This window comes from Idiotropiscis lumnitzeri, chromosome 10 (genome assembly GCF_059441095.1).
Source record: "Idiotropiscis lumnitzeri isolate Australia: NSW breed Sydney's pygmy pipehorse chromosome 10, RoL_Ilum_1.0, whole genome shotgun sequence".
Lineage (NCBI taxonomy): Eukaryota > Metazoa > Chordata > Actinopteri > Syngnathiformes > Syngnathidae > Idiotropiscis > Idiotropiscis lumnitzeri.
In genome coordinates, this window is record NC_142400.1 from 20448658 (window position 1) to 20520746 (window position 72089).

Below are 72089 nucleotides of genomic sequence, written 5' to 3' on the forward strand. Positions count from 1 at the left end.
TAGAAATATACACAGGCTATAAAAGTTCATTGGTGAGCAGAGATGTTTGTGTCCTGAAAAAGTTTCCTTCATTTTATCTATCTTCTTATAAATGGATTGACTTTTCTGTCGTGGCTCATCTAAATCTCCAGAATATTCTTGCATTTTCTCTGAGTCCATCTGTCTCCTGTGAGTTAGTCATGAAGTCGTCCAGTTATTTACTCTCCCTGCTCAAAATTGTTACATTTCTTATCAGAAGAGACTTTATTCATTTAATGAGAGAAAATAAATCAATGTCATACATAATGTCAAAATAAAAATGATGTCCAAATATAAAGAATGTTCCTTGAAAAAATATAAAAAGACATCTTGGAAGATTCAAGGAGCCAGACTGAGGGATAAGAGGAGCTCTGCTCGCCTTTTTTCGGAGGCCAAGCTTCACAAGCTCTTTTCTCTGGCTTGCTTATTTACACACGCTCAGCTTTTTGGACCAGCTGCCACACTGCCTCGATGTGGAAGTATACAAACACTGCACGAGTACAAACTGATCCTGAAGTTCTTTTTGGTTATGTGGCATGACGGTGGACATTTATGCAAAGATGATTTTTGCTGACCTTTGGTGGACAGTTGGAACATAGAGTACTTGTTTTTGTTGTAAGTAACAGTGAGTGATTAAAAAGACACAAGATAGAATCAAGACATGCCAGAACTTAATGTAGTCATCAGGTAGGTTCGGAGTTCAAATCATAGCTCAGTATGTATCGGAGCGAGCATGTTTCCTTAGGCAAGCTTCATAAATTGATAATACAAATCAGTGGTCTTCAATCCTATTCTTCGAGCACCGGTGTGCTGCCTGTTTTCCATCTCCCCCTGCAGCAACACACCTGATTCAAATGATCAGGGTCGTTATTCAGCTTCCGCAGCCCTTGCCGGTTATCTGATTATTTGAATCAGGTGTGCTGCAGCAGGGAGTGACGGAAAACAGGCAGGAAACTGGCCCTCTAGGAACAGGTGTGAGGACCCCTGTTGTACATTGTGCAAAGGTGTGGTGACCAGTCCAGGGTGTACCGCGCCTCTCGCCAAAAGTCAGCTGCCTTATTGGCTCCAGCTCACGACAGAGGGATGGTTGGAAGATAAATACATAACCCGTTAAAACATTTTAATTTAAATCTAACAATAAATGGTACACAGTTTTACCAGTTAGCCTATTAATGGTGTCTGGACAAAAAAATGTGGTTCTAAGGCGAAATCACTAGAATATTTTACAATACATTGACTACATGTGTGAAGCAAAAATAGAACTTTAATCAGACACTGCACCCGCATAGCCCAAAATAGGGATTAATGCAAAATTTTTCTTACATCCAACAATAATGAAAACACTCTCTATACTTTTCCAAAGAAAGTAGACATCTTTTGTACTTCACTCTTTTATTTATTGATTTTAATCCAGAGTACAGTTCTGTAAAATAGAACACTCTGTCCCTGAAAATAGTTAGCTCTTAAATATATAGGAACTCCTTTATATGTATATATATTTTTTGTTTAAGTTAACATGAATAGATGAATACATTCAGAAAAGCACACAGACGTACCTTTTTAAACATTGTTCCCTAATATGTTGTAACTTTAAAATGGGAAAGTGACAGACTACATTTGCCATAACAACAGACTGCAAACTTCAAAATAAAAAAACACTGCCAATGTGACATTTAGAAGGACGTACTATGAAACAGACAGAACTCATATCATTTTGGATTCAGTCAATACAAGATTCCGTTTTGAGCATTTATGCATCAGATCGGGAGTCCTTGAAAAGAGAGCGACAACTGCACCTCTTTGCAACACATTTTTCACCTTTTGAAAGGGGGAAAAACATTTTCCCCGAGCTATTGGACATTTGCTGTTTTTACCCTTAGCTACTCGCATCCTCATTTTCTGTCATAGCATCGAAATGTTTTGCAAGTAAATGTAGTATGCCTTGGATGAATTGTTTTTTGTCCATTTCAGACAGACTGTAGAATTCACATGAACACATTTCAAAACTGAAGAATTGGCTTCATCACACATACTACATTTGAGGCATAAAAGAAAACAAACAAAAAGCAAAGACAACAGCTATAGTTGTAACACACCAAATCATATTCATCAGATGTCGTTCCCACCAATCATGTTTTAGAACAAGCAGAGATTGCGATTGGTGCACATTCAGCTTTAATGGAACAATTTGCATTCATTAGGGCAGTTGTCTTCTAGCTTTTTAATTATTCAGAATTATTTTTTTTATGGAAAACACAAGACAATCAATTATTAAAACTAGGTAACATGTTTTAGGCACATAAGAACATTCCATCATAGCAAAGCCCCCAAAATAAAAGAGCCTACCTGCATGTTTTCAAAACATCACAGAATTCCAATTGTTTTTCTCCGCTAATAGCAAAGAAATGTTTGTCTGTATACTTGTACAGTAGTGTGACATCAATTTTATGCACACACCTACCACATTGGCCCGAATATAAAAATGTCATGATTTCATGTTTTGCAGAATAGGTACGATTGTGCACATAAATCAGGGAGAGGCTCATTGCAAACAAATCTATTTCAACGCCTTTCTGTCATATTTACAGCGAAGTGAGACTGAAGCTTCAAAATTCAATCAAACTGCATTTATTTATTTGGTGCTCGATCTGCTGGAGTGTTTGTACACTTGAACGAGAGAAAAACTTTTTCGGTTCATAAACAACTCCAAACTTGGCACTTTAAAATTAGCTGTGCTCCACATCATTCCTATTCAGGCCAGTATGAAAAATTTCAATCTTTCATTTCAGTGCAAGTGCAATTGATCAAGTTGAGCAGGTAAATGAGAGACTTGTCACTTTTTTGTTGTGTGCAAGGCCAGCTTATGTCTTTAATCAAAAACAATTTGTATTTAATAGTATATTCCCCATATTATGTGCGGTAGGTATGCACACGGGAAGGAAACATCTTTATTACGAACAGCACAAAACAGGAAATGCCCCACATGAGTTCACTTGCCACAATTTCATTTGGTTGATATTAATTGTTAGGGAAATTAGCTATATGGGTGGTGGAGGCTTCCCATCTCCATTTCATAGGGATTGTAGTAAGGTATACTGGTTTTGGAACTGCAATATGTAAGTATATAATATGTTTATGCAATCGTTTTATCAGGACTGTCCACTGCCATTTGAGTCTTGCAGCGTTTTGCTCAATGTGGTTTGTCTCTGGTTTGTGGTTAGTGATGAGACATCATCCGGTGTCTTTGTGAAGACGGTGTGATTCATTTGTGTTTGTTTTATGTCATGTACATGTACTGCTGGTTGTGTTTGTGGCCTTTGCATTGAATGTGGAATGAGGATGTCAGCATCATGGGGACCTCCTGGATCTTTCATGGCCATACTGGCTCCTACCATGGCAGGATAGCTTCTATTCCTCCTCAGTCCTGTGCTCAGACCCAACCCAGCGCTCCCAAGCCCAGTGGAGCAGAACGGGGCTAATAAAGTACTTGCAGGTGCGATGGAAGCGGTGTGAGGCGGAAGGGTGCGGAAGCTTTTCAATTTTTCCACGAGTCTCAGGTTCAACATCTCTGCTTGTCCTTCATCATCCATCTGATCACGCTCCCTCTCTGCCTCACCCAGCACTTCCCTCAGAATGATGCGTGCCGGTTTAGAGGCCAGGAAAGTGTCAAAATATGGCGGGTCATCGTCGGATGGGCTGAACTGAAAATCTGGGCAGGCAGTAGCAGATTTGCCACAAGAACGAGGGGAATTTGGTGGAGTGGAAGGCTGGAGGAGTTGGAGGCTGTTGGGGCGTTTCTTCATCAGTCTGTCGTCATTTCCCTCCGCAGTGACGCTAGACGTGGGCGGCTCTCCTCTTGCAGACCCTCGGTCCCAGTTGCTCGGGTCGTACGTCGATGCGGAGATCCCGTGCTCCAGCAGGAGGCGTCCGAGCCCTAGCGAGGTGCTAGTGGTCTTGGTGGCATCTCGAAGGTTGGTGGAGGATTCAGCCAGGGAGAGGGACAAGGACAGGCGGCGCGGCGTGCAGCAAGGCGTATAGGAGGGTGTACGCGGAGCAGAGAAGACAACCGGAGTAGATGTACTGCTCTGACAAGAAGACAGAGCTGAGCTGTAAATAGATGGGTGAAAAATGATGGTAGAAGGGGGACAGGTGTATGGGTGTATAGAAGTATGGGTACAGGGACAGAAACAAACAGTCATTAAAGCAATATTTGGAGTTGAAATCTAGGAAATATATCTCAACGTGGAATTAGTAATCAGGGTATTAATCACATGCAAACACTTCAACCTTCGATCTTTCAATACATTACTGTTATGTGGTTGACTTGAAACAAGTGTCAGAAGATCACTATTGCAAGGAGCTTCTCTTTATTCAAAACAATACCTCTATTTCGAAACAGAACACTGGAAATGTTCGGGGACAAACATAGAACATCACCATAGCATGCCCAAGGTGGACGAACAAACGGTCTATTTATGCATCAAGAATGAAAAAAAAAACTTTCTAGTAGAAATTACAGCACACTTAAATGTGATCAGCGACTGGGCTCACAACCTTGAAACGCAAAAGCTTTGTTAGTTATCAACTGTAACTGCTGCTGACAGCTCTTGAGGCAAATTTAGATGTGCTGTTGTAAGACAGTTGAAGTTTTTTTGGTGATTTCAAGACCTTTGGAGTTTTTGGTCAGCCTTCCATCTCGATTTGCCTCAAAAACATACAATGAAATAGCAACACACTCCCATGCCTTCCCTCACCCACATGCAACCCAGTGGGCACACTCATTGGGTCTGCTCTACGCCAGCCATGACAACCATATGATATAACTCCACTTCCTCTTCCTCAACACATGATCTGCCAAGGCCAATAAAATCACAGAGACAAGGTAAGCTAGGTGGTACGCCTTTGGAAATTAGGCAGAGAGGCGCCAGTATTAGATGAATCATAACACACGTTGGAGTAAGCGTGTTACTTTTGTTTACCTTGAGGTGAGCTGATCAGAGGGGTGGAGAATCCTGCAGGTGGTGAACGTGTAGGTGGAGCTAGTGTGGGACAGACACTTCCCTGGGAAGTTAACTAAATGAGAGGAAAGAGGAAAGCAGTGGTTGTGGTTAAATAGATGATCAAGGCGTTAGCTTCCAAATGGATCGACATAAGTAGTGCAATCAACAAGCAAGATAGTACACAAACTTGAGAAGAAGGCCCAACATTCCCAATAGAAACCCAAAGCAAAAGCTGCAGCATTTATGTTATCAAGGTCGGATTTTTTAACACTATTTAGCTTTTGGAATTGTGTCGTCCATATTTGTCCTGTACTAAACAAGAATGAGGTCAGATTAACGACAGGATACTACCATTAATCAATGCATAAATGAAAATCTTCATGGAGATAAAAGACATACACTAATTTGGCGATGGGTTAAGAGAGACCAATCAATATTTAGACTATTGAATATTTTCTGTTCAGGACAAAACATAGTTGCCACTGCATTTAGATTAACAACAAGCACTGCGCTTGCATTGAGAGGGAATCCACAGAGCAAAGTCACAAGGTCAACTCCAATATTATCCAGTGGAGAGTGTCATGCCTTCATGTGACATGGACAGCTGCTCTAAAATAACACCTGATACATGAGCTCACATGACCCTCAGCAGTGTGCTGAGAGCGTTCAACTATGCCGTTCAAAAGAGAGTTGCTTTGACAATAGTACGAACAAAGGATACCTTGGAGTTTCAGATGAGAGAACATTTGTTTTCCAGCACGGAAAAAGATGGAAACCTACATTCACTGGTCACGTCATTCTGTATACCTACACAAACTAATGAGATAACAAGATGGCCATTATTGTATTTGCAGAGATATTCAATTGAATCCATCTCAATTCAAATATTTTAAGCAGTGATGAAGTGCACCGCAACAATAACAAAAATCCTTAAAATGTTCTCTAACCATGTCAATCATGGGAATTATCTTTTCAGAAGGCACATTTGCTATGCAGCGTTTGTGTATTTTAACAGTAGACCCAATGAGGAAAGAAAGAGGCGTGTGCTTGAAATAAAAATAAAGCATTGCAATGGGAAGGGAAATATGAAAAGACTGAGGTTTTTTAAGTGAATATAGAATTTAAAAAATCAAAGTACTGTTTTGCTGGTGTTCGACGTCAGCACACACTGGGAATGCAGGTGGAATGGACGTTTGTGCCGATGTGTGCAGATGAGAGTGACCATGCAAGATGGGGTGTCACACTGGGATGTTGAGGTGTCCGCTGTTTCCTGAATGCTCCCTTCCCACCCATTAGACAACCCCCCCCCCACGCCCTGACAACCTTATGCTCCAGGGTGGGGATGGGGGAAGATGCTGCAACGCCAGCTAAGAGGCCTCCTCACCAGGCATGCGCTCCATTGTGTCGAGTTCCGTCAAGTCCGCATGCCCATTCATCTCAGCGGAAGATTGTGTTGAGGAAGAGGGGGGTGGGCTTGGAATAGCTTCTTTTGATTCAATTGTCGGTACTGTCCCTGCTTTTTCACAATGCAGTGCTTCAGATTGGCTACTGGCATCAATGTTGCTAATTCTACTACAGCAAAGTGACGAGCTGGAATATAAAGGGTCCAAAAGGCTCTCTCCCGACAAGCCTGCACATGATTCACTTGAGACATCGTCCTCCTCGGGCTGGTCCAGTTGCCAATTGTCCGCCTCGTCCTGATCATGCGATAACTTGCGGAAGCCCTTTGTGACCACGCCGGGCCGATCGTCCAGCAGAGCACCCATGTGAGGTTGAGCCAACTGCTGCCATGCATAAAGTGTCGCAGAACCTGGTGGTTAGAAAAAAACAAGAAGTTAGATTTGTCATGTCATTTTGAAAATTGCTTATCTTGTACTTTGGCCTATCCCAGCCGAATTTAGGCGTAAGTGGAACTACACTCTGAACTGGATGGATCCCAACCAGTTGCAGGGCACACAGAGACACCGTCACTGAGTGCTGCTCTCACTCAAGTCATGCGAGAGTACCACGACACAATCAGCGTCATGTTAGATCCGTCATTTGCTAAATTTCTTTGTAAACATTATTTAGCAATGACTTACTTCGCATGATCACACCTTTTTGTGCTTGGCATATAAGTTTTGAGAACTTGCGCTCATTTAAAAAAATTAAACATTAAAAGAAAAAAAAAATCCAGCATCCAGTGAAACATCAAATCAACCAAAGTGTTCTTCAAAGTAATGACAATCAAACAATCACAGGTATTGGTTTAGAAAAATACAGGCTTATACTTCAAATTTAAGTGCATATAGGAATGGACATTAGCTTTGCATATATAATATATGCAGACGTTTACATTTCGGCTGCACTAAATGTCATGCTATATTTGCATGTGTCAATGTACTTTTAAATACACATGCACACATACATACATCGCGTGAAGGACAAGCTCCATGCCAGCAGAATGGCAGAGTAAAATATATTTTTAGAGTATATACAGTATGGACGCATTTGTACCTGTGGCACGGACACATGCACTTTGAAGAGATTTCAGTATACAAAAGGAGGAAAGGAAGGTGACAAAATGAGGAGAATTTTATTTAAGTCGTTCACAAAGAAAGTAGAATGACAAAACAGAAAAGGGAGTGTAAAAAAAAAAACTTAAAGAAAAGAAATGAGCAGAGGTGGAGTGAAAATGACAGAGTGGAAAAACAGGCAAATATTAATGTAAGATTTTTCAAACACTTGCGCACCTAAGGCTAAAATCACACACAACTATTTGGACTGTTAATACAAAGAAAAACAAGTGCAAATAATGTCAATTAACCTTATATTGTAAAGAAAGTACTAGATAAATCTGCACCACTCAGTGTGCTCTGCTTATTTTTTGTATTTCTTTGTCAGTGCAGTTCAAACTAGGTGCTTGTATTGGTTGCACATGTTGAGAAATAAATTAAATCAAACACTAGATGGCGCCACATAACTGACGATGCACACGACGGCAATATGAAAAGTGGTTTCGAATGTGAAAACAACCATTTGAAACCATTTTCTATTCAAGTATATTTATATAATATACTAGATAATAAGGTATCCTAGCATATTTGGTTATCTGTATGTAGTTTGATATAGAAAATAAAAACAAATAGCCTTTAGCGTTCTTAAAATAATCCATTGAATGCTAAAATTCAGATTGCATGCTCACATTTCAAACCAACAGTGCGGTTGTGTGTCCCTAAAGTAAAAGGAATGCTGCAGATTCAAACTGCCTTGGTGTGCTTCCAACACCTCCAGCATACTTGTGACTGGAGCCGAAGGAGGTCGGGGATGAGACTGTAAGTCTGGCTGGAGGCTGAGCTCCATCACACTCAAGCTCCGTTGCAAGCTTGGGACACTTAGAAACATTTGGGAATGCCGATGGGTATGTAAAATCAGATATTGACCGTCTAAACAATTCTGATTTTGGCTTTGATTTTGTGGCTGTGTCTCACTGTTACTTGTTTCCATGGGATCCTGTGGGGATTTTGGAGAATTTTTATTGCGTAAGGAAATCGAATTGTCATTGTGTGGGGGATTAAAGGTATCGTGGCTTTGTGAATAATAATCACCTTCTAGCGGCTTTACAATCTGCAGCTTCTCCGGGAGGTAGGATCTGGCTGTAAACGAATATCCTGACCACATGCTCCCCAATGACGGATGCGAGCAGAGCGAGAACAGACTTTCAGTTGGTGTCCCAGGGCCACCACTACATTCGCTGCCTCCCTTTTCCTCCTCGTTGGCCAGGTAGGCCAACTTCCTCTCCCTCTCCTCTTCAAAGAAACGCTTTTCTGAGAGGTAGTTGTCACGTCGTAGAGACAGACGCCGCAGTGCTGTCTCTAGGTCCCGACTTCCTGGGGTGCCTGGGGTGCCAGGGGGTCGCTTGTTTGAGTCCTCTGACCTGGACCGACAGACATCAATAAAGCTCGTCATCACAATGACATAGATAGGGACATTTTTATTACAAAAATTGCAGTGCATAATCACATAGATAATTAATCAGACTATTTTTTTTACCAGAGTTTCTCATAACTCAGTACACTGAAATGAAATATTTTTTTAGTTTCACAATTTCTTTTCCTTTTACACAATTCTATCTTGACCCGATTTTAGGAACATTGTAACATTAACAGACACATGGCCGACATTTTCTGGATGAGAGTAACTGACACATTTTCTATGTATGAAATTTTTAGTACCCATTATCTGGTGTCTCCAGTATGCAGCTACTTCTGTTGTCCAGCATTATTCCACTTCCTGTTTCGCTGCCATACATGGAGTTGGAGCGAGGTGTGCCCACCCTGCTGGAGCGGCCCGAAGTGATGCATGATGACTGATTGGAGCCGGGGATGTTGAGGGGGGAGGGGGCAAGCGACGAACGCTGCTGACGCATGAGGTTGAGGTTTTTCACAGTCTGGAACACACGTTTGGGCTGCAGTCTAATGCAAAAATCACAAGGGGGGGGGTGTAGGATGAAACTACAAATTACGGCCAGCCTTTGAGGCAAGCCAGGTTTTTAATTGTACCTTAGCTCCTCAACATCTGGGTCATCCATCTGAAGTTCTTTCCTCATGGTGCCCTCTATTTCTGCTGCCAGAGAGTCCTAGAAAAAAAACAAATTGTTCATGTGTTAATACAAGACATGCGCAGCTCATATTGTGCTATGACTTCAAAGCTCGCATTAACGTTAAGTAAGTTATGCAGACCCATTAACGGCATTTTCTTCACACTATTCTAATTGACTTCTCACCATTGGGAACAAGCCCAGAGAATGGAAACGCCTCTGTGTGTTTGATGAGACGGCTTTATTTCTTAGGTTTTTCAGCTCCTCTTGAGCCTCGTGTAGCATCTCCATGCACTCTGCATACTTGTCCTGCAACTCACGCAACTAGTAGAAAAGCACAGAAAAGTCAAGTGAAATGTAAAGCCACGGAAGCCAAAAACACATCTAAGACAAAGGAACTTCTGATAAGAAATGTGTTTATTTCCTGCACTGTATTCTAAAGGCAAGTAGGGGGCAACTAAAGGCGTACTCAGCAGACATTTCAATGGGCACACCGGCACAATCGTGTAATATTTGTATCAAAAGTCTATGCAGATTATAAAGTGTTATTCATCTAACATGTTTATTGCTGAGATTGAAGTTTATAGTGTTAAACTAGCAATGTGGTAAGATTTCCTCAAAACGACTGGCTGTCAAAATAATGAATGTGGTTGAAATGGCTACTTCAATCTGATTAAAATACACCAAGAATTTTGAAAATTGGTTGTGGAGAAATTCAGAGTTTTTGGGTGATGTGACATCGCCTATTAAAAAAATAAAAAAATTAAAAATAAACTGAAAAAAACAAATATGGGCAAAACAGCATAACTTGATTATGTTAAGATAACTCCTGGTCTCTTTCGTTTGGTCTGCTATTCAGGCCCATTTAATAAATTCCACTAATAAACTAGTACAGGTCAAAATTGTAAGGGGTTATCCAAACTGACGCATCCAATTTATTGCATCTAAAATGGCATCACTTGCCTAAACACTCCCCTTAAAGGCTTAGTCAAGTGAACCATTTTCTTTCCAAGAATATGTTCTATGTGGCCCAACTAGTCTAGTCTTCTGATTAATATTGCGTTTGTGGAATATGAATTAAACAGCAAAATCCACCTGTTTTTATCCATCTCAGGAGCGTTAATTGTTTTTCATTCCTTTTTAAAATTCCAATTAATCTCCAAAATTAATGCTTTAACTTTGACAGCTTTAATTTTAAATCACTGCAAAAAAGTTTACAAAAATGAAAATTGATATTTTCGCAATGATTATTGTATCGATCAGCGATTTTAGTTAGTTCTGGGAACAGACAATGTCATTTGAGTTATCGTTTTTTTAAAAAAACTATTTAATTTTTATTTCACTTTGTAAATGAAAATGTGTTTTTAATTTTACCTTTCATTATTTTGTTAATTTTCGTTTACAAAAATAACTTCACAGATGCTTGGAGCTCAAGTAATGACCAATCACAGCTCATCCTGCGAATGTTTTGAATGAATGTTCCTTGATTGGTCCTTACTTGAGCCCTGGGCAACTGTGATGTCATTTTCAGTCAACAGCAAGTGCCAAAAAGAGGCCGCCCCCTCTGATGGATAAAAAAAAAACAACTAGGGATTTTGCTGCTAAATTCATATTCCACAAATGCAGTATTAGTTTTTCCTAAATGTATTTGTTATGGAGTTATATAAAAAATACTACCAAGATGGCAGCCATTTGTCACAAAGCTTTGAACAACTTAACTCTGTCATAGTGAGAATTACTTTCCCTTAACTTTTTAGGTATCTTGATTATCTAATTGAGATGATCTTATATTATTGATGATTTACTTACTCAAACCACATTTTCATCTTAACATTCATATTTATGAAAATCCGACTTACCTCAGCAGTGAGTTGTCGCTGAGCATCTTTGGCAGCTCCGAGGTGTTGTGTGAGTTCCTCATTCTCTACAGCGTACTGCAAAAACCGACAAAAAAAAACCCTGCTCAATAAAATGTATAGTTGATATCAATACTAATATCATACATTGAAAATAAACAAAAAAAAAATGACACCATCTTGGCCTTTTTCTGGAGGTCTACTATTTGGGAGAGAAGATGAGTAATCTCCTCCTGCTGTCTGGAAGCATCCTCAGACTTCCTCGCCAGCTCTTCCGCCAGAGAGGATATTTGCAGATTGGCAACACCTGGGAACATCGGAAGGTGTTCATCAAAAGGAATTCGCTGCAGTCAAACTAGCAAAGTGGTTAGCAGTGCTAACTTAGCACTACTTTCACAAAACAGCACACAACATGATACGCACTCAAAGTGCTTAAATACTCACGAAGTTCTTTGACACAGTCACTGACCAACTGTTGCTCTTTTTCTTCATAGCAGAGGGTTTCTGTCTCCAAGTGACTGGCCTAGAATAGACATTCAAACAAATAACTTAATACTTATTACTAGAGGGCAGCTGTCTTAAGGAAAACATGCAAAGAGCAAATACAAGGAGCAAACCTAAGGCTTCTGCCTGACTTTCTGTATCTTTATAGATTAGTGGTCCACATACATTCATTCAAGGCACACAAACAATACTGTGCATGACCTACTTCGAGTGTAAAAGGTGACACAACTATTGATAGGATTACATATCAGCTCTATCGAGTGTGTGTGTGTGCGCAAGTGTGTGTATGAACCTCAGAGCGCAGAGATTTATTTTCTTCTTCTAGATCTTTCAGTTTCTTCTGCAAGGTGTCCAGGGGGAAACAAGTTGGTGTTGACACGTTGTTCTCACTGGGTCGCACGCTATTTAAACACATGCATGCACGTAATTAGTAAAAGTGGAACTATCATAGAGTAAGAGACCAGTTAGGTACAAATAGATCATTTAATGTGAAACAAAATGAGACATATCAATAATTCCACCACTGAAAATTTTTGTACATTTAAAATACAATTTAGACAGTATACTTTATCATATTTATTATAATAAAATTTTGGAAGGAGGTTTGACCTGGATATTTCCAAACGGAAAACACCTGGCATAAATTTGGTTGTATGGAAGATGAGCAGAGAAAAGGCACTAAAATGAAATGAGCCTCACGGTGTGGAAATTATTGACTCCCCCTCGCTTTCCTCAGCCGCGTTGGTATAGAACTGCAACAGCTCATCTTTCATGGACACGTCATGGCGTAACTGGGATACCTAGTAGTGTAAAAGTCAGAAAAAAAAACATTGAAACAATGCTTGACTGTTGTAACATCCCACCATTGGTATCTGCTGCTGAAGAATATCCTTCAATCTAAAAACAATCTTCATAGTTTGAGGGCATTGTATGGAATTGAATTTAAGAATGACAAGTATGCTGATAACAAAAAAGAGGCTTAACGCAATGTAACACACTCCCACCTCCTCTCGTATGTGCTCAACTTGCTCTTCCAGCAGTTCATTTCTCTCACTCAGGGCCTTGTTTTTCTTGAGTAGTGACTGACCAATCCGAGCTGCCAATTCCAAGTCACGCTCTTTCTGCACAAAATTCATAAAAGACAACAAAGAGTTATAGAGTTTAAGCCACCAAAGAAATCATGCTTGGTCAAAAGGATATTGTTTTCATTCATTTATTCTAACAAGGTTCGCGGGCATGTTGGAGGCTAACCCAGCTGTTTTTGGCTGGGATGTAGGGTACACACTGAACTGTTTGCCAGCCAATTGTAGGGCACACAGACGAACAACCATTGATACAATCTCATCTATGGACAATTTAGAGTGTTCAATTCACCTACCATGCATGTTTTTGGAATGTGTGGGGAAAACGGACAACCCCGAGAAAACCTACGCAGCCATGGGCTGAACATGCAAAACTCCATGCAGGAAAGCCGTAACACCCAGATTTAAACCCTGGACCTCTGCACTGCGAGGCGCACGCGCTAACCAGTCGGAGACCATTCCGCCTTACGATGATTGATTTAAATAAATTTATAAATAAAAAATAATAAATGACAAGAACAGCTGATAATGTCAACACTATTGACACTCTGATTATGTAGTTATGCAACACACCGTGGCTTAATCATTAATATGACTGCAAAATGGATTATAAAACTATGAGACAAAGCAATAACCTCTTGTACCAACCCTTCAGTCAAAGTAAACTTTTTGCTGACATCTGAGCATTGAAAGACTTTTTCTTTTTTTTAAATATAAATGCACATCAAGCCGTCTGAGTGCTCATACTTTTCAACCTGTTGATCACAGAGTTGCTGGATCAATTTGAGTTGAATATCAAGCGAATGAGATTATTTTACCTCTTCCAGCAGTCGAGTGACGGCGTCAATGTCACTGTAGGTCTTTGTCATCTGTCCAACTCTATCAGCACACAGCACTGCACAAACAAGACAAGGTTTACTTGCAATTTAAATGCAAACCACTCCCAACCTCTAAAGATATCACTGCAAATAACACATTAATAAAAAATTTCAACTATAAAATCACTGCAATTATGACTAACCGCTACCTCATCTTATGTCCAGCAACATACGGAAGAATAAAACTTTTCATATAACTTTTCACAGTATAAATGTATTTTAATAATACCACACAGCACAAAGAGGCATGCACATATTTCATTTACTTAAGAGGGACTTCCAATGCAGTATACTGTATATTGTATACTAGATAAGCAGAAGAAAATGGATGGATGTAAAGTTGGTGACCTTCCAAAATGCAAAACAGAGGTGGACAATGCAAACTAAATATTTACATTTCCAACACTGAAGAGATCAAATGGGGAAAAAAAAAACACAAGGCAGCAGCCACCCTCACCAAAATACCTTGCCACCCTACTTGAGGGTGACCACAGACAGTCCAGTCAGCAATAATTTATTTGTGTTTGCTCTGTTTAATATGTTGAAATGGTCTGCCGAGTGTGACGACTTATGTGAAATGTAGTTAGCTATTCAATGTTTAATGACGTGCTCTGGCAGGGGTAACTTTGTCTAGTTTACATCAAGGTTTGTGGCCTGGCTATACTAAACAATATTTTAAAAACATTACATTGTAACGTCTTCCAAGGATAACGGTTGACGTAAAACATGAGCTTTCTGACTAACAAAATACAACTACTGTATGGCCATAGTGATGCCGCATCTCTCTCACACTCTGACTCTCACTCTCAAGCTGACAACACAGGTGCTAAACTCCAGTCCTCGAGGGCCACTGTGTCATGACCCGTGTCGGTTATGTCAGGTTTTTGTTATTTTGTCACCTTCCATGCCATGTCCTTGTTTTGTTTGTTGGGTCAGCTGAGTGGGGCGTTCCCCTCAGCACTCGTCCCCACCAGCCACGCACCTGTTCCCCGTTAACCGTCACACACCTGATTCCCATCTGCTCCCCTAATGACTGGACTATTTAAACACCCGTGCCGACAACTCAGTGTCGGTACATTGCTCCATTAAGGACTGTCACAGCCGCTCCCCGATCTCGTTCTTGCGCTCGTTCACGTTCATGTCCCTCAGTATTTGTCACTATCTTTGTTCCTCGTCCTTGATCCAGTTTAGTCACGTTTTAGTTTGCCTTTGTTATTTTTTGCACCCTGCCACGTTGTTTGTCTTTGTTTGATTGAGTTAATAAATTCCCTTTAAGTTACCCCTTTTCCCTGCTTCCTCGCATTTTGGGTCCTGCCCCTCCTCGCCGACCGGCACACCTGACACACTGTCTGTATGTTGTAGATATTTTCCTCCTCCACACCTGCTTTCAATATTCAGGATCCTTAACAGTAATGTAAAAAATAATGTGTAATATGACATTAAGGTTCAATGTTTAGGCCATAAACAGAAACGCTTTAGTTGTTTACTACAAGAGGAATAACAATATAACTATTGAGCAATATGGAAAGCATTTTCCGCCATCACTGGTTTACCCTATTTTAAGACAAGAAGTAAACTGGTGTTACACTTTACTTGAGGACACCTGTGACCTCAATTATGTAGCTGAATGTAATGCAATATGTACAGTGATGGGTGTTTTCTTGGTGTTTTACACACAACATATATTGCAGACTTCAGTAAGTTGGCCATTTCTCCCAGGTCAGTCACAACATGAAGAAGACATGGGATAATGTTTAACATAGTTGAGTCTATCAAAAATGCAATGAAAACTTTTTGTGTTACTACATAATTCAGACCTAAAGTAAACTATTCAGCTCGACTTACTGCTTTACAGGAACAGGCCTGATAGAAGGAAAGGTGTCGGGCTGACTCAATTTAGAAATACGACTACTAGGCAACAGACAGTAGTGTACCGTGGGTAAACTGAAAGTGACCAAACACAAAGACAACCAACACAATGGTGCACAGACCCACAAAGCAAATCATAAAAAAAAAAAAATGCAATATATAGTCATACATATCAATTTACAGATTGGCCGTGAATGGTAACATACATTCATTATAGTATGCAGTATGGCTCAGGGAAAGAGTGGTCATCTCCCAACAAAGCAGTTGTGGGTTTGACACCCTGTCCTTGTCACCATGTCAAGTGTCCTTGAGCAAGATATTGAACCCCAGTTGCTCCTGATACATCTTCAGGAGGTCAGTGCAAAGCATATTGAGTACCTTAATACAAATTAAAGACCATTTAAGCAGGGTTCGAAGTGAACTTTAAAAACTGCTTGCCCATAGGGCAAGTGCCACTAAAATGTGCCTTGCCCGAGTGGCCAAATTACTTGCCCAACTTGGGCAAGTAACAATTTTTTTTCTCTTGCCCGAAGATTAAATTACCTTGCCCCGAGTGACTTTTTGTATGACAAAGTGTCTAATTACAAATTGCATGAATTTTTTGTTCGGACAGTTCCTGCCTAGAAAGAATTAAAAATACGTTACAATCATAAGGGTTGCTTATATAAAAATGTATCATGTATTAACACATTAATTAGGTGTTCATCATATTGTTTATTGATTTCAGAAGATGTTTTCTTTTTTTTCAAGATCACATTCACAGCTTTGCTTTTTTGAGTAGTCTTTACTAGTCCTAATTTGTTCGTTTTTCGTACCGGAGAGTCCACATGCTGCTTTTTCTTGGGAGATGTAGGCCTATCGGAATCACTGGAGATTACTGCAGCATCCAGTCGAATGACAGAAGATGCAGCACTGTTGAGTTTGGAAGACGTTGAGGTGGCCTCTGTATCGTCACCGGAAGATGTACTCGTAACTGTACTAGTAGCGTCACAACGTTGCTTAAATAGTGCTGGGATTTTGGATTTTCCCTTCGTCCTTCGTTTAACTCCCGATGTTGATGGCTGAGGCTCTTTATCCGTTTGTTTTGGAGGGCTTGGCCTTGGAATTCTCGAAAAAAACTTTGTAATAGTCGCACGTTTCTCCATATTCGGTAATAAACGGAAACGGAAATAACAATTCCAAACATGCGCATTTCCAACGTAAGATGCGCAGAAGGTAAGAAAACCTCCGGCTGTCAATTTTCGGCCGAAATATCATAGGTTTTCGTCGAAATTAAAGATATTTGGCTGCTTTAAAAATGCTTGCCTGGTCGGGTAAGTTGCCCATAATTTTACCTTGCCCGTGGCCAAATTTCACTTGCCCCGGGGCAATCGGGAAGCGGTTAACCGCGAACGATGATTTAACGTATGCCTACAAAATACAGATACTGCTTTTTTAACAAAATTTCCCATTACTGCTTTAAGGTTATACTGAACAATACGAAGAAATACCATTAACTCATTCACTGCCATTGATGGATATAAAACTCAGAAAGTGCATTCTTTTCACCTGGGCTTGTAGTGATTGAGTTAATATGCTTATTCATCATTTTGTGAGCTGAAGTTGGATTTACTGCTCATGACGTTCTTAGCACTGTACTGTACTTGAAGGGGAAGTCAACCCAAAAATATTATATTCAATAATATGTTTTATGTGCCTTCACTAGTGTAATATTGTGTTTAATTTAAATTACGCAGTAAAATCCATCCATTTTTTTGTACATCTCAGAGGACCATTTGGTTACTTGCTCAACTGTTTTCTGAAGCTGAGCCATGATTGGTCATTATCTGAGCCATGAGCAACTATGATGTCATTTCTAGTTGTCAGCAAGTGACAAAATGGCTGCCTCCTGAGATTTTGCTGCTTAACTCATATTCCACAAACACAATAGTAATCAGAATGTCCTGCAAGCGGGGGCGGCATAGAACATTGTTAGGATATTTTGGGGGGTTGACCTTCTCTTTAAAATAACAAGTCAGAAAACAAATCTTGTTTCAAACCACTTTTTGTGTCACTTCAAAATTTTTGAAGTGACACAAATTATGGCATTCTGGCGAACGGGTTGATATTCCACAAACATGTTTGAACCAAACTAGAACCAAAATAGACGTATAGCGGATACATACACTTTGCACATTGCGGTCACAAAAGACACAGACATTAAAAAGTCTCTGCAAAATCACAGTAAAATCAGCATCCCTTCTTAGATACAAACATCCCAGGTCAGACGGACTAAACGATCTAAAAAGCAGCAGGAACCATGAGGAACTGGGAGTACAGTCATTTTGAGCACAAACAACAAAAGACTACCTTCAGAAAGAACTCGTTGCTCTTCATCCAGCTCATCCTCTTCCACCTGTTCTCGCTCCCTCTGATTTGCAAGATGAACAGAGTCCCTTTCCTCCTCTTGTCCATGGCTTTGTTGGCCAGGCAGATGAACACATTCTGTATTGTTCTCTTGCCACCACTCTGCTCCATCATTGGAACCATTAAATGCAGCATGTGCCATACTCCATTTAAATGAAGAAGCTAACTGCTAAACCACAATGGCTGCAGGTGCAATTCCATGGCACCTTCCTGTGTTGCAGCCATTCTACTTCTTGATACACAAAATGTGCCCAGTCTATAACAACCCCAGGGTTAGTATAAAAAAATCAATTAATTAAAAATCCTAATTTCCCAAAATGTGGTCATTATGACTCGCCATGGAGAATGGTTGGAAAAGTTGGTCCGCCAAGTACATAAAAAAAAAAAAAAAACAGCAGTTACGTGAGCTTTTAAGCCTGTCTGATGTCATTTGTGCTCTATAGTGTGTGCGTGTGGGTGTGTGTGAGTGTGTTTGTGCGACGATCAGACAATGCGACTCCTCCCCTTGTCTGCGATTGGTCAATCAACGGCCATGCTATTATCTGATGCGGGTAAACTGGCACACATAAGCAGTATTTTTTCAGTCCACCGTCAGATGTTAAAGGTTAAAATAAATAATTCACTAAGCTATCTTTATGCACATCGGTGTTCAACAGAGAGAAAAGAAAAAAAAAAAACAATTGAGGATAAAATGATGATAACCCCCCTCGAGATAAAAGGATAACATCAGAATACAAAGTTTCTGAGGTGTGAGAAATATAAGAAAGGCTGATCTTTAACCACCCTGAAGTGAAAGTAACTTGGTACAGTCCTGTTCAGTCTCTCTGGTGACAATAGTGCCAACAAACAATAACAGTCATGCACCTGTTTCCAGGGTGTGGCCACAGTTTGGTTGAGGTTTTGTCGCATTTCAAAGCACAAACTGTACCCTATAAATGAATGTGGGTCACATCCAAGGAGCTCAACTTTCTGCTCATTAGTGCCTGGTCATTACTGAAACTGCACTACAAAACTGACGCCAACTTAATGAGCTGCCCCTCGCTTGAGTAACTCAACTCAATGGCAGTATCGACATTATGGTGCAGGCCACAAAAAAGTGCTGCACAATTTGCACAGTGATTCACCTTGCCAGTTGTCGGTTTACGTTTACTTTTATTTTTAATCCAAAAGCCTTTATCTTTTCTAATGTTCATAGAGACTACTATTTCATTTGCATAACCTACTTCATCAAAACACTTTTCGTTTTAATTTGGTTATTCACACAGACAAAATTGTTGGTACTACTCGAATAATGAAAGGTGGTCACAGAAATAACTTACATACATTTTAATAAATTAAATTTAAAAATGAGAATGAAAATTTACCAGTGAAAATCAGACATTGCTTTTGAATTTACCCTCAACAGAATCATTTTAAAAAACAAACTCATGAAACAAGCCTGGACCAAATTGATGATTCCCCTTGATACGTTTTAGAATAATTTGAACATGGAGACATGGTAAACTCAGACTGTCCAGGAATTAGCATCACAGGTGCTTCAGTGAGTCAGTGAGTAGTCACAATTAGTCACTGTGATATTTGGTCGAATTTTTTTCAAAACGATGGAATGAGCATTTCAAACGCTTCTAAAATCTGCCATAAAACAAATTAATTTATATTGATTAATATTTAGGTGTTTCTTACCTTATTAAATCATTGTTGGTCATTGTGAGAAATCCTTAACATGATCATTTATTCAGATAATGATTATCATTGATTATTAATAACATAATTAAAGATAATTTGAGGAATTTTAGGATGTTAATTATGCAACTGTGATACACACTCAAATATACTACATATGCAAAATCGCCCTCTGGCAGCTTGTATAATTTGCGTCTTCCCCAAAATTGCTGGTATCCATGCTAGAAAAAAAATAGCAACTTATCATTTTGATATGTTTATAGGCAGACTGATGGATTACAAGTTTGAGGACGCTTGTGATTCTAATTAGAGGATACACATTCATTTAAAATGCCCCTATGGTCATCTTTTCAATGGGTATCGTTTTTGTGCCGTGATGTTTCATTCAGTTCTCTTGGCTTTTTTATTGTGATTATGTTGAACCGGCACGGTGGAAGACTGGTTAGCACGATGGCCTCACAGTGAGAGACAGCATCGGGCGTGGGTTCGATCCCGACTCCGGCCATCCTGTGTGGAGTTTGCATGTTCTCCCCGTGCTTGTGTGGGTTTCCTCCGGGTACTCCGGTTTCCTTCCACATTCCAAAAACATGCATTGTAGGCCGATTGAACACTCTAAATTGCCCCTAGGTATGAGTGTGAGTGCGGATGGTTGTTCGTCTTTGTGTGCCCTGCAATTGGCTGGCAACCAGTTCAGGGTGTCCCCCGCCTACTGCCCGAAGATAGCTGGGATAGGCTCCAGCACCCCCCGCGACCCTAGTGAGGAGAAGCGGTACAGATGATGGATGGATGGATGGATTATGTTAAACCAAAATTCTAATTTCATTGGTTAATTCAGTAAATGTTGTAGCTATTTATTTATTATTACTTTCAGTAATTTCAAATTTAATTTCCAAGTTATTCTTTAAAAAGTGGTAGATGTAGCGTGGGTATGCATAAAAAATAAAATTACTAAAATAATGAGTGTGTTCTTGTCACTAGTTCATTCCAGTATTTTTGGTTTGTCAGTCACTGCCCTAAGTTTCAGTAAAGAGATGACTTCATGATGAATATGTTCACTGTGTACCCCAAAAATGCCAATGTGCAAGAGAAGAATTAAACACACCCTCAAAACATTAACACGTCAATGCAACATAATTTGTTTTGATGCAGATTTTGTTTGTTTTGTAAAGGAATTTTGTAAACAGATATTAGCAGGAAAAAAAAAACAACAACACTAAAAAGATGTCAGGATTGTAACTGTACTAGTATCAAATGCTGAGACTTTTTATTAAAGAAGCAGCCCGACATAAAAGACAATACATATAAGCTGTTACTATGCAGAGTGAAGACATAAAGAAAAAATGTTTTCGGTGTTTGGATATAAAAATTGGGCCACTTTTTTTTACCTACACAGCAATCTGCATGACCCCACTCTTTTCCAGTCAAAACCCAATCTTTCAAATCCGGTTGAACGCCGTCAATATGTCATTCATTTGAGTTGAGAATCAGGAACCATACAACCGTTGGCCGGGTGGTGCCGTGTAGCTCAGTTTAGTATGCAAATCATCAGGCTAAATAAAAGCCAACCTGCTTATACAGCCCTCGCAGACTAACACCAAGCTGGCAGCTTTCTAGTCCTGACACTGTATTTTGCAAAACAAACAAAAAAAACTGTAAAATATTTTGGTGTTCATTAACATTTTCAGAATGTGAAATTGTCTGTTCAAGTAACATTGCCATGAAATAACCACATCAACTGAATAATATTAAGCAGCTCACATTGTGAGACGGGGGCGGGGCTGTGTGGTGTGTGTGTGTGTGTTGGGGGATTTCAATACATCCAGTTGTTATGCAACATATTTCTACACAGACATATATGCAATGATTTGATTGTCCATAACTGAGATTTTCAAATAAAAAAAATCTAAATCATTGCATGGATCAAGAAATTAATAAAAATATATTCCTGTTAATAAAAAAAAAGTTTAAAAAAAAATCCGAATTACATTAAATGAAATTGATTACATAACGGAAGCAAATGAAACAATATACCTAGTAAGAAGAGATGTGAAACACAAGAGTAGGACTATGAAGACAGGAGGACCAGAGATAATTGTTCAACCATTACTATAACCAACCCACAACATTAAGTCGGTCATACGGGTCAGATGACCAGGTACAATCAATCAAGCACGTGGTTGTTTCTGTGTGTCAATTTGTCAAATGATTAGAACTAGATTAAGTATAGTTTTTCAAGTACTCGACTACACTTAATTATAACTGTAGAATGTCTCAATGCAGGCGTTGGCACTTGGTACATGTTTACATGTGGTACATGTTTGGATGCCAAACAGTACAGTACACCCAGAGTGTCAAGAGTTGCCCACAATAGCACACAGTGACGTAGCTGCCTCTATTAAAAAAAACAACAGTTGCCAGTCACATTATCCAGTAAATAATCCAGTTTTCGCAATCATCTTTTAAATACTTTTTCCATAGAAAACAAGTACTGTAGTTTAACAGATAAACATTAATCCATGCTCTATGACCTCTTATCTCTAAAATGCATATATAAAACCAGAGGATATGGAGTGATCAAACAGCATTATAACACACATGCAGAAGGGGTTACACTCAGGTCATCCCTACTGAATTAATCCTCTCTAAGTATGAGATTGCAAAATAACCCAAAGGCAGCTGTCAACTATTCTTTAGTTTACTATGGAACTCTTGTGCATTATCTGACACCAGTATTAGATCATTTGTCGCCTTGCCACCTGTGAATTTACCCCCAAAAATCTGTCCTGTTTACAGTTCTGACAAGATGCCACATAAAATACATGAGACTGTCTTACCATCAGTACACTCTTCATAGTACCAGTCCAAATCATAGTAGTCTGCCTTCACAAACCTCTGGCTGCGTTTCTTCATCCTCACTGCTATGAGGCACAGTTGTATTGTGCTGTCTCCAATAGCTTTGGTCAGTCCAAAGCCCCAGCATACTCCGAGATGACCAGCTGTCACTGGGTCCTATATACTCTAATTGTATCCGTCCATCAATAAAAGGTCCAGTTCTGTTCTATCCCAGAATAGTGTGTGGTAACTAATTGGCACAGAGTATTGCCCCACAAAAGAATGGCTCCAATTTTACGCAGGTCCTTTCTCTCCCACACTCAGTAGCAGCTTGCTGTGAGGGTAGCGTGCTCCATATTGTTTCTGGTGCCATGCTGCCAAACAGTTCCCAGATCGGTTAAGTGTGGCACCAGTTGTCTTGAAGGCTCACATTAATACTCCATTGTTTCAGAAATAAGTGGTAACATCCTTTAATCAGTCTATGCCTTGCTAGCTTTCTTGATTCCATCTTTTGGATCATTATTCATATTTCCAGTCACTGTGATGTGTCAGTATCTTTTCTTGTCCCCATCCATCAATGGCTTCCTGTCGATACAGCCAAGAGTCTATCTAATATCAGCATCTTGTCTTGTAATTAGTTGACACAGTATTATTGCCTTCTCTATTATTGCCTTCTCTTTTGCAGCATTCCCTGCTCCGTCCCAGCACTTGCTCTGCACGTGGACCAGTGCATCTTTTACAGTGACTCAATAAATCCAAAGATGCACAGTGTGACAGAGCAAGCAGCAGCAGTCACGGGTTTTGCAGCAGAAACGATGACACAGTGGAGTGGGTGGGGTGGGCCAATTCTCACAGCCAATGAGAGGCAGCATTGCAATCATACTGCCACCCACTCATGCTACGTCAGCAACCTCTACCACGCACTTCCTCTCCCCTAACTTGCCCTTGTGAGTGGTTGCTATAGCAGCAGGCTCAGACTCCAAGGGCCATGGCTGAGCAATATATAGAAGCAGCGTGGAGTTGGAATAGTTGACGTGAACGACACATACTGAATGAACTAAACGTGTAATTATTATGTAATAAGATTTCAATGAAAGTATAATATTAATGTCATACTTGATAACATACATGTCTATCAGCGCCATTATTGGCCCTACTTATTAGCAATACAAAGCCACTGTATTTACAGAGTAGGGCTGGGCGATATGACCTCAAATCCATATCGCGAGAAATTGAGCAATTTTACCTCGATAACGATAAATTCCCCCCGTGGACTAAAATCAAAATAAATGCAGGAAATGCATATTGACTGTTTTTTTTATTGACCAACTGGTACACATTACTTTCAATGAAAAATAAAAGTACAAAAATCATTTGTATAAACATTCCAAATAGCTTGCTTTGCATGACTTGAACAATGTCACAAAGAAAAAGGGTACCTCTTGCAAAATCTTTTTCTGCAAATAGATTGCACCAAGATGCTGTCATGATGTAAATAATGCCAAACAAAAAAATGCTAAATAAAATGAAAGAAAATGTCAATGCAAGCCAAATAAACATGTGTGCATCATCGGGGAAAATGTGCCGTCTCGAGTACTTTGGTGCGCAGCCGCCACTCGTCATCTATGTAATGCACAGTCAGGCTCAAACAGGGATCCATGTTGCGACCCGACCACAAGTCGGATGTGGATGCAAAATGCTTGACATGTCAAAGCTCCCGGCCCGATGTAGTCCATTTTGTGGAGTACGGCTTTCATGAAGCGTTTAAATCCTGTGTGCGCCACTGGAACGAGAGGAGCTTTATCTTTAGCCATGTGCTAGGCTATCGCGTCCACCTCCGAGATGATCTCTCGTTTGGTGTCGCCTCCGTTAATGGGCTGTTGTCACTTGTCGAACCTTGCTTCTCACTTTGAACTTTCAGCACAGCATGGTTGTGTTGTGGGTGGTGAGAAAGCTTCTGGATTTGAATCGCCAGCTACGACAGCGACGTCTGTTTTCTTTCTCGATCAGGCGGGTGGAGTCACGTGACTAGAGGCGCTGCAGCGGTCTTAAAGGGGCATGAACATTGCCGCAGACAGAAAAGGCGTTTCTTTTTTTTAAACACCGAATTTACCGACGTGGGCAAAATGATTTCGGTCATAGTAATACATTTCGGTAACGGTAAATTTTCGGTTTATCGCCCAGCCCTATTACAGAGCACATTTCAGACACAAGGCAACCTAATGTACTTCACACAAGCAGAGACATGACAGACAGACAGACAAATTCTCACCCCAAGCCAAGATGGCCCATTTTCTCTAACAAACTTAGTTTATATATATTTTGATCAGGAAACTGAAATTAGTTATAATTTTATTTTTTATCTATTCATTTTAGGAGAAATTAGGAAATAAGTGACAACTTGAAAAACGCCTACTTTTAATGAGGAATATGGCCGAGCCCCACTCCGCTTTCCCCATGGTACTGCAGAGTCAGGAAAGGGACTTATTACAAACTCCATTGGAAATCATTGTACTTTCATTGATTATAATGTCCAAAAACAGTGATAAATTGGCACCAAAATTCAAATGGACATCCCTACCTCCGATTACTTCAACAAATGAAAAGGATTAACCTCTCCGTGGATGATTTATATGAGAATGAGGAAATGTGGAAGTGACCAGTTGCTCCCACGGAGCAACATATATGAGCCAGAAGCGCCCCCGATTAAAAGCACGTGCCATTTTAGTACTGATGTCATTTTTGCATACAAACCTATTATATGAGTGCCAATGTTAAACTCATCCAGGTGTCCCATTAGGTCTTCAGCTTGAAAGCCAGCATGTTCCCCCCAAAAAACTGAAACTCTACACACTCCAGAAAACATCATACATGCATGAATATTTCTCTATTGTTTGAATTTAAATACTCATCAAGTATATATACCCACATCTCCAGATTTCCCTCCACAATCAACAAGAGCACAAAGAGAGTCAGCTATAAAAGGTGTAGTAATGGATCTCTTATATTTACTGCACACCAACTTAATTGGCTAAGGCGTGTACATACACAGTATTAACGTAATTGTTTGAAATCTAATTTGAGTTACAGTATAAACGTGGGAAATTTATGACCTACTGGCACAGAAAACGTGTACCATCTAATCCTTCTCAGATAGCAGGTTGCATAATTTGCATAATTTTGTAGGAGATAAAATTCTGGTTGTTACACAGCAAACAAATGGAAGTTCAGGAAGCTGAGTAGAAGGTTGAAACAGATACAAACAAATAATGCCAAAGCAAACTGACACTGGTGTTGACATCTAACCATTTGTTTGAGGCAGTGAGGAGCAACATGACTCCAACAGGGGTGAAAACAACTGCAGACAACCGTACAGAATAGAGTTAGCAATAACAAACATGAGAGCCATTCCCTTGTGGAGGGTCAGACAAAAACAAGAAAAGTAAGGTCCATATTCCCATGCTAGCGTGGCTCAGAAAGATTGAGTTACTGCTCTGAGTAGATGCTATTTATATGATTGCTGAGCTAATTATAAACGCAAATTTACACCAGAGTCCCTGTTCAAGTAGACGTAACCTTTGAAAATAAGAAAAAACTCCCACAATTTTGCATTTCCTGATGTGAATGTTTGTGTTTGCATTTCTGATTTATATACAATATATTGATAGCATCACTGACACTCTCTCTTTAAGACCTTTAACGTTTTAAACAATTGACTATGACATTTTGCTGTTCTTGCACATACCCTCTGAATCATTTGGTCTGCATTTGTCAATTTGTTATTGTTGCATTGACACGTTTGCCATGATTTTGTACATATCTGCATTACTGCATACATTATTGCAGCATTGTTGTCTTACCATGATTTTGCACTTTTTGTCTGCTTTTCATCAGTGCTGCCGCAATATCGCAGATTTTTATTATTTGACGAAACAACATACTTTGGAGACTTATTATGCATTGTAAATTTATTTATTTTTTGTCATGTTTAGTGTAAATTGCTATAGGGCTAGTGAGCGACTACAACTTACCGGTACTTGTGTTTAAATGTACTTTGCAAAGGTTAATCTGGTCCACACATTGCACAAACAACAATTCAGATACTGATAAGGCAAATACAGACATGACTAGTAAAAGAGTAAGGACAACATTTCAAACAGCAGAGACAGACAGAGATACAGAGAGAGCTAGTGAGAGACAAAGAGGTCACACAGATCAACAGTGAGAGACACAGAGACAGACACACAGACTGGAAGAGAGAGCGAGACAGAGGGGGAGAGAGAGAGAGAGAGATTGTTGTGGCAACAGTGGCCGAGCAGTTGATTATACAAGTTCCAAGCAGCCAGTAAGGGAAGGTCAAGGTGAATCACAACTTCCTCATTTATGGACTTGAGCTTCCAGATCAGTGCCTTTACGGAAAGCCTTCGCTTTAAAATATGTGTCAGTAGTACCAATCTAAGCACATTTTACAGTGATCACCATGATAATCACGGAGTATAAAAAACATGCATACAATGTACATAATACATCTGAAAAGAGAAGCACTTACAAAAGTACTTGAGAGTCTCCTCTATCTGTTCTGCAGTCAGGTCAAGGGAGGAGTTGGGGTCCACCAGAGGCGTGTGCAGCCAGTCATCTTGCTCGTAGCCGAAGATGGTGTCAGCCCTCAGCTTGTAGACTGGCAGCTGCTCCTCCAAAAGGCTAATAATCTCAAGTTCCGGCAAGTCAGTATTGTTACACACATCTGAAATGACACACGCAAAGTATTTTTTTTTCTCTTGTTTGTTTTCGTTAAGGTGAAACAAATACATTGGGAATTTATATATTGTAAAAGCATGGTCATGCCACATGTTACTTATGACAGTATTCTCAGTGCAATTACAGTATTATAGAGTGCCACAATTTTGCAACGTTTAAAGAAAGCATAGTGTGCCATCTAGTGGTGATATGGGATAACGCTTGCATGCAGTAAATGCATTAATTCACACTCTAAATGTATTAATTATCTTTATGCGAGCATTCGCATTCTCAAACCATGTTTACTTTTGGGTTAGTCCAGGTTTCTTAGTAACATAGCAAGCTAAGCGATCCATTGTTTTATTTATCTAAACTATGTGAGGGGATAGGCAGTTCAGAAAACGGGTGGATGGATTTTAACACTCATGATGCATTACCCATTTTAACAACTATTACACAAGATATCTATTTTTAGAAAGGCAAGCAAACATCAACAGTCTACAACGCCTCTAGATTTATTTTGGGTGTCTGCACCCTTCATTTTAAATCTTCAATTCGTCTGATGCAGTGGATCAAAGGAGTCATACTGAGTTCTGAGTTACAGTATGTGTATCTGTTCACAAATCAGTTCACCGTGTTATTAAAAATATCACTAGTATACAGGACCTGTTTAGCAGATTTGGGGTCAGGGGGGTGGTGGGTCGTGGGGGGTATGGCGCTGACAAAAGCTATAATGAGCCAGTATATATGGAGGGTACCGACTCTAATAAATAGCTTTGGTTGTTCACTGCTATTGTCTTTTTCCTGCTGTTATGGTGTACTCAATTCTGTCTGTGCACGCTGTACTCTCTAACAATGCTGTCTCACACAATTTGCTCATTCGCACTGAAAGTCTGACTGTGTTCAAGAAACAGAAACATGCACGCATCAGTAGAACCCTTCAGCAAATACAACCAAGCAGATTTTATCGGTGAAGTTACAAAATAATGGCAGACCAGCACAACAATTACATTTCTGGAACATCTCAAAAAATGATTTATTAAAACGAAATTTGATGGCAAACTCAAGATACACTCAACAGTCACAATGGCATTATGTGCAGCTGCACAATTTAAGAACCAAAACAAGAACTGTATCACCATGTTTATGCATTTAATACAAAGTATTAATTTTATATCATATACAGTGAACCCTCACTACTTCGCGGTTCACCTTTCGTGCTTCGCGGGTCTAAAAAATATTCTGGGGCATTGTAGTTTCGCCGAGCGGCACGACGGGGCGCTGGAGCGGTTAGACGGCCGGCGTGCGCCAAAGAAGAGCGTGGGCGAAGAGGAGAGTGGACGAAGAAGAGCAAGTTCCCCCGGGCAAGATCGGGGGCGACGTTTCGCGCGGTTCGGACCGTACCAGAGCTCCGGAGGAGGCCGGCCGGCCGGCGTGCGTGGCAGTTAAGCCGAAGAGGAGCACCTTCCCCGGGCATGGGCGGTGTCAAGCGGCCCCTAAGTTTAACCGAATGGAAGCTCCAGAGGAGGAGGGCATGCTCGCGTGACAGTTAAGCCGAATAGGAGCACCTTCCCCGGGCACAGGCGGTGCCAAGCGGCCCCTAAGTTTAACCGAATGGAAGCTCCGGGGGAGGAGGGCGGGCGTGTGTCACAGTTAAGCCGAATATGAGCACCTTACCCGGGCACAGGCGGTGCCAAGTGGCCCCTAAATGCAGCCGAATGGAAGATCCGGGGGAGTAGGGCGGGCGTGCGTCACAGTTAAGCCGAATGGGAGCACCTTCCCCGGGCACGGGCGGTGCCAAGCGGCGCCTAAGTTTACCCTAATGGAAGCTCCGGAGGAGGAGGGCATGCTCGCGTCACACTTAAGCCGAAGAGGAACAACTTCCGCCCGGGCACTAGCGGGGCGACATTTCGCTCCGTTCGGGACCGTGCGAGAGCTCCGGAGGAGACCGGCCGGCGTGCGTGGTCGTTAAGCCGAAGAGGAACACCTTCCGCCCGGGCATGAGCGGAGCGCGAGGCTGTCAGTTATGAATGAATAAATGAATAAATAAATAAATGAAGAATGCCACCTTTCATTTCACAGGGCACACTGGACGGCGTACCAGCAGGTAAAAGTCGAAGTAATTAAATAAATACAAAAAGAAGAAATTGAATAAATACAAAAATAATGGCTGGGGAATAAAAAAATAATAAGTTTTAATAATAATTTGGTTTTTTTTTGGTTATGACATGAATTTCACTCTCTCTCTCTACCCGTATATATATATATATATATATATATATATAAATATATATATATATATATATATATTTATTTTTTTTTTTTTTAAGCATTTTTGAAGGTGCGCCGCTACTTCGCACATTTTTTTTGTAAGCATTTTTTAAGGTGCGCCGCTACTTCGCGGATTTTCAGTTTTCGCGGGTGGTCTCGGTCCCCATTAACCGCGATAACCGAGGGTTCACTGTACATAGTTTTATTGTGGGTGTAGTTTGCAGTGTAGAAACTGCACTGCATCACCCTTTACCCCAGAATTCAATATAATCTGAGTTTGTCACTGCAATGCTGCATTGTAGGTGTGAGGGGTTTATAATATTTTTCCATGGATTATTTTTTTCGTTATTATTCTGCATTTGCTGATGACAGTAAGCAACCAGGGAGCTATTGGGGGTGTTAGGTGTCTAGTTCAAATGTGAGCTCTATGCCAATCTGAGATATCAGATCGGGAGTTATCCTCATTCTGAAACACTTGACGACAACTACCCAAGTAGCTACAGTAAATTCAATAACCAATTTATTAGAAACATTTCATAATAGGGCACTTTTGAGACTACAAATTGAGATTTTAAATGTAATATCAACGTTGATAATCCTTCCCACAGCTATGATATCAAAAGTAGCCACTGCTCTATAGCTTTTACATTATAGCCTCTACATCGCTGGTGTCAAACATATGGCCCGCGGACCGGATCAGGTCTGCAAACAGGTATAATCTGGCCCGCAAGTCGTTTTTCAGTTGGAATGTATTTATTTTTATAATTTTTCCCCACCCTCAATTTGCCAAATGGCCAATGTTGGTTGCATACGATACAATACAATTTTATTTATATAGCGCATTTCACAAGTATTGTGCATGTCTATAGCTAATTCGATACACTTTCAACATGACTTCAAATCTTTATTTGTAGTGACCATTTTATTGAAGTCTTTATTTGAAGCCTTTCATTCAAAGTTTTTTTTAATTGATTTTCATAAGCAATGCTCAAATGAGCATTACAAGTTGAACAAGGAACTAGCCTCGATGTCACCATTTAACTTACAAACTTAAACCATCTTGCTACATAAATCACACAGAAATGTGTTAAATATGACACATTCTACTACTGATAACATATCATAAGGATTAACATCCTTCTTACTTAATTAATTAAATGCATTGGACCACACAATGCATTCTGGGAACCGTCAGCGTACGAATCAGGTAGATGTGACATACGTGCGCTCGTACAGGCAAAGTGTTGGCGCCTTCTATGTTCGTGAATGTCATAAAAATGAGTTATTTCAATGCACACGCATTGCTTTTGACAGCTGGCACCAACGAGTGTGAGTTGGGCTGCTCCTTATTGTAGCAGTTAAAGCGCTTTTCAATTTGTAACAAGCTAACAATGATTGCTGAAGTGTTAGAAAGTGGGGAACTACACTAGCGTTCACATTAGCATTGAGCTACATCGCTCAGCGCAGGTAAAAGCTTTCGATCGCCGCAAAGAGATTCACACTGGGCGGGGGTCACAATCTAGGCCAGCACCAGACATTTGGCTCAGTCTTATAGTGTTTTTTTTTTTATTTACTTTTTTAGCTTAGCTTAGCACACAGCGCTGAAGTATTCAACATGACATAATTTCTTCTTCGTGATTTTTCATTTTCTTCTGTCAAAGACACTTCCAGTACGTCATTACGTGGGTGCCACCCAGTGTTCAGACTGAGTCATCACAGTTGAGTGAAACATTCGCGAAAGAACAAGATGACAAACTTGTATTGGCAAAACTAAAACAATAAATGGGAGTTGTTTTTTTTATAGATTTCTTTTATATATTACAATATATTTACAGTTGATCACTGCCATTCGCAGACCAGCATGCAAATAGTGCCAATCTGCATAATATTGACAAAGATTGCTTTTCGTTATAGATCATGATTTTACTGGTGCGGCCCACTTGGTAATAGATTTCCCTCAATGGGGCCCCTGAGCTAAAATTTTGACACCCCTGCATTACATGATATTTGCATTAACGCTGTGGTACAAACATTCAATTTCAGATCCGGCGGCGGCCAGGCTCAGTGGTGGTAGAGCGGTCGTTTCCCAACCGAGAGGTTGTGGGTTCTGGCCATTGTGACCACATCGACAAATCCGTGAGCAAGACACTGAACCCCTAGTTGCTCCCGATGGTATGTCATCAGTCAGTAGATGAAGTAATAGTGTGAAGCACTTTGAGTACCAAAGGTAGAAAAGTGCCATACAAGTGACAGCCATTGACCATTTACCATATCTGCCCTACAGTGGCAAGTAGTTGTCTTTAAAATCGTTACATATTACATACATTCTAATTTGATTTAACTAGCAAGTATGCGACCACTTTTTGTTTTGTACAAAGACACCTTCAAACAAAAGAACTAACAAATAAAAACGGATTCATGATCTAAAGAAGGTCAACCACATTAGTAGCAGTTTGCAGCTGCACCGAGAGAAGGAAAGTTCAAGTTCAAATGTAAGAATAGTCCACTGTCACACTGTCATTCGGAGCAATGAAAAAACACTGCAACAGTGTTAGGCATGGAAAAACGGATTTGGTCGGTCTGATGACTATCCAAATAATTCTAAACGTAAGAAAATAAGCAGTAGTTATTTTGTTCAAAGGAAAACAACGTTTTTTGGAAACATTTGAGATTATGCAGATATAAGTGTCAGCCAAATTCATTTATCTTTCATCAAAAACACAGCTACCAATACTAGCTAACGGTGAATTTTGAACAGAGAATGAGTCAAAATTGGGCTGGACTCAACTACCACTGTATATAACGTTGGTGGAATATATTTTATAGAAAAACAAAGTTTATACCCTACAAACAGCAAATCTCCATAAAGCAATACAAGTGCTGTAGTTAACAGTGCATAGCAGAAAACTAATATACAACTTAGAGGTATACTGCTTATGAACTTGAAAATGTTAAATACCTTTTTAAAGTAATCAGAACGCAAACAACTCCCGGTATAATAACTACCACATATCATTACAAAGTTTTTTAGGACTAAAAAGAGTCAGCAAAGTGACAGCGACAGATGACAGGACGAGACAGAGTGACAACAGTACAGTGAATGTGGGTAACTGTCCATATGTCCAACATGTAGCTCACCAGACAGCAATTCAAACAGCACAAAGACAGCAAATGTACTCACTCATGTTGCCTTAAGCCTGAACAAAACCCTTGAGCCCTCGACCTCTCACATTTTCCACAAGTCCCGGACAGGGCAAGGACACAAAAGACTCCACAGCAAGAGAAGCGAGAGAAAAAACATTGGGAGGGTGAGACAGGAAGTGCAAGGCAGAGGGTGAAAAAAAAAGTCATAGAACGGCACTGCTTGGTAGAGCAATAGGAAGTTGAAATGAGAGGGAGGAGTGAAGAGGAGACGAGAGCGGAGCCAAACTGGTTCACCATGCCTCACATGCCAATGACGATATCCACATGGACCGCCCCGCACTAACGCACTCTCTGTGTCTCTCCCTCTCTCGCCCCCAACCAGGCTCTTCCTACCCCTTGCACAAGCTACACACACTTCTCTCTCCACTGCACCACAATTGGAACAAGTATAATCGTTCAAAAGATGGTGTACAAAGTTAACCAGGTTTGTAAATTTTTACATCATCTGGATTAAGTAGCTATGAAGTATTTTTATTTATATTCAGCACTGCTAACACCCATTTATTTTATGTCAGCTACGCATATAATAAAAGAAAAAAAATATTTGAGTTCCTTAGCAAAAGTATTGCCCTACAAACAATTATAAAGTATGTAAACGACCAGGGTCTTGTTAATTCTATGCGCCAAAACCATTAAGGATTTGTGAAAGACATGGCGACCAGTGTCATGCTAATTCTTAGAGCTGGGCAGTCCTCCTTATGCCCATTTTGGGGGCGGGGGGTTGGGTGACAACTTTTAAAAAAGGGTTTGATTAACAAAGGGGGTAGAGTTTAGTCCGGTCCACGACTTGTATGTGTTCGCGAGATGGCTAAAAGTTCATCTAAAAAATTGCTTCCAAACGCGTCAAAAAAAGGTGCATGGGCCGACAATTTTAATGAATAAGGACGGGGTAGATTCCGGAAGGGTAGCCAGATCGCGACCGGAGGGCGGGGGACAGACCGGCAAAAAAACAGCTCTGTCAATTCTATACACCAACATTAATGATTTGTGAAAGAAATTTCAAACACTTTATCCAAAATCCAAGAATTTATCAAATGTTGAATATGCAACACTGTACAAACTGAGAAACAAGCTCTCCTCAACATTAAAGCATAACGACTCCTCCATCAAGCACTGATTGTTCCAAAATTGGCGAGTAAGTCCAGCAGTTTTTTTTTGTGATTCTGATTGTCTACTTACATAACTGTCGGACTCAAGTTTTGTTTTGCCCCCACCCCGACCCTCCCAGCATCCTGGAATTACTCAACAAAGTTACTCAAGTCTTTGAACACAGTTGTCTGGTTGCTATGGAGAACGAAGCAGACAATCAAGCATGACCCACACCACTGCAATGTGAAATCCTATTCAGCTCTTTGCGTTTCTCAAGGCTGAAAGGAATTATTCACACTCAGGACAGACATTTTCCACTTGTGAGCACCCAAGCAGGAAACACTAAGGGAAAATGAGCAAAAAATACAACAAAAACCCACACGATATGTGTGGCGGGGAAATACTGTGTATTTCCCAATAGATGGCAACACAACACCTTTGCTGAATTCAACATGCAGTGCAATTCAATGATTTCCAGCAGTCTATGAAAGCTGATTAGAGCAAAAGGTATGAGATTGATTTTCACAATACTGTGATTGTAAACGTTGTTTTTATTATAAGCAGTATTAGTAGGAGTATTAGTATCTCATTTCATTCACAGATTACAAAGCATTTACATCACTCAACAAATGAAAGCGCAAGTCAAAACACGTCAAGACCAAAAATTGGTGACAAAAATGGCAAAAAATAAGTAAGTGTAAAACCTTAAATACCGACAGAAATCTACTTCTATCCAAGCTCCTAGTTTACATCATTGCATGGTAAATCAAGACTGCTAGAATGCTAACGAAAATATTCACTGGATTTCTTTTCGATGCACTACAACTGAATGCATTTGCTATGAATGCACTGTCACAATGATTAGGGAGAGTCCTCAGTCTGCAAACTTCTAACTGAAGAGGGTGGGATGGCATAAATTACCAGACTCACTCCAAACCCCACTTAAAAACAAAAATAAAAAATTTTCCCCACTGTGATGAGGAAAGCAATGGACACAAAACATTGTGTTTACAAGGTGCATTGTTATTTGGAATAATAAGAGGAACTGACCAAATGATGAAGGGCGGTGCACTTGGGAGGGCTGTTTCCTGTAAGTTGCATGCATAAACAAGCCTTCACCATTCAAATTTCTAATGAATTTATTCTTAGATTCTGTGGATGTGCTTGTTTTGTCCACTCCGTGCTCATGCTGGTCAGTTGGGACGTGGACAGCAATCATTTATTTTTTATTAGTGTTCAGCAGAGGGCTTCGAATCAATACCCATTAGCATGACGTGCGACAAATACTGTGATGTGCCTTTTTAGACTGCTGAAACAAGAGTGCTAAAGCGAGATTTTGGCAGGCTAAGGTCCCCTGGAGCGCCTTTACTAACAGGATGTGACACTACGATAGGGTCCCACTGAGAGACACTTTCTCACAGCATTTGCTTCTCAACTGTCATCGATCCAGAATTACAGGCTGTGGACTGGTAAACGCTAAAAAATACTTGGATGTTCAGCTTCAATAACAAATTGATGCATCTGAATGGACCTTTACAAGGGAAACATTTGTGACCCGGTAAAACACACTTCATAATCATTCATCAGTTGCTGATTTGCTGACGCTAAATGGGCTTCAGTATGCCTGGCCTGCAAATTGCAACAAAACAAAACGTGCAAAATTACCAGTAATGGTCTCTGCGTCGCTGTAGGTGACCAGGAACCTATCGAGCGAAGACTGCAGCCGTGCCTCGTTGACATACCCTTCTTCCTTTTTCGCCTCCTCGTCGACCAAATGGATCCCAGGTTTGAGGAGGTAAGCTATATGAGACAGTTTTTGTGGGGATGGAGTGGAGGTATAGGAACAGGTGTTGGGAGGAAGAGCCTTTGGGTCCAGCTTGGCACTGAGTAGCTACCAAGATAAGGAAAGACCAGCCATGGACAAGCTCAAGCAGCACAAAGGCAAAGCTAACTTAAATTTAGTCTGACTTGACATTGAAACTAGTGCAGGAGACCACACAGCCATGACTACAGACACGGAAGTCCAACGTTCACTGCCTGTAAACCTGAAAGAGACAGAAGGACAAAGGAGAGAGAAGGAGGTTGTTAACTTCCATTTTGGATAACAATGTGAAAAGGGTAAAGTGTCTTCAGTGAATTCACTAATTAGCACAATAACTGAGCAAGCCCATGGATTCATTGGTGATGCCATGCAGGCAGTGTAGGTTCAGTTCCCACACAGTGATGGCGTGAATGTGATGTGAAAATGTTGTCTCCCTCAATACAGTACAGTATTTCCCGTGATTGTGATTGACTGTCAATCATCCACATTGTAGTCTGTCTTTTGGCCAACGTCAATTGAAATAAGCTCTCAGTGTGAATATCAACTTAATCTTTTTTTTAGATAAAATTGCTGAAAAGGAATTTAAGACATAATTTGAGTCATACAATCTCCCTCGTGATGACAAATCTTATCTGGGCCAATAACAGAAACACAACTCAACACAACCATTCAGAATAGTTGGCTTTTGTGGTTAAAACATTATCAAAAAGTGAACCTCCTAGCTGGGGAGGAATCATTACCAACTGCTGAACCTTTAAGGGATATCATGCTTCTATTGTATTAAGTAGGAGAATGGCTGCTCAACTTCATGCTTACACAAAGAACTTTCTGAATGTTGTCGGTTAATCATTTACTCCAAATGAATATTACGACAGCTTTCTATAGCTAAGGTAAACTGGAGCGAGAATATCAAGCCAAAGTCTGTGTCCTTGGAGGTATACTGCCATTAAGCACTGAGCGACCCCATGCTCAACTGACATAGACAAAAAAACAAAAACAAAAATATTCACAAACATCTAACAATAACCAATACTAGTGTGCAGACGAGAGTATAATCCAGTTAAAAACAAAAAGAAATTGGCTGAGAAGTTCTATCCATAGCACTAGTTTTCCAGCGCGCTCAACATATCACTAGCTGAAAAATGGAGTTCTGAGAGCTAATATCCTCTCACTCAACTGCAATCCTACACACAATTGCATAACACTCAAGACAAGTTTCAACACCACATTTTGAAGTTCTTGGTCGTGTCTCGGAGTCGACTCCAGAAAGTCTTGGTCTTGTCTTGGATGTTCTGTTAAAACCAGGCGAGACCAGCACAGATCTGCTATTCTTCAACTTCATGGACTTGATAATAAGGAGGAGCACTTGATAAACCAATAAATACCGAAGCTTCAGTTAATGTTTTTCGTAATGGGAAGCATTGTGTGTGGGCCTTAAACGCTGTTGCCTTAGTCGAACACTAAAACTTCTTCTCCCATCACATTTGTAGTGAAGCGCATTTTCACGGTGTGCTCCACAGTTCATATTTACTAATGTGCAATCAAGTTAAAACTTTTTTTCCTCAACATTTTTACTTCTAACCGTCCAGAACCCGTAGTCACTGCAACCTTTGTAGTGTATTGACTAAGGGTTTTGTAGTACAGGGGGCATTAATTATGAGACCCCGCCGAGCACTCGTCGAAGTCACAAAATGATGCACTTTCTCAATTTTCTTAAATCCAACCAAGTTATTTCTTTAAAGCTTCGTTTTTAAATACATAGCATTTTTTTTTGCAAAAACACTGTCCCTTAGCAAAGCTAAATTGATTAGAAAATAATTTAGTAAATTGGTAGGAGCATGTAGCTAGTTCAATTTTAAAATGCGCTAAACAACTGTAGCCAAAAATATTGGCTGCAGTATTACCTTAAATGATAGTACAAGCTGCAAAGTTTAATCAAAGTTGAATGTTCTGTCATCTGATTAATGTGTAGAAACCATATTTTCATGACTACAGGGTGCACCGTAATATTGGGCGCAGGCATGTCAAAGCGTACCTCAGGCTAGCATGAATGCACGCTGAAACATAAGTATGTTTTTAAAAAGGCAGCGAGAGCAAAACTGAGTTCAGTTGTACGTTATTGAAGTATATTTAACAATTTACTCATGTTATTTTTTTCACCAGTCCTCATCTACAAATACAAGTCCTCGTCCTCTGTACCCAAAATAAACAGCTGCGCAAGCTCTCCATCGAACACAGCAGGTTACCTCTCGTCATTGTCTGTCAGTCAGTCAGTCTCCTGCAGCGCAGCTCCTCAGATGTGATTTTTTTGTGAAAACTCAAACAGCAGTGCAAGTAAACATGCCTGATCACACAATGCAGATGTATGCAAATCACTAGTCACCACACTGTATATGGTCACGGTGTAACAGCAAAACCATAACTTTCACCCAACATCAACTGAACAGCATACTAGCAAACAACGAAACAACCAAAACAAGGACAAAGAAATACGATTAACACAAAACATGTCTCACTCATGTCATTCATACTCCCAAGTGCTGCAAAGTATTCTGGGAGTGCTTCAGATTCACCCAATCAGATGGCTATTTCGAGCGATGTTGTGAGTGGAATGCTTTGGGCAGCGTCTGTTGCATAATGGTTAATCTAACCAATAACGGTTAATGTTGATGTCTCAGCCAATCCGATGGCTGGTTCGCAAGATGTCGTGATTGGTGTTCTTTGGGCAGCATCTGTTGTGTAAACGTTAATCTCACCTGTGATGTTTCTTTCTTGCAAGAACAACAATGATAAAACAGACTAAGACAATGTCTTAGCTTTGATCCAGATTTCTCCCGCACGTACATACTGGTCTGTTATCAATTGTGGTCTCAAGCTGTCGCCATCAGAAGGGTGCTCACACACTGTGTAATGCCGGCCAGTCAGTTCAGTGAAGTTCTCATGAAAGTCACACAACTTGTAAAGATTTTTGGAACTCGGTCCACACATAAGGCACTCCGCATTGTAACGCGCCCCGTCAAATTTTGAGAAAATTTGGGACTTTTTTTGGCCCTATGGTCATGAAAATACGGTACCTTAAAGAATTCAAGCTGAAATTAATTCTGGTTATAAAAGAGCAACTGCTTGCTGGTGCGACTTGCTGCAATTTACATATGATCCGATTTGTCGACCAATCGTGACTAATGTTCGTGATTAGTCGACTACCAAAAATAATCGATTGTGGCAGCCCTAAAGTAAAATAGCAGACTAAAGAAACAATTTCCACATACCAGACATCAAAGTAACAACATAAACACTATTGAGTTATTCGGCACAATGGACTTTTTTATATAGTGCGATGAATCCTATCGTATCATGATTGCACAGCACTACACGGGTAACGGAAGGGGCCTCATGCCCTTGTCATTCCCTATTCATGACGTGCCTCAAATTGTGTAAATCATTTTAAGATATCCATATCCGAATCTTAATTTTATAGCAAGTTAGAAACAAGATTGGAGATGTAAAATAACTAGGCATAGATTATCGGCAAGGCCCGTTATTGGCGCAGATATTTGGCATTATGACAAATATTGTCAGCTGCTCCTTTATTTAAGTTTTTTAAACTGACTATATAAAACTATTAACTCAAGGAAGTCTTTATTTAATGTTTTCGAGTGAGCTTTACAAACGATGCTGCTGGCCCTAAGAACTCTCTGCACCAATTGTTTTTGTTTGAAATGAAAACAAAGTCGTGAAAGTTGAACATTTCAGTTATTTTGAAATGTTTAAAAATGGATTTACTGTCGAAAACTATAGATAGCTATTACCTGTCAAGTTTTTTTATTTAACTTCTTACAACATCCCGATAACCCCCAGAGCTCCCTAAATTTTTTGTTAGAAATTTTAAGAGGGAAAAATAAAAAAATAAAATAAAAAAAGACTTCAACATGTTGCAAGCCTCAAAGGGTTGTTCAACAAACATATGCTTAAAGACATTTGACCAAAGTTAAAACTTATTTGTGTTTAATTTTGATGCCAATATTTTCCGTTTTACTGAAAATAAATAGCAGCTCCAAAAATCAAATATCTCCTCCTTGACTACAAATGAACGATATCTGCATTGGTCCTGAAAAAAAACCCCAAACATATTGTCCTTTCTCTAAAAATAACATAAATATATCCTAAATTAGGGTTTATCGGGATTGTTATCGTGCTTCTTCAGATCTTGCTGTTGAGCTGATCATTTGAATCAGTTGTTGCAGCATAGAGAGATGGGAAACATGCAGGGTAGGTGTCCTCAAGGACCAGAGTTGGTGACACATGGCCTAAATAAATCCAAAATAAATTTGAGTAATTTCTCCAAGACAGTTAACATACCAATTATGGGTGCACCTTATCGATATTACAGTCTTCAATAATTTAGCCTGTTCAGTACCAGGGCTTGGTATCCATCCCTCGATACCAGCAAAGCACATAATAAATGGGAAGATAGAAAATACAGTTTTTGATGGGTGATTGTGGAGGAGCGCATACAAAAGAGAGTATTATACTTGAGAATTATTAGAACTATAACTGTGAATGTGTGTGCGCCTTTAAAAGTGGGACTCGTCTGTTGAGTGATGTGGAAGTGAGTGAATGAGCACATATTGATACTGTACATGTTGCCGTGTTATTTACAGGCTATAGTGGCCGCCTCGTTAACACATCCACTGCACAGTACAGAAATTACGGGTTTGAATCTGGGCTCCGGCCTTCCTATGTATTTTGCATGTTCTTTCAGTGCCTTAGTTAGGACCACATAACTTGTGATGTCTGTGAAAATATCGAGGAGAGGCATTATAAAACCACAACCATTAAATTAGCTTCAAGTAGATTTAATGACCCGATTGTTGTAAGACATCGAATAGCTGTATCCAGATACACATGATCATGTTTCAATGGCTCAACAGGAAGTTGATAAAAAAGAAGATGACACAGAGGAGATAGACTTGTATGTAAATGACCAGAAAGTCGCATGATTAGTCAGACTTCCAAAATAGCTGAAATTGCTTCATGCAACTCGAACCTTGAGTCTTTGCTCAAGCAGAATAAACATTATGATGCATCTGACACCATTTTGCCTAGCGTGGATTAACGATACTTGGTAACACAGTTCCAAATGCAGTGTAAAACAGGACCAGTCGTTATAGTCTTAACACAAACCATTATGTGCTCAGTCTGGCCATTCTTCATGTGGTTGGTCAGTTATACCATTGTGCTGTAACACAATTATCTTTGAATCCATGAGATTTCTTATCAGTGGTCACATGCAGTATTTAACTTACTCAGAAATGGATCAAGATAATTTCCATTGAATAGTGCTGGCATTACCATGATTACAGTACAGTTGGTCCTTGATCAGCAACATATTTGCCCTCGTCTTTTATTTCCACCCAAAATTGAGACCATAGTGAGCAGACGGTCCATGGATCATGTGATATTGACAGCAAACAAATGCTCATTTAGCTTTTGGGCTGTCTAAGACACTCACCATTCTAGTAGTTCTGAACTGCTGAGGTCATTTATTCCTTACAATCTTTAAAAGTACAAACCATTTAGATATAATATGGTATATTTCTAAATCATTTTCCCCACTCGTGTTGAAATTTAAATGGCATAAAACTGAATTAAAATAAAAACCATTTTGTGGATAAATAATAATATGAAGTAATTCGTCAACGCAATTATTGGTGTCTGACGACTTAAAATGACTGAAACTGTAACCCTTGAGTTGCAGAAAGATGGATAGTAAGTTTCAAAAGGATTAAATAGGGCTAGATGAGGATGATTGTCATAGTAACGCCAATGTTTTTTTTAAACTGTAAAACTTTTTTTGAATAAAATAAAATAAAATTACTAATTCAGTGGATGGCTTGTACATCGCCGATATCCCTTAAGAGACTAGATGTGGCATTTTGCACCTGCTCAACTTTCAGCAAACTATGAACAAACTTTATAGAGGGAACATTCGTTGACACACCCGCGACTTCTTACCGTATTTGGAAGACAACGCAGATCCAAAACGATGTATTAAATCCCTTGTGTCTTTTTATGGGAACCAAGGTTGGGGACCATTAAATTCTATTGAAAATGTAGCACCAATAAATACGTAAAGACTATCGCACTTATTTCAACTTGAGTAGCCTCACTAAGTAAAAACATACATGAACTGTTAAATACAACACGAACAATCAAATTATTTTTGTCTGAGTTAAATGTGAGTTGGCGTTAGGCCGTTACCAGTCAGATTGCCACCGCCGTAAAAAGTGAAACGAGAACAAAGCAGTAAAGCCCAGCAACGAATTTGTGTCAATACCAAGTGATGACTCCGACTTCCTTTGTTTTTCAAAATAAATCAAATGTTTGCAAACTACTTGGTGCTAAAGTTTGTATAGTAGACTGTGAGTTCCTGATGGTTTCAAATGTACGGTTATTTGATTTTCATTTTAATATCTAAACACCAAAACAGAAGCTTGATTTTCTAGTTTGTTGACTGCAACGAGTAAGGAAAAGTCAAAAACTGTCTGATTCCGTATACTGTAGCACGAGACACGAAACGAAATATGGCTCGTTTCAGTGTTTTAGATTCCCGGAAGTCTTCACCAACAGCATTTGTCCTACTGACCAGGAGATGGCGACAGCGTGGCGCCTAAGGACGATATCGTGACCTGTACTGAAATGCACTATTTCTTAACTTGATCTTAACTTCCGCAATCACAAACTACGCGCGCATAAGATTTTTGGTATCCTCTGTTAAAAAAAAATTAAGAAAATAAATAGGAAAATTAGTTTAATTTAACCTTTAATTTAATGAAAGCCAGATCAACCATCAATTGTGGTTGAAAGGCTTTATTTAAATAAATAATAATAATAAACGAAGCAGGCCTAAACAAAAATGTTACTCCTCGAAAGATGATAATTTGACCATAGGGACGTTCAAACAAGCTGTGTCGTCGAATTTGCATTACATACGTCTTCCAACTTGTAAGCATTTTAGTTTGTAACATTTAAAATGTAAACGGAATTTTGATACACTATGTGTGATCAAATCAATTCAGAGCCCTAAATTCATATTAAGTTGACATTACATAACTAGTTTGCAAGCAATATTAATGAAACAAAGCAAAAAAAAAAACAATGCTTTGCTTATGTTTTGCTCAGAATTTGTGCTCACTGCTTGGCAAATACAATGGGCCTATGTGTGGAACATTCATCAATCCATTATCTGAACCACTTATCCTCACCAAGGAGGATAAACCTATCTCAGCTGCAAACTATACAGTATTTGGGGATTATTGCTTCCCATCTTATGTGCTGATCAGAGTTGTAGTTTAATTTTTGGTGGGCCTCGGGAAAAAACAGTTGATCCGTGTTGGGTTTTTATTCTTTTGTATTTTTTAAAAAAATGATTTGTTTTGCTTCATACACAAATATAGTTTGTTAGCTTTCATAGAGGACTAAGGAAATTACAATGTATTCATTCATATTTGTCTGAAAATAATAGAATTCTGACTCTTTAAAATGCCATCGATCCATTATCCAAGCTGCTTATCCTCACAAGGGTCACGGCCGAGTTGGAGCCTATCCCAGCTGGCTTTGGACAGTAAGTGGGGTACACCCTAAACTGGTTGCAGGTCACTCATAGACGAAGAACCATTCACACTCACAATCATTCATGTAGGGACAATTCAATCAACCCACCATGCATGTTTTTGGAATGTGGAAGTAAACCAGAGTACCCGAAGAAAACCCACACAGGCACAGGAAGAACATGCAAACTCCAACCAGTAAGGCAGGAGCCAGAATTGAACCCTGCACCTCTTAACTGTGAGGCGGACGTGCTAACCAGTCAGCTGGGTAATACAAGACAATTTGAATTCTATAAAAAACTGATTACCGAATCATTGTATGATTTGTGTCCCCCGCCTACTGCCCGAAGATCGCTGGGATCGGCCCTAGTGGATCTAGTGCTGACACAGTGGCTGACTGGTTAGCACGTATCCCTCACACTTCAGAGAATTCATTGCAAAATGAATATCTTCATTACAACATTGCAAACTTAAGTGGACCAGAGTGAGCCCTGAAATTCCAGACTTGAAAATAAGACCCACACCAGCCCTGCTTACCACCACAACCTTGTTGTTAAAAATAAATCTGCTCAGACACAGACATGCATAAAATATCTTTAATTTGATTATAGCTAAATTGATTGTGATGTCATATCAAAGTCGTGGGCGCCTCCATTGACTTTGTATTCCACACAGATGTAAAGCTTTATGTGAAAAGATTATCGGTGGCTCAAAGGTATAACGCTCTCTTTCTCTCTGTCGTATTGAAGTTGTGTGGAAAATATCAATTTTCTAAACTACATACAGGTAAGGGGTCCTCGCTTTAGGAGAGTCACAACATTTCAAGGTTTTGAATGACTCAGCTGCAGACTAATTTGACATGCAGCCATGAAGTGTTACTGCTCCGATTACAGGTTTTAGATTGGTTGCTTTCATACAAAATAAATAAACATTTAAGGGTGGTCAATAGCAAATTTTGATCAGAGGCTTTATGTGTCTCGAAACATATTTTTTGACACTAATTTAAAAAATGTCTTTTCTTTTTTTCTATCACATCAGGTATTTGCGATATTGGCATTGCTTGGTTTTATGTTTACCTATATCAGCTTGTACAATATACATTTTACCATGCTGTGTAATTTATAGCTGCGAAGTTTCAGAAAAAAATTCCTCCTGTTGCCGAACCTAACAGTTCATAAATTTTTCTTTCCTTTCTTATTTGTATTATTGTTATTCTAATATTATTATTATCAATAATAATACATTTAGAACAAGTGTGATTTTTTTAATTTTTATTTTAATTGTATCCCTTATTAAAAGGTTTCGTGAAAATAAGATGACCAGAGTTAGGACTTTATTACGGTGTTTGTGTAGGTTGGTGGTAGACTACAGAGAACACCAACATAAAGAAAAAAAAGTCACCTTTCACGTTGATGTAGGAAGCACAAAGGAGAATTCTTTCTTTTGTAATATTTGTAGATGGGCACAGTGCAAAAGAGCCATTTGCGCTGCTGTTGGAGTGAGCACAGCACTGATTTCATCCAAGTGTAATAATAAATTAAATAGAATGCTACTGTATAATATATATCAAATATGTATTTCCAAGATCGTTTGAGTCTGTTTGTCTGTCTCATTGATACTAATTCTTAAAGTACATTAAACAAAATGTCTTTGTATGAAACTACTATGTCTCTCTCTTCCCTGATCTATTTTCTTATAGCAGATGGAGAACATTAACCTGTATGAGGAGCTAGGAAGAGACTCTATGTCTGTTGTCTATAAAGGAAGGAGGATGGGCACTCTGAACTATGTAGCCCTCAAATGCTGTAACAAAGCCAAAAGGCCGGAAATGACCAACCATGTATGTGACTCTTTTTATGCAATCATATTTATTCATTTATTTTATTTTTACGTTGAGCTATTTATCACATGATCTGAAATAACTCCTGATGAAAGCGTTTGTTTTATACGGTGGGGATAAAAGGTTGACATACCCCAGGATGTTGTGGTATGCAAAAAGTAAGACCAAGATAACATAGTTTTAAACTTTTTCACTTTTGTGACCTCGCGAGCATCCACTCTTCTATATGAGGATGTGGCTTTGGTCAGAATCCTATGGCTACAGTGGGCACAATTTAAAGAGCCTTTGAGTAACCCAAATAAAGTTCAGTGGTACTAGTATTTTTTTTGTGGCATTTTAGCTCAGTAGTTCAAAGGTGGAGGTTATCGTAGAATTACGAAAACAAAGGGAAGACAGTCATCAACTGGTGAATATATGACACAGGTGAGAACTAGACAGGTTTTACTAGAAAGCAGAACACATACCAGGAAAAGCATACAAGAACATTTGAACATTACTTGTGGTTAATCAGGTGTCTGCTGACGTTTGTTAAAAAATGAGTTTGAATGTAATTGATTAATCATAATCTTAAGAGAGCAACAATTTCCCTAATTGTTCCCCAAAATTGTATTATGAGCACAAAGACATAAACGTCAGTAAAAGTCTCTTGTATGTGCATACCATTGTCCTTTTTTATCTTTTTTTTTGCCTTTTAGGTACGCCTATGCCAAGATCTGGATCATCCAAACATTGTACGCTTTTATGAGTGGTACGAGACCAGAAAACATTTGTGGCTAGTGGTGGAGCTCTGTACAGGTCAGTTGCACACTCATAGCAAGTGGGTCTCAATCACTGTTTTCCTCATGTCGCATGCTTTTGTTCATTGAAGCTTAGGGCTTATGTTGCCCAACATTGCTTCGGTTTTTATATGCAGTTAATCATTCTTCTACAGTTTAATTGCAATTTTGTCTTCACTATTTACCATTACTGATGATTATTTAATTTCTGGCATTTACATCTACTGTCAACGTTGTCTTGAATGCATTAGGTGGTACTTTGGAGTCTGTGATTATTCGCGATGGATGCCTGCCAGAAGATGTAGTGAGGAAGTTCAGTTGGGATTTGGTCAAAGGACTGGAACACATCCACAAGTTACGAATCATTTTTTGTGACTTGACGCCTGCTAAGGTTTGTACATCATACCAACTACATCGTATTCATAATTTTCCCATTTTTCATTGGTCATATGATTTATAAATGACTGTACCATATTTATTTCTCATCAGATCTTGCTGGATAGCAGTGGCATATTAAAATTAGGTAATTTCTGTTATTCCAAGACAGAGACGGACACACTCGAGGATTTCTTTTTATTGTGTTCTACATATGAAGAAACAGGGAAAAGAAAACATGACACAATACATCAAGACATTAACATCAAGAAAAGGTTTCAAGGTTAGTAGTCAATCTGTTGACTGTATGAATTGCAGATGAGTGACTAAAAAATGTGCCTGATAATGTAGTTCACACATTTGCCTTCTCTTCAGGCAAGTTGAGTTAGGTTCCCACGATCTGTCTCTATTTGTGTTTTGTGATTAAATGGTGACCCATCCAGGCCCATGTTGTTGACGGCTTTTTACGCAAAGTCAGCAGAGAAAGGTCTCGGCTTTCCATGAGCATTGTTTCGGAAATGGATGGATAACTGACAAATCTGCTATGCTGGGGATAGAATCGCTATTCTAATAAATGAATATGACACCTACATTTGCATTTTTCTTAGGCTTTTTTTTTTTTTTGTGAAAGTGTGTAGCCTACTTTTCTTTGAAAGTGTGTATCCTACGATTACCACTCTCCTTACCAGGTTCACCAACTTACATGGCTCCAGAGATTCTCCAGGGATCAGAAACTACTGCACTCTCTGATCTCTGGGCTCTTGGTTGTGTTATCTACTACATGTACACTGGTATGGTACCTATTGATTAAAGAGCATATTCTCCCAGGTGCTTAAGTTAGAAAAGGCATGCTGCTATGCACTTTCCCAAATTCACTCATTGGCTTATTTTGTCAGTTACTCACCTTCATGAAATGTACGCACTCTGTGTGAGAGTGTCCCCAGTGCACATATTCACTCAGAAGGCTGTAATAACAACTGGTGCCTTTTGAAGGTGAAACTGTTTCACTGCTTCACACTGTTTCATTGAAATATCATATTGCACTTTTTGATTAAATAAAAAGTTGTCATGCGCCGCTGTGTGTGACAGCCACATGACCGAACCTGTTGCCAACTCATGCTGTTGGCCAGGCCCGCCTTAACTCACGGATTTACCTGGCATGACCCCAGGGGAGTCTAAAATAACAACAACAAAATAAATGCTGGTAAGGACTTTAGTAAGTTATTACAATACAGAAAAAACAAGATAATTTAAGTGTCATTCAGCTTATAATATACTCATGGTTCAAAATAAAATGAAAAGTAAAAATAGGTATGCTGAACTTGGCTTGGGTTGGAGAGTGCGGCTTGTATTTGATGGTTAGCCAGGTGTCTGGAGGCACAGCTCACAACAGCTGCAGTATTTCTAATGTGGCGATGGGGAGCTAAATTTTGAATCATAATTTAGCGTATGCCGGTTGTGAAATTCATAGAGGTGCTGTGCTCGCGTGCGCGGCCAGAAGCGTTGCTAGGCACCTCTTGAACAACAGTCGGCTTACTCGCTTTTCAACTATGGAACAGCCCCAAATATACATTCTTTCATGAACATAGCCCGCTGATTAAAACAATTTTATTGTCGTTATGCAATACAGAATGCTGAGACACATGACATGAGCCACGCAAGTCACTGGGGACAATCAATAGATAACGTCCGGATCCATAGACAAAGTCAATTTCACATTTAAAGTTTGAAGTCTAATCCAAATTTATCTCGATGGAATTCACGTCTCTGGAAAACCACGCAATCCAAGACTTGCAGTGTGACACCTCTTCGGTGGCTGCGCGAATTTGCAACGGTTAAACATGATGCGTGTGTTAAAGGTCAAGGTGGGAGAATCCCTTCAAAGTGCTTAAGGAATGACTTAAGCGCGAATGAGAGAATATGCCCCTAAAAGCCTACTTACAGTTGAATGTGGTGTTACCTTTTGACTGTACAGTAGATTGTGGTAATTAAAATTTGTCTTTCAATGAAATATATTTGTTTTTCTAGGTAAACCACCATTCTACTCTAGTTGCTACAGTGAACTAAAGGAAATTATTTTGTGTCAGGAACCATCATCTCCGACACAGAAAGGTTCATACACTAACACACCAACAGAGACGGTGCACGTCAATGGGCAATATAGTTGGTTTTTCTAATGATTGAGTCATATTATTGATGTTGATCCCTCTTTGATACAGTATCTCCAACAACTGCTCCAACTCCGGATTTCCAAAATCTTCTGAAACGCTTACTCAACAAAAACCCTGAGAAGAGGTTGAAACACACAAACGTGATTCAAAAGCATTGAATCGTCTTATGTAGATTTGATTTCAATGTGAAGTAATTTTATATGCTTATCTGTTGTTCTTAAGAATGGACTTGCAAGAGTTACTGAAACACTGCTTCTGGACACTGAAAGACAAGAAATAGAGAAGATGATGAACAAGAGGACCTACGTCATTTTTTGGGGTCCCGTTTTGGTCTACATGGTCTTGACCAGGGGTGTCAAACTCATTTTTCTCGTGGGCCACATCATAGTTTTGATTTCGCTCGGTGGGCCACTATGACAGTGAACCCATGTGAATCATTATCATCATTATTATTATTATTACTTATACACAACAAAGTGATGGCTAACTAGTTTTAAAAATCAGAATCCAGGAAAATGTTGTTTTGTTTAACTACCATTCAATTCATTTTAACAGTGTGATTAGTCACAAAGAAAAGATTTGGTATTTTGACAAGAAACGTAGTCATGCATGATTTGCCTTGGCAGGCCACACTAAATGATGCGGCGGGCCGGATTTGGCCCCCGGGCCTTGAGTTTGACACCTGTGGTCTAGACATTACAGCGGACAAAAAAAAGGTCAATGAATTTTACTTACTTGAATCTTGAGCAACCGAGTTTTTAAAAATAGGATAAGAGCATATCTGGGGATTTGCTGACAGTATGACTTCACGGCCAGATGAGCAGACCTATTAACACTTCTTCCAACCAATAGTATTGTGAGGACGAACAACGGGACCCATTCACCGATGTAAATGTGGTTTGGAGGGAAAAAAATGCAGACCTGAATTTTAACAGCCAAAAGCTATTACCAAATATGCATATTCCCACCTGAAAAACAGCGTAAAATTGTCATGTCCTACGTTTTTTTTACCTCATGGTAATATGTTCTCTCCACCCACAGTCTGCTGGTTGAGTGGTGGGCGCAGTCACAAAGCTGCAGCACTTGCAATCAGTCAGACCCACCTGTCTCAAATCAGCAGTGGATATTATTTAAGGTCAGGCCCAAACAAAGGCAGGTGCTTGGTTTTGGTTTTGCATGTTGTTCTGCAGCTTATCAGTCCCACAGTGTTGCTGGTGGAACTTGGGGTTTGTACTGTTAACTTCTACTGTGACAAAGTTTCTGTTTTCCTAGTCATCCATCTACCAGAAGTACTTAAGATATTTATTCATTCAAGTACTTGACTTTTTTTTTTGTGAATAGCCTATTGGCCCCCGCCGTTGTTACCTTCTTTCCTCTGTGGCACACTTTTTATGTTAGTGAGCAAAACCACTTTTTTTGTTCTTGCAATGTTTTGTGTTACTGTTCTTTTGTGCTCGTTTTAATTGGTTGGAATAAAGCCTATATCACTGCTCTCAAACCCCTTCGTCTGTATGGTGAGCCATTCTCTGGCTGTCAGGCCAACCATAAGTTTATTATCTCAACAATACACAGAAAAACTTGTTCATGCATTTATTTTCAGTGAGCTAGATTATTGCAAAGGTGTCTTAATGGAATTAACCATCCAAGATGGCCCATATTTCACTAACAAGCTCAGTATATTTTTTATTAGCCCAATGAGTTATTTTCTTTATCTATTCATTTTGGATAAATTTGGATAAGTGATGACTTGGAAAAACACCAACAGTAATCTGGTTCAGATCTCTGTTGTCCCTCTCTTATCTGATCCTTTTTTTTTGAAAGTCACAATGTCAATAACAACCCAGAATTAGTAAACAACAAGTGGGACTGTTTGATTTTAGTTTGCTGTGCTTGTTTGTCTAACCACATACTGTCCTTGGCTTCACTCCTTTATCTGGTCAGGTCATCCCAACCCTGGTTAGATCGGTATGTTAGGTAATATACTGTGAACTTCATCTAATGTGAGTAATATAATTAAAAATTACAACTTATAATAAAAGAATTATGAAACCCAATATAAGATATATAGATATGATGCAGATATAATGTATGATAGAATAATGTGAGATGAAGTAAGTAAATGGACGAGCACATAATTTCCTTCTCAGTGAGCAGATGCACCCGCAGAGCTCCATACATGTAGGCTGGGATGACACCCACAATAGCAGACTGCTTCTTTGCTGATCACGGTCAGGACGTGAGGGGCAAAAAGCACCAGTCGTGTTATTTACAGAGACTGAAGCGGTCATGAGTAGACATGCAGATTAATTTGGATGAGGACTGGCCCCTGTTTTTCGACCTACAACAAGCTGTCTAATTTGGAACATTGTCAGCCGAAATGATGTGTTCGAATGCGGCCACACTTGACTGTGGAGTTGGTCTCGCTGGAACTTTCGTGCTCTGAATTTTTCAGTCTGTCCATTCATCCATCTATGCACTGCATATTCTCACTACTGTCGTGTGCGGGTGTGTTGGATGTTACACTGTTGTTACTTACCCGTGTGTAAACAGTGATGCCTGGCTGCCTCCAGACACTTAAAAGATTAGCGTATAGGTAAATGTCCGAAATATAAACCAGTAAGGGTTCATGTGCAGATTTTTGCTCTTGTCAGCTGCATCCTGTGTAAGTGGAGAATCGATGGGCACAGTATTTTTGATTTTGTCAAGGTAATCATATGAGCTCACGTTTAATGTCAATAAATCCAAATTATTGTGCAGAATGCCTTCACAGGTCGTAGTGGACAAGAGTAGTAATGTGCACTTGCATTTTGGTGGCGATCGGTCCCCATTTTAGAACAGATGTTTTGATCCAGTCGTAGAAGGGTGTTTTTCTGCATGCTTTCAAACTCTCCCGGCTTCAACACACCTGATTCAAATGATCAGCTCATCAGTAAGCTCTGAAGAAGCCTGATAAGTACTTATTTGAATCAGGTGAGTTGCAGCCAGGAGTGATGGAAAACATGCAGGACACCGGGCCTCGAGGACTGGAGTTAAATTCTCCCGAGGTGTGATTGTGAGTGTAAATGTTTGCGTGTGCCCTGTGACGGCTGCAAACCACTGCATGGTGTACCCCGCCTGCTGCCCGAAGACGGCTGGTATCGGCCCCAGCGCGCCCGGAACCCTCGTTAGGAGAAGCAGTTTGGATAATGGATGGATGGATGTCCATTCAAATGAGCTGTTCAGCTTTTTTGCATCAATACTTGCATTTTATGCTATAGTTAAGCTTGTTGTGTTGTACTTGTACTGGTGTTGGGTTTTATTCCCCAAAAGGGATGTATAGTGTGTTACCATGACAAATGACATAAACTAGAAAATGTACCTGCGCCTGTCCAACTCATTAAATGGCCATTGCTCAAACTATATACATATTTAATCGTATAACTGTCGAAAATAAACCGTTTTTTACCTTTCAGGACAGAAGTATATACGTATATGTTATTTTGTTCTTGTAGGTAAATTACATTTATTGTACAAGCATTTCCAACTGTAGTTTCTTTTTCTCGAATAGGTTTTAATAATTGTATAATAGTTTCTTAGCATTACTATTCATTTATTTTAGTTTATTTTTGATAAATAATTTAATTTAAATAATTTGCTCGTCGAATGCTACAACGTGCTAAACGTTTTGTTTAGTTTGTTTGGATCCTAGCAACTCGGGAATGATCCATTGTAAGGTATTCTTTTACCCAAAATTAATCGTTGATCACTTACAACAGAAACATATGTCCTTGTGTGTGCGTGTTTGTGTTAAACACATTATGATAAATCTCACTACATATGCAAACATACATTTATTTCGAATGGTGTGATTTGTTGCGATTTAAATGTTTCAATTGCTCCCCTCGGATGGGTTGCAGTAGCCCGTACCATCCGACTTCCGGTTGGGAGACCGACGTGTTGGAGTGTCACGAAATATAAAAAGGTATTAAACTCAGTAAACCGTAGACACACCTACAGCAGCTTTAAATACGTTTGATCACAATTATTTTATATTCACCTTCTATTACAGCCTGTTAAATTTCACGGCTAAATTTGGCAAAATACTATTTATCTTTTATTCTCTTCTTAGATGGAAAACTTCATTCTATATGATGAGCTGGGACGAGGTTCAACATCAATTGTCTATAAAGGAAGACTGAAGGGAAATCTAAACTATGTAGCCCTCAAATGCAGTGACAAAGTCAAGAGACCTGAGATCACCAACCATGTAGGATTTCAATCACTTTTATTGCAGTCTATATGTTGTAGATGGATCATCCCTCAATTTGACTAATAAGTGAGTAGTGATACTCCTTTACAGGAATGACCCAAAATATGATTGACATTGTCTTGTTTCTTTTGCAGGTCCGCCTGAGTCAAGATCTGGATCATCCAAACATTGTACATTTTTATGAGTGGTATGAGACCAAAAAGCACTTGTGGGTGGTGGTCGAGCTCTGTACAGGTTAGTAAATAAACCTCAATCTTTACATATATACTGTACTTGTTTTATTCCAACATGGATCTCTTAATAAGAAATCCTCTAATGATGTCCCAATAGGTGTCACCTTTTTCTGCGGCATAGTACGTGTGCTTTTGGCATAAATTAGATTCTTCTGTTGTCTGGAACAAAATAAGCAACATTTTTGTTCTGTTGTGTCTTGCACGTCTGCTTAGTTGCAGCTGTGCCTTTAACTCTCTCTCATTCTCTTTTTGTATTAGGTGGCACCTTGGAGTCAATGATTATTCGTGATAGATGTCTGCCTGAAGATGTCGTTAGGAAGTTTGGATGGGACTTGGTCAATGGTCTGGAACACATCCACAAGTTAGGAATCGTTTTCTCTGACTTGACACCAACTAAGGTTTGTTTGTACATGTCACCACCATGATGTATCATGATTACTTATGATTGTCGTCTTTTCCTTAATAGATCCTGCTGGATACGAGTGGTACTTTAAAGTTAAGTAACCTCTGTCACTCCAAGACAGAGAGAGAAACTCTTGAAGATTTGTTGTCACTGTGTTCTTCAGATGAAGATGCAGAGGAAAATTATCAATATGATGGCATGAAAACAAGGTTTCAAGGTCAGAGTTGTATTATTTCTTGTCTGACTCTTTTCTGATGCACATAATCAATGGATGGATGGATATTTTCAGGCTCAGCAAATTATATGGCTCCAGAGGTTCTACAGGGATCAGCAACAACTTTTATCTCCGATCTCTGGGCTCTTGGTTGTATTCTCTACTACATGTATACCGGTACGGTACACACACATGTACAATGTCATTTTCCTTATGTAATCTGCAATTGCTCAAACCCCTTGTTAGCTAAAAAACATGCCAAAATTGTTATTGTAGGTAAACCGCCATTTTTGTCTGCTAACCACAATGAACTCACTGGAATGATTTTACATGAGGAACCTTCCTCTCCCATGCAGACCGGTACTGTATACATACATTATTGGTTAAAAAATTGCGAGAACATTTTGAATCATTGTAAAAAAAAAAAATAATAATGAGAAAATACGTATTTACAATGCTTGACTTGTACTTTCTATCCAGTGTCTCCAAACAGTCTTCCCAGTGAAGAGTTCCAAAATCTTCTGAGAGCTTTACTCACCAAAAACCCTGATGAGAGGTCAGACAACACATGCACGCATGCACAAACACGCACGCACGCACGCACGCATGCACACTTACTGTACATGAAATTTAAAGATGTTTGTGCACATTGTGATAAACCTGTAGTTGAAAATGTTTTCTGCAGGATTAAGTGCCCAGAGTTACTCGATCATCATTTCTGGACACGAGGACAAAATACGGAAGATGACTTGGTGGAAGTCGAGGAGTGTGATCATGAGGATGATGCTGAAGAGTTTGTAGGGAGAACAAATGGCGTCTACAGTGGTGTTTCACCTGTCCATCGGTGAGATTATTTCTGAACATGTTTATTTAGTGCTTTTAAATAATTTATGTGTTTATTAATTAACATGCATACAAAACTGCAATGATGTTTACCTCAATAGTGTTGAATGCATATGCTTTCATTACTTAAGGACTTTGTTTCAATGTTTTGTTTCAAAACTCATCAGACACGAAAGCAAACCTGACCCCTTCTCATTAGGAGGACAGGCAGATAAATGTCCTTTCAGTGAAACGGCATGTCCTTCCGTTACCAAGTCTTTGGCAAAGTCGACCTCATCACTGACAAAAAACACAACAACAAGCATACCAGCAACACACACGATCTATGGAGCTGTGAGGAAGAGTCAGGCATCAACCAGGATGTTGACAAAGCTCCAAAAAGAAGATGCGGAGAAAAAGACAGAAGATACAACCGTGGCTCAACAAAGGGCTCAAATACTGCAACTCGAGGAGTCATTCACGCTAGGTACTTTTTTTTTTTCATCATTGTTTTTTTTTTTAAATAACGTTAGATTGGGGTAATTCTGGTGATTTGAGGTTACTGTATTTTATGTAGTACATACCAGACACATCATTAGGTTCACCTGTATAATCAAATCAGTAAAATTGATGATCTGTATTAGAAATTCTGTCTTCACAAACGTAATAATGATCATCTTTTCAATGACACATTATTGGTGGGATTGGTAATATTTTAATTGTAGTTGATTTTCGACTTTATGAGCAGTGTAGTTTTTAGTGATGTAAAACTGCTCGAGATGTAATGATTCACTCAAGCCCCGATTCGATTACATTTTTTTTAAATCTTTGCCATGCTTGTCTCTGTGCGCTCGGCTGTGCCTATGTCAGAAATGAAATCGGGCATCAACCGCAACATGTTTCCTTTGTAGATGATTGTTCATCACCGCCGTGATGCTATGAAAGAGAAGTTTATATTGCATTAACTAATTTTGTGAAATGCGATTCGGTTGCTAACATGGTTTAGCCATGAAAATCTATTAACACATTGCTTCAGTTTTTCAGGAATGACCCGGATTACCACTATTGCACATGTGCTTTGCAGACAGGCATTGAGTTTATGCGGTTTGTTTACCACAGAGACATGAGAAAGCGGCTATGGTTAACATGTCATTGCGAATTTAACCTTTTATTTTTTACGATGCGTATTTTCAGCAGTTTTTATTGACCTTTACGTCCCTAAAAACTGAACCAATTATTTTTGCAAAAACAGCGCATATATATATATATATATATGTATATATATATATATATATATATATATATATATATATATATATATATATATATCGTAATATTTGTTGTTCTATTGAAATTTGACTTGATCAGTGAGTCTCTTAGAACGAATATGTGGTTTATTAATATGCAATGAGCTCTTTTCCAAAATGATTTATATCTATCATTTTATCCAGAGAAAAATACCCTGTAATGTCCCCTGTCTATTGCCCGAAGACAGCTGGGTTTGGCTCCAGCATGCCCGCAACCTTCATGAGGTTAAGCGGATCAGAAAATGGATGGATGCATGGATAATTGAATACTGTAAATCAAGTTTATTGGCATTGTCTAAAAATGCTCAACAAATGTCTACAGTGATTGGAAACAATCAGTGGCAGTTTTGGCAAAGCAAGATTGATGTTTAAAGATTTTTTGGGTTGTTTTGCCAAGCGACTTTTCATGTGTTTTTCCTCCACAAGATAATCCACCAAAATTCAGGCCCAAGAATGACATGGATGATAACACAAATATAATTCTCAGGTATTTATGCTTAGTCATTTACTCTCCTTTTTCTGTTTTTAATTTTATATCTATCACTATTGCACAAAGTTCTATAAATGTTCTGTTGTTTTAGCTCCTGTGAAATTTCAAGAGGAAGCTGCAGCTTTGCAGACTCTTTAAATTGTAGTCCTTCTCTTCAGGTGCGTAACCTCCATGCTGTTTTGGTTCTTACATATGCCATTCCTTGACCCTATAATGTAATTATTTCTCTTTTCATTCTTTCTCTATCGTAATAGTAAATCCGGCTATACCTGTTTGAGCTGAAACACTGTGGTTTGTTCAACAACTGGATTTGCTAATTTACTGCTAGATGCCTGCCCAAACGTGTACATTATTTCCTATTAAGTGCACTATTAAATGGTTACGCCATTTTGTAGTGGTTTCCGAATGTCTAAGGAGGATAAATGTAGGACACTAAAAATCATAGATGGGCATTTTTAGTATTGAAAGCAGCAGAACAAGCTTTCAGTTATTTACATTCATACAATACTGCGTTTGTGGAATATTAATTAAGTGGCAAAATCCACAAATCTTTACCAATCTCAGGGGGCGGCCATCTTGTCACTAGCCATGGAGTGAAAATGACATTGCAGTGCCTCAGGGCTCAGGTAACGCTGTTTTCTAAGTTATTCTCGCAAGATGAGCAGTAATTGGTCATTACCTGAGCCTTGTGCTGTCATTTTCAGTCAACAGCAATGGCATAATAGCCACCCCCTATGATGGTTGAAAACGTTTGGATTTTTCTGCTCACTTCACATTTCACAAACACAATATTTATCAAAATGTTGTGTTTAGACTAGTGAGGCTGCATAGAATATTAATGTAAAGACATATTTTGAAATTCACACCCGCTTTAAGACGATAAAACCTTGTGCTCTCAGGTTACTTAATTGTTACCGATGCGCAATCATAAAATCATTAATGCAGGACTTTTGCTAAAGTGATGACATTGCACAGCCTGAATGTATTTATCAAATGCCCAATCAGATTGTTTTGCACTCTTCCTAAGGTGAGGGGTATACTTATATCGCAATGCAACCGTGTGAAACTTAAGTGAATACACGCCCTTTGAAAGGAGACATTTTATCAATTTGTCAAATACAATAATATTGACTGTGTTTTCATTTTTGTGGAGTTTAAAATATATTTTTCGCAGCGTTAAATTCATTTGTTTACTTAAAATGTTTTATCTGTTTTTTTTATCTGCACACTAAAAATTGAATTTGCCATTAATGGGCAAGATTTATAGGAGTATTTTAAAGTGTAGTATGCCATTGAAATTGTTTCTTAAAAGGAAATTGAAGTTTTTCTGAAATCTCTTTTGTGGCGTATTCATTTATGTTGAACATTGTATAGATAGAATAATTTATTTCTGATGGGGCAAAGAAAACTCCTTAATTATTTTGTATTCAGTCAGCTTTTGTATTTGAACTTATTTCTTGTAGCTGCACATTGTGGCCAGTGAGCAAATAGTGCAGTGCTAAATCATCAAATGTTGCTATTATGCAGAAATTCTCTGTCTCCATCTGCTGGTATAATTTGGCCCTGGCTCTGTTGGCTTGTACAATAAATCAGTTTTTCCTTAATCCCTCGACAAGGCTGCAATTGACTTTGCATCTTGTGTGAAAGCGCTTATTTCATATTGAATCAGACTGAACTGTTTTCCCGGTCATAGAAATTGCCAGGGGACAGAAATGCAATATGTTTGCCTAGATGTCTAATTTAAAGGATAAACAAATTTGCCAGTGTGTCCTTTTATGAAACTGAAAGCTCAGTAGATTTTCACCGTGTGTTGTTCCTTTTGTCATTTCCAGATTCATAAAAGTCCTGCTGTTGGATTTGATTAAAAACCTGGGTGCATCACCATATACAGGTATTGTGAATTCGCAATGACATTTTAATTGGAATTTGCACACAAGAGTTGATCTGTTATCAGGGTTGGCATTGCACCACAAGATGGCACAGCTTTTCTGTCAAAGCAAACAAAGTACTGTACTCCAGTGTTTTCTGTCCTTATTGCGTCAAGGTATCGCAAAAATCACACTGCACGCCATCATACAAGATGATGATTTTGTTTCAATATACTCTCTAATTGGGGCGTCACGGTGGCCGACTGGTTAGCACGATGGCCTCACAGTGAGAGACAGCATCGGGCGTGGGTTCGATCCCGGCTCTGGCCATCCTGTGTGGAGTTTGCTTGTTCTCCCCGTGCTTGCGTGGGTTTCCTCCGGGTACTCCGGTTTCCTCCCACATTCCAAAAACATGCATGGCAGGCCGATTGAACACTCTAAATTGCCCCGAGGTATGAATGTGAGAGCGGATGGTTGTTCGTCTCTGTGTGCCCTGCGATTGGCTGGCAACCAGTTCAGGGTGTCCCCCGCCTCCTGCTCGAAGATAGCTGGGATAGGCTCCAGCACCCCCCGCGACCCTAGTGAGGAGAAGCGGTACAGAAGATGGATGGATGGATACTCTCTAATTGACTTATTTACTGTGAACTCTGGGTCTGTTTAATTAACACCATACTGATTATACTTACAGGAGGCCATGATTTATTCGTTTATATTAATTGAAACAGGTGGATACAAAAGCTTTTTTTTTCCAACTCTTAGACAAGCAAGGCATTGTTTTTCCTTCCAGTATATATGCTAAACCTAAATTTGACAGAGAATACCCTCATTTATGTGACTGCACACAGTGCGTACATTTCATGAAGGTGCATAACGGGCACGAGGTGGTCGAAGAAAATGCTAAATGGTCACTTGGACTGGATGAACATTGGCACTAATATAATTGTTGTCTTATTTTTGTTTAATAACCTTCACATGCCACACAGCTAGGGGGCAGTGTTACTTGGGGTTGGGTAAAGATGAAGTGCGTCTGAATGCTGGGGGATATGAAGGAGGGTTGCGAATAAAGTGAGGTTACAAGTTGTCAAGACTTTGGGAGTCTTCTTTCAAGCTAACATTGGTAGCAGAGGATGGTTAGCAACTACAGAGTTCCGCCACCGTTTGAGGAAGGAAAACCCTACGAAAGCTGGAAAAATGAAGTCGGAATTTGGACAAGAGTCACCGACTTGGAAAAAAAGAAGCAAGCCCTCGCGGTGCCTTTGGCGCTATAAGGTAGGGCGTGAGAAACAGCGATGGAAATTCCAGTAGACGACTTAAACCAAGACACGGGAATGAACACTTTATTTGCCAAACTTGGGCTATTCCTTAAAGAAGAAAAAGACAGAATATACGAAGCCTACTCCAATTTTGATCGCATTATGAAAGACGTGAATGGGTCCATGGCGGACTATATCATCGAGTTTGAACAGCGCTATTCACGAATGCGGAAATACAACATGGAACTACCCGATGCTGTTTTAGCGTTTAAGCTGCTGGACACAGCGTGCTTGGAGATGACAGACAGGCAGCTGGCTTTAACAGCATGCAGTGACTTAACATTTGCGAATATGAAGGCGGCGCTGAAGAGGATATTTGGCGCGAATGCGAGTGCTGCGGCGGATGCCATCAGCCAGGAAACTGTGTATGCTACGGAGCAGCAACGAAAAAAGGGCAGAACTTGGCAAAAGAGCACTCGGCAGAAAACTCCACAGAGTGGTACTAATCCCCTTGACAAGTTTGGACGGCGATCAAAATGTGCAGTGTGTCAAAGCACGTATCACTGGGCTAGAGACTGCCCACACAGAAGCGGTGAGAATGTCGCAATAACTGAGGATCGTCAAACGGAAGTTGAAGAGTGTAATGTTACGCTGCTAACCAAGGAATCACCTACAAATGCAGAAATATTCATGACTGAATGTTTTGGCTCAGCTATAATAGATACTGCTTGTACCAGAACAGTATGTGGACAAAAGTGGCTTGAGCACTACAGCTCGGTATTGGGAAAGAAAAGTGCAAATACTCTGTAAGAGACTGAAAAACAAAGTCACAGACCATTTAAGTTTGGAGATGGAAAAGTGGTCTACTCTGTGAAAAGTGTGAAGATACCTGCCAAAATTGGGCACACAAAGTGTAATATACAAACCGAAGTTGTACCTGTTGACATCCCCCTACTTTTGAGTAAGTCATCACTAATAAGAGCAAGAACAGTTTTGGACATGGAGCGTGACAACGTAGTGATGTTCGACCAACTTGTCAAACTGGATTTTACTAGCTCTGGACATTACTGTGTAAGCATTGTTGTAGGGCTGGGCGATAAACCGAAAATTTACCGTTACCGAAATGTATTAGAATGACCGACATCATTTTGCGCATGTCGGTAAATTCGGTGTCTAAAAAAAAAGAAAAAGAAAAGTCTTTTCTGTCTGCGGCGATGTTCATGCCTCTTTAAGACTGCTCCAGCGCGTGCAGTCACGTGACTCATGCGCTGTAGAAGAATGTAAACACAAGACGCGTTCATAGCTGGCGATTCAAATCCTGAAGCGGCTGACACGGCTGCAGACGAAGTAACGTGAGTTGAAATTGTTCCTGTCGCGCTTGTCCCGAAAAGAAATTGGATATCTGTCGTTTGGAAATGTTTTGGGTTCCATAAAGACGATGTTTGAGCAAAACAACATGAACTACGAAGTGCGTCGTAAGCACCTGAAACAGCGCGTCCAACCTTTTCTTTTTCACCACCCATAACACAACCATGCTGTTGACTTGGAACTTGTGCTAAAAGTTCAAAGTGAGAAGCAAGGTTGGACAAGTGACAACAGCCCATAACGGAGGCGACACCATACGAGAGAACGTCTCAGTGGTGGACGCGATAGCCAAGCACATAGCTCGAAAGATAGAGCTCCTCTAGTTACAATGGAGCGCACAGGATTGAAACGCCTCATGAACGTAGCCGACAAGAGGTACGAAAATATTTGCCGCAAACAGCACTTCCCGATATGGACAACATCGGGACGGGAGCTTAGACATGTCAAGCATTTTGCATCCACATCCGACTTGTGGTCGAGTCGCAACATGGATCCCTGTTTGAGCCTGACTGTGCATTACATAGACGACAAGTGGCAACTGCGCACCAGAGTACTCGAGACGGCACATTTTCCTGATGAAGCACACGCGTTTATTTGGCATTGGCATTCCATTGACATTTTTTTTTCATTTTATTTAGCATTTTGTTTACAGGCGACTAGCGCCTTTGCACATGGCATTATTTATATTGTTTACGAGATACCTTTACACAAATCCAGGCCTTTGCAAATGGCATTACGCATCTCGGCACAATATATTTACATAAAAAGATTTTGTGAGAGGTACCCTTTTTCTCCTGTTCTTTGTGACATTGTTCAAGTCATGCAAAGCAAGCTGTTTTGAATGTTTATTCAAATGATTTTTGTACTTCTATATTTCATTGAAAGTAATGTGTACCAGTTGGTCAATTTAAAAAAACCAGTTAATATGCATTTCCTGCATTTATTTTGATTTTGGTCCTCAGGGGGAATTTATCGTGCATTTATCGTTATGGAGGTAAAATTGCCCAATTAATCGAGATATTGATTTTAGGTCATATCGCCCAGCCCTACATTGTGGACACTGATGAAAAATGTAATGCCAACAAGGAGCATGTGCCAGCTACTGAGGAAGAAATACTGACAATAACAGATGAAATGACAACCGATGAGAAGATAAAAGTTTTAGAGAAACTTCACAAACAATTTGGACATGCCTCTGCTGATAAGCTACAAAGACTTTTGAGCAGCTCTGGGAACAAGGATTCTGGATGTGCCAACCTGGTACTGAATGTAGTAAGTCGATGTGAAGTATGTCAAAAATATAGTAGGGTTAAACCAAAACCAGCTGTTGGCTTACCGCTTGCGTCAACGTATAATGAAACAGTTGCTGTGGATTTGCACGAGCTGGAACCGGGAGTATGGTACCTACATATTATTGACCAGTTCACTCGTTTTAGTGCAGGGAGTGTTCTGACTACAAAGAAGTCTTCTGAGATTGTTAAACATTTTATTCATGATTGGATAAGTGTTCATGGCCCCCCTAAAAAGCTGTTCAGTGACAATGGTGGGGAGTTTAATAATGAAGAAGTGAGAGACATGACTGAGAATTTTAACATGGAAGTAAAAACAACAGCCACCTATAGTCCTTGGAGTAATGGGCTATTAGAACGACACAATCGAACCCTTACTGAAATTATAATGAAAGTGAAGACAAGCACTGGATGCAACTGGAGCACTGCCATGGATTGGGCTTTGATGGCAAATAACTGCATGGCCAGTGTCCATGGCTACAGCCCACATCAGCTGGTGTTCGGACAGAATCCCAACCTACCTTCTGTGTTGATTGACAAAGCACCAGCTCTAGAAGGCACCACAAAAAGTGAATGGGTCGCGAAGCATATTTCAGCTCTGCATGCAGCAAGAAAGGCTTTTACTGAAGCAGAATCTTCGGAGAGAATTCGTAGAGCACTAAAGAAACAGCTACGTCACACAGATGAGAAGTATGAACTAGGTGACAAGGTTTACTACAAACGCGTCGACTGTCCAGAATGGAAAGGGCCAGGAGTGGTCATTGGACAGGATGGTGCAGTTGTTTTTGTTCGACATGGAGGCACCTGTGTTAGAGTTCATCAACTCAGACTGAAAAAAGTTGCTCAGGAATATGATGATGATGTTTCTCAGATTACCTGTGAGAAACAGACCAATAATAATGTACCGTTGATGCGGCTGAGGAGTTGGAAGGCGAGCCACATGCCGAGTACATGGAGAATGACCCATTGCCTGCTCTTGTGAACACAAGGGCTGAAGGACAAGAGCAAGAGAGAAATATCCAGTTAAAGACTGGTCAGATTGTAACATTCAAAAACCCGCAAAGATTTTGGGACGTGCAGGAAAAGCGACTGGAAAATATAAAAATTGGAACAATTTTGAGCTGCTCGGGCCTGCGGGAGTGGCTGGAATCAACCAATCATCAGATGTTTCACAATTAGAGGATTTTCAAATTCAGGAGGATCAAGATGTGACAGACTATAGAAGCGAGGACATATTTGTGACAAATGATGTATTATTTGACAAAGCCAAAACAAGCGAAATACAGAATTGGAGAAAAAATTATGTGTTTGAGGAAGTTGAGGACAAGGGACAAAAGTACATATCCACACGATGGGTATGCACTCTGAAAGAGACAGTGACTGGATTAGTACCAAAAGCAAGGCTTGTTGCAAGAGGTTTTGAGGAGCTGCAAGTTGCTGAGTTACAAAAAGACTCACCAACCTGTGCCTCAGAGTCGCTGAGGCTTCTTGTAGCTGTGATTTGTCAAAGACAGTGAACACTTCATTCGATGGACATTAGTCAGCCTTCCTACAAGGCATGGAACTGTCTCGCGTCATTTTTGTCAAACCTCCTCCTGAAGCCAACTGCGGAGGTGCGCTTTGGAAATTGAAAAAGTGTGTGTATGGTTTAGCAGATGCCTCTTTGTATTGGTATAACAGAGTGAAAGACATAATGATTGGTGCAGGAGGTACAGTATCCAAAGTTGACCCAGCAGTTTTCTACTGGCTGGACAATGAGAAAAACGTCACGGGTGTGCTTGCATGCCACGTTGATGATTTCATTTGGGGTGGTTCTCAAATGTTTGAAATGACTGTCATGGCACATCTCAAAGTCAAGTTTAGTGTTGGTCGTGAAGCTCATGATAATTTTTCGTATGTGGGTGTAGATTTTGTTACTTCCGAAAAAGGGATAAAAATACACCAGGCCACATATATTGACCATTTACAGCCAATACATCTCACTCCATCGCGTGCAGCTGAGCATACTTCACCCGTCACTGAAGAGGAAAGAGATCAGTTAAGATAAAAAATAGGGCAACTTTTGTGGGTTGCAAGACAGAGCAGACCTGATGCCATGTTTGATGCCATTAATCTGGCTTCAAATCTCAAATGTGCTACCATACAGACAATTATCGAAGCAAACAAAGTTGTATCTAAACTCAAGACCAAGTCAGTTGAGTTGAAATTTCAACCCCTTGGGAAAGATGATAGCCTACAGTTTGTTGCATTCACTGATGCATCTTTTGCAAATCTATCTGATGGGGGTACTCAAGGTGGGCACTTTGTTGTTTTGATGGGTGAAAATGGACAGTTTTCTCCCATTTGCTGGCAGTCAAAGAAAATTAAGAGAATTGTCAGAAGTACACTAGCAGGTGAGACACTAGCTATGTCTGAGGGAATTGACAATGCCATTTTTCTGTCAACTTTATTTTCTGAACTGTATGCTGGTAGTCCTGATCGACCTGTGCCAATAATCAGTGTTACCGATAATCACTCACTTATGGATGCTTTGAAATCTACTAAACTTGTTGCTGAAAAAAGATTGCGTTTGGAAATCAGTTCTATTAAGGAGCTGATCCAAGCCAAAAGGGTTAAACAGGTGCTGTGGTTAGACACTAAAGATCAACTGGCAGACTGTCTAACTAAAAGGGGAGCATCTCCAGCCTTGTTGCTCAAGGCTCTCCATGAAGGGTATTGGAGAATTAAATAACCTAGCCAACATACTGTTTACACCGTTAGTTTAAAAGAAAAATACACATTCACGTTATATTGTTATTGAATGTAATGTTTAATGTTTTGCTGTTAAATTGAGCAATTGTATGTTTATTTTTTTTTTAAGAGACTGAGATTGTTGTCTTATTTTTGTTTAATAACCTTCACATGCCACACAGCTAGGGGGCAGTGTTACTTGGGGTTGGGTAAAGAGGAAGTGCGTCTGAATACTGCGGGATATGAAGGAGGGTTGCGAATAAAGTGAGGTTACAAGTTGTCAACACTTTGGGAGTCTTCTTTCAAGCTAACAATAATAAATAATAAAAAAAATACAAAATACATCAGCATTAAAATCCTCCCCTAAAAAAACCTGTATTTGGGCTTTTTAATTTAGATTTTTGATGACTTTTGCCACAGATTGTCTTGGTGCCTACCTTTTTTTCCATCTCAGCCCGTCTGCGGCTGAGGATGGAGTCATGCATTGTAATATTGCTTGGTTTTTCACATTTTGTTGTCTGAAATGGTGACTTGCCACCAAAATTCATATGCACATTACCACTCTTGTCCACTTCAACCTGTGAAAATATAAAAACCTCCTGCACAATATTTTAGATTTCATGACAAAAACCCTGAGGATGCAATAGGTTGCGACTGACTCTGTGACTTCCTGTTTGTGTCTAGGCATATTTACCATTTGACCCCATGTTTATGCCTAAGAAGTTGTTTAAATACAGCTTAGCCTCAAAACAAGTTTGATGTGTCAGTTATAATTGATGTTGTTGTTATTATTCAGCCTTTTTTTTAAATAAAGCAGCTTATTGATTTCAGAAGCATATGCTTTTTCTGTTGTGGTATCAAATAGAGTAGTACTCCTGAAATGTGGGTATTGTGACACCCCTACTGAGACTTTGTATGTAGTGTTTTGTGTTTTTTTTTGGGGTGCGTTGAAGACACAGACATGGCATTAAATATTACATGATTACACGGTTACAACATTGCATGCATTACAAATCATTCATTTTCTTAGTCAATTAAAAATAAAATCCAAAGAATTTATTATTTTTATTTTATTATTATTATTAAGGATATATTGAGGAAGAGCAGCGTAATGATGAGGCGGCGCAGGATTTTGGCTCTTTTTCTGTCCTCCATTCATGTTTGTATGTGGGGTCCCTTTGACCTCGAAACCCATGCCGAATACAGCCCAGCTATACCACTGATGGAGATGCTTGTTCAATCGAGATCCTGCAATTTTTGCTCATGTCTCATGTGACATTATGCTTATTTAGGGCCATTTGTGGATCAGTTCTATAATTTTTCCATTGACTTACTAGTGCAAATAAATCCATGGCTACGGCAGTTCTTTAGCTATGGAGGCTTCAATGTGTTTCGTATGTATTCTGAAACTGAAGAAAACGATTTTGAAGCACATGAACAATGCTGCTGGACCCCATTAAGAGTGAAATGTTTCAAATTATGATTGTTCTAAATATATCTGACTTGCACCAGTTCACGTGATCCTACAAAGATTGTGAAGAAGTTAGTCTATCAGCATCCATTATTCTCTATGACAGCACCAAGCTAGAAAGTGGAATTTCACTCTTCTGTTTCTGTTTGGTTCTATTGCAATCCTGGATTAAATCATTCTAGATTTCACCACAAGATGTCACAATTGACACAGTAGTCAGAGAGTGACTAAAGAGCCGGAAAGTGACTTTTTTTTCTGATGGCTTTAGCACATTTTTTTGTAACTATTAGCTGTTTTTGCAAAACCTTTAACACAAACAAAAAAGCCTTTCACCAAAAAAATGGCAAAACATCGTAGTACCTTAGCAAATAAAATAATGTCTTGCCTAATTCTCCTTCTCATACCGTTGTAAAAAAATGTTTTTGCATCAAACTATTGACATAAACCAGCATATCAGCATGCAGTGTCAACTACACACTGATGTGTGTGTGTAGTTAATAGATGTGAAAACAGTGAGAACACAAGAGAAAGGCTTTTGCTTTCTTTATGCACATGGTACACTGCCAGGTTGAAGGAGTACTTAAATCGTAACAGTGTAAACACGGATCCAAATGTAATGGTTTTTTTTGTTTTGTTTTGTTTTTTACATTTTTACTGTAAACACAAATAATAAAATAAACACAAACAAAATTCATGTCAAAACACACACACGCCAAAAAAAAAAAAAAAAAGTAACAAACTTGTACATCTTCTCACTCTTTCTCCTCACTTCGTTGTACATCACACCAGCCCCAAAGGACTTACTGGGACCAAAATTCGGCCCGGGCACATTCATCGGGTTGGGTAGGGTGGGCGAGTCCTGTGGGGGATACTGACAAGGTGAGTGGGGAGATGGTTGGTAGTGCCAGGTGTGACGTGGCGAAACTTATTTGTTGACGTCGTAGTAGGAGTGTGCGGTGTTAGGCCGGCCTTCACATTGGCCTTGAGGGAACCTCAAGAAGTGGCCACCACGCCTTAATTTTCTAGCACAGTTGGAAGATCAGGGCTTTTTTTATTTCCGGTCTCTGGCCTTCCTTTGTTAAGTTTGCATGTTCTCACTGTGCCTGTGTGGGTTTTCTCCGGGTACTCTGATTTCTCCCACATTCCTGAACTATGCATGGTAGGTTGATTGAATGCTCTAAATTGTCCCTAGATGTGATTGTGAGTGGGAATGGTTGTTCGTCTTTGTGTGTCCTACGAGTGGCTAGCAACCAGTTTAGGATGTAACCCGCTAACTGCCCACCACCCTCGTGGGGATAAGTGGATGTTTGTTCCCGCGACATCACCAGACAGTTGGCAGTCGGTGTAAATAATAGATAAATAAATAAATGTGTATAGTTTTGCAAGGATCCTGTTGATCATTTGCAAAGCAGTGAGTTATTTACAGTTCTGCAAAAACAGTACTGGCCAGTCAATGTGTGAAGCAAAATTTCTAACTCCGTACTAAGCAGTGTTTGTCATTTAAGTTTTGCAAAATTTTGTGAGTGGTTTTGTGATAGATGTTAATAGTTTTAGGAAGTGTGTTACAAAAATCACAGAGGTTAAGCATTCAGTAAAAAATTGTGATCGCAAAATAACTAAAAGGAATGAGACGCACCTCTAATTTTTGCCATACTTTCATGCATCCTTATGGTTCTTTTCATTCATGCACAGCACACCTGAATTTTGCTCCATATCAGCATTGGGGGAGCAGACTGCTCGCCACTGCAAATGAATCTGTCAGCTTGACTATTGTGACGATGTGGTGCTTGCAGGACACGATCAGTGTCATCCTGCTACCGCTTTTTGATTTCTTCTCAAAGCGGAACTTTGAGTGTCTTTTGCATCACTTGTCACCCTTAAATCATATTTTCCCTCAGCATATAATGTTGATCCTCTCTTCTTGTGAAACCACAATAACGTTAACTTAAACTTTTTGTTTTAATTAGTAAATCACAATCACAGTACTTGTCACCAAGGCCTTAACATTGCATGTAAATTGCAAATAGAATTTATTGCCATTGTTGTCCTCTGCTTTCTTCCAGGGGAGCAGCAGTCACTTAATAAGGTTGTCATTCATTCTACAACTCTGTTCGTTGATGCTGTATATCAAGCAAGAATGGGAAAGAACTCCACCTGCAAAGTTTCTCAGTTCCCAGACGTTTATCGAATGTTGTTCAAAGAAAAGCTAACAGTGGTAAACATGACCCTGTCTTAGCTTTTTTGGAATGTGTTGCGGCCATACAATTAAAAGTTAATGATTATTTGCGAAAAACAATAGTGTATCAGTTTGAACATTAAATATCTTGTCTTTGTAGTGTATTCAATTACATATAATTTGTACATGAATACAAATGTGTATTTGTTTTTTATTTGCATTTTACACAACGTCCTATTTCAAAGAAATTGGGTTGCAAATTTGTGGAAAAATGACATTTCCCAAATTGTAAAATTGGAGGTTTGGTTGCCAGCCAATCACAAGACACACAAGGACAAACAACCATCCGTGCTCATACTCATACCTATATACACTGAAAAAAGTGATTCAGTGTATAGGGGCAGTTTAGAGCGTCCAACAAAGCCAACTTGCATGTCTTTGGAATGTGGAAGGAAACCAGAGTACCCAGAGAAAAGCCACGCAAGCGCTGGGAGAAAATGCAAACTCCTCCCAGGAAGCTCGAGCCCACGACCTCTGAACTGTGAAGCGGACATGCTAGCACCGTTCCACCCCTGTGAAATCATATAAATGTTTAATAACTTTGTAATATTAGTAGAGGTGTCCAAACAAATTACTTTGCTCCAGAAACTTACAATTTTTTTTACTTCAACTAACAGTAAAATCAATCAGGAAATTGTATAATGTGGTTGCTTTGAAAGGCTTTCTGTTGTTTTTAATGTAAAAACATTGTCAGAGTTCTGGGTCTGCTGACTCACTATTGTACTGAACCTGAAGCAAACAGCCCAATTTCTGAAAAATGCATTCACAACACCCACACATATGCGCAGTTAATCCCCCTACTGTAGACAATATGCTGCTGTTCTCAAATGCAACATTCATGTCACTACAAAGACTAGAACGACTAATCACTAATACCAATAATTAAAATGTTAATCACTCTTCTTCATCCATATTAACATATTAACTTATTACATGTTAACTTTATTTCACAACAGCTGTAGCTGCAACAAAGCACTTAACAGGACACGTGACATAACATTAACATTAAAAAAATACAAACGTTATTAAAACTAAATACAAGATCATGGACAAATGGATTGAAATGCATAATCTGCACGTTAGCAGTAATACCACGCTTTATCTGACAAATGTTTGCTTTTTTTATCATTTTAATTGTTGTGCATAGATCTGTGTTAATTTTCTACAGGACTATCCAAAACAAGAGACAGCCATCAATCGCGCCAGCAATACTTAAAAAGGCCATGTGCCTCGCTAGTCCTGCAAACTCCCAAGTCACTGCCTGAAGGTCTCCTGCAACGTTTGGCAAGTGGATGACACTTGGCGAAGAGCCACCACTTCCACAGTCACCCGGTGGATCATGTAGTGGATGATTGGCTGTGACACCCCAAAGGCTTGTGACACCACCCGGTATGATGACCAAGGCGAAAGTCTGCTCGGAAATTTTCATTGAAGAAGCAGTCCAACACTGGAAGACCCTAGGTTACTCTGCAGTATGAATTTATGGTATAGGCGATGGTTTGGAAAAATAAAAATAATAAATACAAAATTTAATGTGTATTTTTTTGTTTTGGTTTTATTTGCTTGCATTCTTCTGAACTCAGATTTCTGAACTCAATTTGAGGAAATCTTGCCTCATAATTATTATTATTTACAGACATACACTAATCTGGGACAATAAAGCCATAACAAAATTTACAAATATTGATTGTATACCATTATTATCATTAAATATTAGTTTCTTATATTAGGTGAGTGACAAAAAAATATTTTTTTTTTCTTCAACAAGACCAATGAATGTCGCAGAAAAGAAATGGTGTTTACGTTTTGTCAATATTTTATGACTAAAGGGAGTTATGAAATTTATAAAAACTTCCAAAACCAGGAAAAACATGACCCCTTGTATCAAACTAAAAAAATGCACTGTGATCAGTTTTTATGGAAAGGAATGAAGCCAGGATAATGTAATGAAGAAGATGATAGACAAAGCCAGAAAGGAATTCAGTTGGACACAAAAGAACAGCATGCCAATGAGTTTGGCTCTCCACTCTTCCTCAAAAAAGTGAAATAAAAACAATTTTGAGGTGCATAGCACAAAATCCTCTAATTTGGTGAAGGCAAAAATGTATTAATTGCCCAGCAATCAAACATTGCTTCTGCCTGGGCTTTTCAAGCTGATCGCTCTGACGGAAACACTTCTTCTTTCTCTTTCTCATTTCTGACAGTGTAGAAGGTCGCTACTGCTCTCATCTTTACTCAAATTATAGTTTAAGGGAGGAGAGAAAAAATATCTTTAAACCTTTAAATCATGTGAAAAAGAAAATGCAACAGTGTCTTCATATTTCCAGAAACACAGAATAATTGCGGAAAATAAGAGGTTTGCAACGTGGACGTTTAAGAAAGTGTGCACCGAAGCAACCTTCACTCAGGACCTTTCTCCATGTAAAGGAAGGCCAGATTTGAAGGTTGGATTCAAGGGCCGTGTGAATTTGGACATGGCATGCGGTCGAGTCGCACGGGAAATGATGTCATGTGGCCGGCAGCCTTGTGCTTTGGACACAGCCAATGTATTATTCAAATAACACGCCTGCCTGCTGGCTGCGTCTGTGATTGATTGAATATGCATGGCCGGAAGTTCACGTAACTCATGCTGAGTGAAATATTGCCATTTTTTTTACTTTTAACCAGTCAGAAATTCAAAATAAGGCCAAAATGAACTAAAACACAAAAAGGCTAAGTAGCTAATAGATTATATATTGTACCTGTTTAGTCCAGCTCTGATTCAAGGCAAGTAATTTCCAAGTTTTTGGCAAACAAGTCACAAGTTCTAAAAAAAAAATAAATAAATAAATTGTTCTTTATTGCTTAATGGGAGTAAGACGGGTTAATTAACTCCTCCAGTTTATCAATCTCAACTAAATAAAAAACAATCACAATTTCTGTCAGTTAGGCAGAATTTATTTGAACAAGTGAGATCGATATGCATTTTGGATCACTCATTAATGATCAAAAAACAAACCGACAGAAACTAAGTTGATTCAAATAGACTGCAAATCCAGTTAAAAAGCTAAAAAAAAAAATGCTGTTCTATTCAATTCAGAGAAAATATTGTTGTGCTCAATGAGTTCAGTTAATAAAATTGTGTTGTTTGGGCATATTGATCGTGCATGATTCAAGTACAACATTGGAACATTGGAGAGAGTAATGTTCTTGAAAGGCTCTCTGTCTTGAAATGACCCCACTAATAATGTCAATTGATTATTTGGGGGGTGTATCATAGGACTAACGCTACAGTAAGGCTCTTGGGGAGAGGGAGAAATGAGGCAGAAAAAGCACACTAATCTTCCATTGAACACACCACTGGCTCACCATCAACAGCTTCTTCCATTAAATGAGACATGAATGTGCTGTACACATCAAACAAAACTTGTTTATATAATGCGCAGAGACAACAATCTGACACTTACAAGTTCAAATGTCATACTGGAATTAAAAATTGTGCAGTAAAGAGAATGAAGATAAACTGTGGTCCGAGCGTTGAACTGCAAGACTGGTCTGCACATTACTTTATTTACAGC

General features: G+C 39.5%; 3 protein-coding genes across 7 annotated transcripts; 2 read left to right on the plus strand and 1 right to left on the minus strand.

Annotated features, from left to right (window-relative positions):
- Nucleotides 1-1393: 1393 nt before the first annotated feature.
- trak1a (trafficking protein, kinesin binding 1a) lies at nucleotides 1394-35890 on the minus strand. Of its 4 annotated transcripts, none has more exons than XM_088306296.1 (16): nucleotides 35674-35890; nucleotides 27257-27451; nucleotides 13858-13934; nucleotides 12962-13078; nucleotides 12657-12757; nucleotides 12250-12358; nucleotides 11898-11976; nucleotides 11630-11760; nucleotides 11457-11531; nucleotides 9784-9921; nucleotides 9560-9636; nucleotides 9233-9472; nucleotides 8606-8934; nucleotides 6403-6828; nucleotides 4998-5091; nucleotides 1394-4125 (listed from the first exon to the last, which is right to left on the minus strand). In XM_088306296.1, exons 3-16 carry the CDS (start codon nucleotides 13906-13908, stop codon nucleotides 3168-3170), a joined length of 2925 nt encoding a protein of 974 aa, XP_088162422.1. In that variant the 5' UTR covers nucleotides 13909-13934; nucleotides 27257-27451; nucleotides 35674-35890; the 3' UTR covers nucleotides 1394-3167. The 4 variants fall into 4 exon arrangements, with proteins under 4 accessions (XP_088162422.1, XP_088162419.1, XP_088162421.1 ...); XM_088306293.1 differs by lacking the exon at nucleotides 35674-35890 and adding an exon at nucleotides 32897-33077; XM_088306295.1 differs by lacking the exons at nucleotides 27257-27451; nucleotides 35674-35890 and adding an exon at nucleotides 22710-23510.
- LOC148329624 (inactive serine/threonine-protein kinase ULK4-like) lies at nucleotides 33254-48882 on the plus strand. Its single transcript, XM_088307826.1, has 9 exons — nucleotides 33254-33343; nucleotides 45140-45280; nucleotides 45976-46075; nucleotides 46308-46447; nucleotides 46546-46714; nucleotides 47121-47222; nucleotides 48460-48543; nucleotides 48651-48726; nucleotides 48825-48882. The coding sequence occupies exons 1-9, from the start codon at nucleotides 33323-33325 to the stop codon at nucleotides 48880-48882; spliced, it is 891 nt and encodes a 296-aa protein (XP_088163952.1). The 5' UTR covers nucleotides 33254-33322.
- A 2710-nt stretch (nucleotides 48883-51592) lies between these two features.
- On the plus strand, nucleotides 51593-69678 carry LOC148329625 (inactive serine/threonine-protein kinase ULK4-like). 2 transcript variants are annotated; one of them, XM_088307820.1, is made up of 15 exons: nucleotides 51594-51654; nucleotides 52499-52563; nucleotides 52711-52848; nucleotides 52986-53085; nucleotides 53343-53482; nucleotides 53551-53704; nucleotides 53777-53878; nucleotides 53978-54061; nucleotides 54182-54257; nucleotides 54387-54545; nucleotides 54712-55010; nucleotides 56257-56317; nucleotides 56412-56478; nucleotides 58153-58211; nucleotides 68360-69677. In XM_088307820.1, exons 3-14 carry the CDS (start codon nucleotides 52711-52713, stop codon nucleotides 58183-58185), a joined length of 1413 nt encoding a protein of 470 aa, XP_088163946.1. In that variant the 5' UTR covers nucleotides 51594-51654; nucleotides 52499-52563; the 3' UTR covers nucleotides 58186-58211; nucleotides 68360-69677. The 2 variants fall into 2 exon arrangements, with proteins under 2 accessions (XP_088163947.1, XP_088163946.1); XM_088307821.1 differs by lacking the exon at nucleotides 52499-52563 and having other exon boundaries at nucleotides 51593-51654; nucleotides 52711-52917; nucleotides 68360-69678.
- The last annotated feature ends 2411 nt before the right edge of the window (nucleotides 69679-72089 follow it).

Excerpts from the sequence above, each read along its gene's own strand:
- trak1a (XM_088306293.1), bottom strand. Across the intron at positions 12,359-12,656 it reads GAGTCAATAATTTCCACACC|CGTGCGACCCAGTGAGAACA; the intron begins GTGAGGCTCATT and ends GTGTTTAAATAG. Across the intron at positions 4,126-4,997 it reads TCTGATCAGCTCACCTCAAG|CTCAGCTCTGTCTTCTTGTC; the intron begins GTAAACAAAAGT and ends ATCTATTTACAG.
- LOC148329624 (XM_088307826.1), top strand. The coding sequence starts at position 33,323 with ATGGTGTACAAAGTTAACCAG. Across the intron at positions 45,281-45,975 it reads GGCCGGAAATGACCAACCAT|GTACGCCTATGCCAAGATCT; the intron begins GTATGTGACTCT and ends TTTGCCTTTTAG. Across the intron at positions 48,727-48,824 it reads AACAAAAACCCTGAGAAGAG|AATGGACTTGCAAGAGTTAC; the intron begins GTTGAAACACAC and ends GTTGTTCTTAAG.
- LOC148329625 (XM_088307820.1), top strand. The coding sequence starts at position 52,711 with ATGGAAAACTTCATTCTATATGATGAGCTGGGACGAGGTTCAACATCA. Across the intron at positions 54,062-54,181 it reads TTCCTCTCCCATGCAGACCG|TGTCTCCAAACAGTCTTCCC; the intron begins GTACTGTATACA and ends CTTTCTATCCAG. Across the intron at positions 54,258-54,386 it reads ACCAAAAACCCTGATGAGAG|GATTAAGTGCCCAGAGTTAC; the intron begins GTCAGACAACAC and ends TGTTTTCTGCAG.